A 72,089-nucleotide genomic window follows, 5' to 3' on the forward strand; every position below is an offset into this window, starting at 1 on the left:
AGGGACCCATACATACTTCCATCTGAAGCCTGAATTATATGGCGCTGTAAGCAAGTCGATATTTTGATCAAGATAGAAAATATGCCATTAATTCTGCGTTGCTTGAAGTCCCTCATTTCTATAAAGCCAATAGTTACACGAAAGACCGACAAACTATTTTTTACTGGCCAACCATATTTCCATCTTCATTTGCAGCCCTATTTGTAGGATGCTAGGACTTCTTTGCAAGGCTATTATTGTGTGCGCAGAAGATAAAAAGATGCTCAAAGGAAGCTGGAGACCACGGCTCCCCTCTTCCTATCCTTCCCAGCTTTTCCTTAGTGTACTGTGTAGGCAGCTGGGCCCTTCTGTCCTTTAAGCTGAAAGAAAAAGATGAACTCAAGAACCAGAAAACAGTTTCCAGTGCCATCTCACAAGTCAGCTTTCCATTTAAAGAAGCGATCTGGTTGCTTCCAACATACTGCAGATCACTGTGTAGTCATATAGAGGAAAGCCATGGCACTGGAGAAGTAAATGTTCACTTAATTAAAGTAGGAGAGAAGCTCTTTTTCAGCCTGTGACATGGAGGCTCCCCACTATTGTCACAAATGGTGTCTCTTGTCAGCTACCAGGAGAGGTTAGTTTAGTTTCATGTACAAGTGGGAGTTTATTCATGGTGGGAAATACTCCTCTGGGTTGGAACTCTCTGGAAGCCCTGCTGCACAGAGGAAGGACTCTTTCTTTTGTCCTTTTAAGCCTGCTGGGTTGGTTGGGGAAAAGACTAGTGCTTTGGGCCAGGCCGCACAAATGAACCTCTGAAACTCCATTGGAGGGAAACTTGAATCTGCCTGAGATTTTAAGGAGATAAGGATTGTAGTAAGTGGCCAGCTGCTGGCATTTGAAAGACAGGATGCCGGTGTTGTTCAAGTAATTTGGCTTTATTTGTGCAGCTCATAACTCCACGGGAACTTCTGGAAGGGTTTACAGGTGACATATTTCTTTCATCAAGAAATTCGTGGATGATACCATGCTTCCCAAATTAGAAATTGTATACTGCAAAGCCTGAGGAGACCAGTTTTCTCCACAAATAAATTGTGTCTTCTTAGTTTTTTTCTTTCTTTCCTTTTCTCCTTGCCTCCCTCCCATTTCTTTTTGCCTCCCTTTACTTCCTTCCCTTTCTTTCCTTTATCTCTCTCCTTTTCCTTTCTTGCCTCTCCTATTCCCTCTCCTCTCCTCTGCTCTCTTCTCCTCTCCTCTCTCTTCTCCTCTCTCCTCTTTCTCTATCTCTTCTATTTCTCGGTCTCTCTCAAACACACTTTCTCATTGTTTTATCTTATTGTGGTAATGCGAAATTCAACAGTTCATATAAAAAGCTGTGAAGAGGATCAAGAATTAGCAGGATGGGGGATGAACATGTGAAAAGCCTGTAGATTACAAAAATAAATAACCAGGCACGCTTTATATTTTTCAAAGCCCATAAACTGTATACTGTGTCTACACTAGTAGATCTGTGTCAGAAGAGATTTTCCCTTTATGTAAAGGAATTATTTCTTCCAAGTGATTCTTTTATCCTTTTACCAAGCCAAAACTTAACATGTTTATGGAGTTTTGCAAGAGGGAGATTGAACAGTCATCAAGTTTAGTCCAGACAGACTGATTTCTGTAATGATTGCATTATGTGGCTTATTGCTAAAGCAACTTCTTATGCACAAGGAGCAAATGGGCATTGCTACTGAAATTTGTAAGCTTTGCCAAAGGCAGTGATTTACCAGATGCTAGAAAGATGTGTGGGCTAGTCTTTGTTGAAGGAATGATGGGTAGTGGTAATGGAGAGTTGCTATGCCAAATGAAATCAGTCTCTAGGACTGGACTTCATTTTTAAGGGGAACTACAGTCTGACTGTGGTACAGTGAGTTGGAAAGGCCAGATGGATTTAACTGTACTGTTGACTGCTTCTCAATGTACAAACCAGAGCAGGAGGAGGCTTAGTGACTCACTGTCCCCACTGGTCCAGTCATCTGATGTCAGTTGCTTTGGCAGGGCTGTTGTGCAAACATTGTGGCCATTTGAGATGCATTTAGTAACTTTTGACTGTGAGATTCTGAGGTCAAGTCAGCTACACAAAAGATTGTGTTTCTGTCATGGTGGGGAACTCCTGATGTGGTTGCTCCCTTCAGTGACAACCCATCCTGTCTGTGACTTAGTACTTAAGACCTAAGGAGTGGCCCAAGGCATATGGAGGTGAAATGACTTGCCCAAGGTCACATAGCTAGTAAGTGTCTGAAGTGGGATTTGAACCTAGGTCTTCCTATCTAATTGTACTGAACTGAATTGGCTGAATTGAACTGAAGTGTCAGAATTGAATTATACTGACTGAATTGATATGAATTGAACTGAATTGACCTGACCCGAACAGACTATTTCTATTTGATCACTTCTGCCAATTTAATTTTCTGGGTGTGAGGTGAAACTTCAGAGTTGTTTTAATTTGTATTTCTCTTAGCGGTTTGAAGCATTCTTTTAATATGGTTGCTGATAGTTGGCAATTCTTTTATGCAAACATTATGTCTAAATTATCTGTCTGTCTCCTCTGACCCACTTCTATGCTGGGAAATATTTGGGTCAGCTTCCTGTGTCATCATATTTTTCTGGAAAATGAATAGTCCTTAGATTTTTCTTAAGGGGCTTTTTTCAAATAAGAGAGCATAACAAAAGAATAGAAAACATCACAAAGTAAACTAATGTCAAAGGTGACCAGTAGAATGAAAGCAACTGTTGGTCCACATACCTACTTTCTCATCTCCATAAATTCTTTAAAAGAGTGGTCTCTGCATATATCTAGGGTATCAGTGATGAAAGCATGAGAAGGGAGAATGGATTAGAAAGCAGAATCTAACAATATATAGTTTACAGGAAACATTATGACTCACAAAGAGTTAAAATAAGGGGCAGGAGCCAAATCAGTTGTGCTTCAGCTGAACTCAAAAAAGTGGAGTAGCAAACGTGCTCTCAGAAGAGGCAAAAGGAAAAATATACATTATTAAAAGAGAGATGCAGGGAAATTACTTTTTTTCCAAAAGGTACCACAGAAAATAAATTAATATCAATACTTAACATGTATCTACCAAATGGCATAGCATCTACTGAAGGAAAAGGAGCAGGCAGGCTTTTCTTTTTTTTTCTTTTTTAAAAAAATTTTTTTTTCCATATGCTTTTGAGTTGAAAATTTTTCTCCCTTTTTCTCCCCCCCACCCTCCCCAAGACGGCACACAATCTGACATAGGCTTTACATTTACATACTCATGAAACATATTTTCACATTAGTGAAGTTGTAAGTAAAAATTAAAACCAATAGGAGGAACCATCAGAAAGATGAAACAATACTCAACAGAAGGTAAAAATAAGTGAGAGCGATTCGACTTCCATAGTTCTTTCTTTGGATGTGGACAGCATTTTCCATCCGAGGCCTCTGGAGATGTCTTAGATCCTCGTAATGCTGAGAAGGGTTCAGTTTAACATTCTTAGTCATTGCATAACGTGGCTGCTATTGTGTACAAAGTTCTCCTGGTTCTGCTCACTTCACTCAGCATCAGACCATATAAGTCTTCCCAGGTTTTTCTGAAGTCAGCCTGTTCATCATTTCTTATAGCACAGTAGTATTCCATTACATTCATAGACCACAGCTTGCTCAGCCATTCCCCAATGGATGGGCATCCTCTCAATTTCCAATTCTTGGCCACCACAAAAAGAGCTGCTATGAATATTTTTGTACATGTGGGTCCTTTTCCCATTTGTTTGATCTCTTTGGGATATAGCCCTAGAAGTGCTATTGCTGGATGAAAGGGTATGCACATCTTTGTAGCCCTTTGGGCATAGTTCCAAATTGTTCTCCAAAATGGTTGGATCATTTCGCAACTCCACCAACAATGTATTAGCATTCCAGTTTTCCCACATCTTCTCCAACATTTATCATTTTCCTATTTTCTCAGGTTGGCCAATATCATAGGTGTGATGTGGTACCTCAGAGTTGTTTTGATTTGCATTTCTCTAATCAATAATGATTTAGAGGATTTTTTCATATGACTAGAGATGGCTTTAATTTCTTCATCTGAGAACTGTCTGTTCATATCCTTTGACCATTTAGCAATTGGGGAATGGCTTGTGTTCTTATAAATTTGTCTTAATTCTCTATATATTTTAGAAATGAGGCCTTTATCAGAGAGACTGGTTGTAAAAATTCTTTCCCAATTTTCTACCTTCCTTCTAATCTTAGTTGCATTGGCTTTGTGTAAAAACTTTTCAATTTAATGTCATCAAAATGATCCATTTTGCTTTTCATAATGTTCTCTATCTCCTGTTTGGTCATGAATTCTTCTGTTCTCCATAGATCTGATAGGTGAAGTATTCCTTGTTCTCCCAGTTTACTTATGGTATCAGCCTTTATATCCAAGTCATGAACCCATTTTGACTTTATTTTGGTATATGGTGTGAGATTTGGGTCTATGCCTAGTTTCTGCCATACTCTTTTCCAGTTTTCCCAGCAGTTTTTTTCAGAGAATGGGCTCTTATCCCAGAAGCTGGAGTCTTTGGGTTTATCAAATAATAGATTACTATAGTCATTGACTACTGTGTCTTGTATATGTAACCTATTCCACTGATCCACCTCCCTATTTCTTAGCCAGTACCAAGCAGTTTTGGTGATTGCTGCTTTATAATACAATTTAAGATCTGGAATGGCTAGGCCACCTTCCCCTGCATTTCTTTTCATTAGTTCCTTTGATATTCTGGACCTTTTGTTCTTCCAAATGAATCTTGTTATTATTTTTTCTAACTCTATAAAATAATTTCTTGGTAGTTTAATTGGTATGGCACTGAATAAGTAAATTAGCTTAGGTAGGATTGTCATTTTTATTATATATTAGCTGCAGGCAGGCTTTTCTAGAGGATTATGTAGGCAGGTCATATCTTTAGAGCCACATAATTGACAGAAAAGTATAGAGAATACAGGGTGTGCTATGTCTGTCGTTTATTATTTTTTAAAAAAAGTATTTGACCCAGTAATTCAAAATTCTGCCAACAAGGTGTTTCCTGTACATATGTCAAGATCATATGAGATTGGTAGTTGCAGCAACAGAGATAATTTTGTTCTAATATATCTTGATTATTAATATCAGATATTAATAGATGACCAAGAGACATACAATCACCAGAATTGTTTGCTGCTGTCACGGACAGTGGAAGTGGTGAGGTCCTCCAGCTGCTTCTGTTTGTGGCTGATATTGTCCTGACTACATCAAGCCCTAGCATACTGGAGAGACTTTGCACTGAGGTCCATGGCCACTTAAAAGAAATCAGCCTAGCCAGCCCCAGGGGGAGGGAAAGGTGTGTGTGTGTGGGCAAGCCTGTGATGTGCTGTTGGAGGAGTAGCATGTTGACTTGGTCCATCTATTTGGAACAGGCACTACAGAGGGACAGTGAGTTGGGGGCTAGGATTGAAGAAGAGTAGGACAGCAGGCTAGACTGCATTTAGGGAATTAGACAGTGTTGTCAGTGACTTTAAGCTGCCCCTCTGACCAAAAAAACCCAACCTAGAACAACAACAACAACAAAAAACCCAACAAAAAACAAGCCCACATCTTTTTTTAGTACTAGCGTTTTCTTGGTGATGCTATATGGTTGCAAATTCATTGAAAACCATCAAAGATGAAATTTAACATGAAATTTGTATGCCACCTTCCCAAGATCTTAATTCTATAATACTTTATACAGAGATGCTTCTTAATTTCCTTACCAAATCCCTTCATGTATTTCAGGTGTGCTTTGGAGTCTATATTGTATCTGACAAGCTCTTTCTCTGTGATCAGTCATCATGACAATAGTAGGAACTCATTTTTATATGTTGTATTCATTCCTCTGGTCTTCAGTTTCCCCATTTGTAAAATAAGGAGAGTGTACTAAGCCTTCTCTAAGGTCCTTCCCTGCTATGAACTACTTTGACTAACGTTCTGTTTGCATTCCACAGAGGAGCCTACTTGTATGTGCAGCAAGACTATCACCAAGACATGTTAGCTGTTTAATGATAATGAAACATACTGTATTATTTAGTGGTAATAACACGGTAACTATCCAGCAAATGCAGTTCAAACTGTGGTTACATGATCACTCATGTTAATGCAATTGGCATATCTTTTTTTGGTAAATTTAAATACAAAATGAAAAAGAAAAAAAATTCTCATGTACACTGCTGAACATATGAGAGGATTCAGTATAAAACAATAAATTTCCATTTCAAGAAAACCTACATATAATAAATACTACACATTGTTTTCAGAGCTATCCAGCTTTTCTTTGCATCCTCGTAGGTTTTCTTTTGTTCTCTGCCGTGCACTTTTTACTTTATTTTTCCCCTCCCTCTCTCCCCCCAAAGAAGGCTACAATTAAGCTCAGATATATATACCTACACACAGATATCTATAAACATACACGTATATACACTTATACACATATATGTAAGACTGTACTATGCTTATTTCTACTTGTCATCTGGTTTTCTGAAGCTGGATAGCATCTTCCTTCATAGGTCCAAGTCTTTCCATGTTTTTCTGAATTAACCAGCACATCATTTCCTACAGCCACAACAATATGCTAATCCAATCACATCCCATCTGAGAGATTGTCTATGAGAGTTTTTCCCCCCGATTTCCTGCATTCCTTCTATTCTTGGCTGCAGAGGTTTTATTTATACAAGAAAATTTTAATTTAAAATAATCAAAATTATCCATTTTATACCTCAAATGCTCTCACCTTATAATATAGTTTAAGGTCTGATACTGCTGAATCTCTTTCCTTGACATCTTTTTTAACTGGCTTATCTCTTAATGAGAATAGAAAAAATATCTAAATAAAGGTTAGTTGCTGTCTCAGAGCTGACCTTTTTCACAGATTACAATGTCTTGGAGCCTCCTCCTTTTCCTTTTGTAATATCTCCTCTGTCATTATCATATGTCTCAATAGTTATTACTAAATTAAAGTTCATAGCCTTATCTAATCATCTTAACACCCCTGCAATGCCATCCACGTGATGGGTGAAATGGGTGCTAATACCAGCATTATTACTGCCATTGATGTCCCTTATGGAAGTCTTAGGGAGAAGACTTAAAAAGGACATGATTGCTGCCTCTCACTACTTATTACCTGCAGGTGACAAATATAAGAAGCAATTTCAAATGTAGATTGTGAAGTTTTCTGATGAAGTTTCATTGCTATTGGCCTTTTTCCTTCTATAGATCTTTTTCTGTTTTCTAATTCTCCCTCAAATGCCTTTTTAAAGACATGTATCATGAGTACGATTTACAAATATACAATCAAAGAAGTGTAACGCTCAGAAGTCCAAGTGCCCTTAGAGATCCAGGCCATCCCTCTTGTTTTTCAGATGAGGAAACCGAGGACCAGACAAAGAAAGTTACTTTACCAAGGTCACACAAGTAGAAAGTGTTAGAGTGGGGATGCAAACCCGGAATCTTTGACTCTAAATCCAGTATTCTTTCCTTTACACCATGCTACTGGGATTTTTTTGGTAATAGACCTTTAAGAGAGTTACATGTAGGGGCACCTAAGTGGTGTAGTAGATAGAGTTCAAAGTGGCCTCAGACACTTGACACTTACTAGCTGTGTGGCCTTGGGCAAGTCACTTAACCCTATTGCCTCGCAGGCCCCCTCCCCCCAAAAAAAGAAAAGAGAGAGAGAGAGTTACATGTATACAAAATATTATGCATAAAATGCTTATTATTTTCTGCCCTATTCCACGATTTTGAAGCTGGAAAAGAAAAACACAGATCTCCCACCAAAAAAAAAAATCTTCTTGGACCTTTGAAAGTAAACTCAATATTCCAACTTTGCATATTTTCTCCAGATGAATAATGGTTTTTCTGATTATCTTAGTTTAAACAAGTATAGTCCTTTTTTTTCTATTCTTTTTTTTTTTTCTAATTTGAGGTCATTGATACTACCTCAGATGAAAGCTGTCAACACTCATGTGAAACTATGAAGTCTAGGGCAGAATGTAGCAGTCATATTGAGCTTCATTGTCTTCCTGCTTTAGATATGAAATTTTACATTTGTTTTCATCTGCTTAGTATTTTTCTAAAGAGTTCACTGAGCCCTTCATCCAATTCTGCTGGTGGAGTATCCGTTTAATGTAAAGTAGTGATCAATCCTACATTTTGGGGAACCAAAGTGAGAATTAAGAAAGAGGTGATGTATGTAGTGGAAAAAACAGACACATGTTGAAAAATGTTGACAGGTCCCTTGGAACCTGTGGTCTGGTGGTGTCCTCCCAGATCGCTGTGTTTTTAGCATTTCAACATCATTTGAATAGTAGGAAGCAAATAAGATCATTGTGTTGTCAAAACCAGTATTGTTTATGAACCTGAAATGATCCTCAGAACTAGGTGACTGTGGCTTGTTATAACTCTTTCTCGCTTTGTATATTGAAAGGTTTATGTCTATTGACGATTGGGAATGGGAAGGCATGAGTTCCAAATATGGACTAAGTACTGGAAATACAAGTAGGGAAGATGGAATGACACAGTGGCCCCTTGGGTGCAGATGACAGACAATTGAAATCCTTGGGGTGCAGTGGCAGACCGGATCATGATGTGGCCAGAAAACATAGCTACAGCGAAGATTGGTAAATGCCAGTGAACATTGGAAAACAGTGGCAGCCAGGTTGGAAGGCTCGTCGGTCTACCATTGAACCAGAAGGATGATAGCTTGGTGATCACCTGCTCATCCAAGTAGCAGGTCCCTGACAAATGACTGATGAAAAGAGGATAGTGGTGAGGAGAATCACAGAAGAGCAGGGCTCTGGAGTGAGCGAAATCAGCATCCAGTCAGACAAGGGCTTCTAGTGCTTGATGAGAACTGGGCAAGGGGGATTCTACAAAAGAGGGCAAAGGTTTCCCTACGGCCCATTGCTCCTGGGCCTTCTAGCACGAGTTGGAATCGAGGCGATGGTTTTGGAGGGATAGGGAAAAGTCCTCACAGGCTTTCCACAACCTGTTCCTGCTGGGATCTCATTAGGATCTGTATTGATATAGATATCAATCTTATAATTTGCCCTGGATTCTCAAAGGCTAGAGAGACCAATGGAATATAAATTCTGACCCGCAGACCATGCTAGAAAAACTTCAAGTATGGTCCTGGTGACAGACTAAATACAAAAAGACTCATCACCAACAAGGCTGTCCACTTGCTGACAAGTCCAGTGACCATGATGACCCATGAAAAAAATGACCAAATGGCCTTTAGTGCTAAAACTTCCCTCCCACTCCCCCCATTGCTTCTGTCCTGGCAGTGGCTGAAAGGCAGGACCCCCCTCCCCCACCCACACACAGAGCAGCTCTTCAGGACCGTGCAGGTTTTGAATCTTCTTTAAGCATTAACTTAAGTGCCCATGTTCTAAATGTGAACTAACACCCAAATGGAGGAACAGAATTGTCTCAATATTGCAGCTACATGGAAGCAAAATGGCTCACAGCTTCCGCTTGGACAGGCAAAGAAAGGAGCTCACGACTTTGGTTTTATCCCATACCCAAATGCAACAAGAAATATTGTTTCGTGAGACACTTGGTTGTTTTATAGTGTAGTACTTATGATGAATATAAACAAAAACAAGGCTGTGATTATAACTGAAACTTGTGTATTGACATCTGTTACAGAGAATGCGGGTATGGAGAAATTCTCTAAAGAACTTGATGAGACCTATCAAATTATATCAAAATATAGCTTTATACTCAGTGACTTGGATACAAAGGTAGGAATAGGGAACCATGGGGAAGTGAAAAATCTGCTATAGGATATGCTTCAGGACAGAGGCATTGGGAAGTTCAAATCAGATAATGAATGCAAAATACTTTGCAAATCTTTAAAGGTGCTAACATAAATGCCAGTTACTACTACTACTACTACTACTACTACTACTACTACTACTACTACTACCACCATCACCACTACCACCACCACCACCACCACCACCACTACTACTACTACTACTATTACTACTACCACCGCTGCTACTACTACTACTACTATTATTATTAGTCTTCAGTCACCAGGCCTCTAGTCTGGGGATGACATTGTCCCCTGAGCCTTCTCCTGTACTCTTATTCCAGCAACGTTTAAAGAGCAATTCAAGGGTATACTGGTGAATGTTTAAAAAGAGGGCTCTCTGGGGGGGAAAGTATGCAAGCACACTTTTAAGCTTAATCTGAATTATTAGTACTTTCTTAAGGTTAGAAAATCAACAAAACAATAAATCAAGCCTTGATTTCTTTTAGGAACTGCTGATTTCTGAGGTGTAAATGCTTACAGTTTAAATGATAATATTGAAAATTTAACAATCAGCTGGTTAGTGCTAGCTCCAGCACAGCTCTGGCCAAGGAGTACAAAACAAAAGGGAGCCTCACACCTACATATCATGAGTATTTTGCTCAAGAAAAGAATCAGGAGGATCTTAGACATGTGGAGCACTGATGGAAATTAGGGAAAATGGAATTGATTGTATTCTAAGAGTAAAGAAATTTGTAGCCTTTGTTCTGAATCAGTTGTCTGTTTATAGCTAGACCATAAGCTTGTTGGGGAAAGATCAAAATCAATACTGAATTAGAAGAAAGGATAAAAATGGGATCATAGGGCATGTACATGAAGCAACATAAACTTGAATTGTTTAAACAAGTTAGCAGTGCCCTAAAATGGGAAATGGATAAAAGAAAATACATTGATACAGATGGTGGCCATTTCCTAAGGGGGTTTATCAATCAATTGCCATACAGAAAGAGAACAAAAGAGCCTAGAAACCTTCACCAGCAAACTGTTCATCTCTGCTAAGCATCGAGATATGGCAGCATGGAGCATAACGCCTTTAGTTTACTGATCTTCAAGATTCTTGCATAGGAGGATCAGCCAATCGCAAAATTGGTCTATTGATGTTTGTTGAGTGCTTTCATACTGGATACTTCCTTGGGTGCTGGGGACCGAAGTACAAAAAATGAACCCATTCCTCCCATCAAGGAATTCGCATTTGATTGTGTGAAACATTTATATGCACATATGTACATATCTATGTACATGTATATGGAATAAATATATTTAGAATGAATACAAAATAAATGCAAGGTAGTTAGGAGGGGAGGACACTAGTAGTTGATGGGATGAGGAAAGGGTTCATATAGAAGGTGGTCCCTGAGCTAAGTCTTGAAGTAAGAGAGGGATTCCCTGAAGCAGAATTGAAGAAATATGTTTCACAGATGGGGGATGGCCAGTGTAAAAGCATGGTGTTGGGAGATATGTTGCTGTGCGTAAGTAACAGGGAAAAGGCCTGTTCAGTATAAGACAGTAAGCCTGAAAAGATAGGTTGAGGATGAATTGTGAAAGGCTTTAAGAGCCTAAGGGAGAAGCTTCTGTTTTATCTTAGAACCAATAGGGAACCCTTCGAGTTTACTGGGTAGGTAAGTGACTTGCTCAGATCTGCACTTAATGAAAGGGAAGGGGCAGTGTGCTGGTGAAGAGGAAGAGCGTATGTAGAGTAAGGCAGTCAACTGGTATTTATTAATCACCTGCTCCAAGGCACTGTGCTAAGCACTGGAGAGATTGACCTTGGCAAGGAAAAGGGCCACCTCATTATCAGATATTACACAAAAGGAGGAGAGAGCGGGTTATCATGACAAAGAGTTTGAAGGTAAAGAAAAGGGAACTCACAAATAATGGTCTCAATTTAGGTATCAGGAACATACTTGTGTTATAGTAGGAGTTTAAGAGGATACCATCTTTCTCTGTTAGTGAAAATAATTTATATAGATTGGAGTTAAATGTTCTTTGAATGTTTGATTAAATTCACTTTTGTAAATTGATCTTGTTTTTTTCTTTTGGGAGTTCATTTATGACTTGCTCAATTTCTTTTCCTAAGTTTAGGTTGTTCAAATTCTTTTTATTATTTTATTAATCTGGGTCTTATATATTTTTGTTAGCATTTATTTCTTTTAACTTATCTCTTTTAAGTTAACAGTTTTGTCAACATATAATTGGGCAAAATTGTTAATTTCTTTTATTTTCATTTTATATGTTGTGATTTCTCCTTTTTTATTTTGGCAATTTGCTTTTCCTCTGGTTTTTAAAAATATCAAATTAGCTATTGGATTGCCTTTTTATTAGTCTTTTAAAAATAACTCCTAGTTTATTTATTAATTCAAGTTTTTAAATTTTGTTCCTGATTTTCAGAATTTTAATTTTTATGTTTATTTTGTGGTTTTTGATTCATTGCTTTTCTGTTTTGTTTTGTTTTGTTTTTTTAGTTCTGTGACTAGGTTCTGTGATGTTTTTTCTATCTTTTCTTGACAAAAGTGTTTAGAGGAGTAAACTTTCCCCTGCGCTTGACTTTGGCTGCATCGCACAAGTTTTGGTATATTATCTTATTGTAATAATTTTTCTTTGGTGATATTATATGTCTTGGATCCTCAGGACTGATGATAAGGACTATAGGTGAAAAATGAGGCATATGCAGTCAAACATGATCCATTTGTCAGTTGATTTAAAATTGGTTAATGCATTGATCTAAGTTATTGCATGAGCACAGGATATGTGATGAATAACAACAGGGAGAAAAGTAAGAGATAACAGATAGCCAGCTCGTGTACTACATTGGTACCCACTGAATCATAAAAGACCCATAGGAAGGCTTCTTGTGTATTGGGTAGAGCCTTTGTGGAGGATTTATGTAAGGACATGGACAAGATTGGCACAAGATGGGAAGACACGAAGGTTATTATCTCCATTACCAGAGGGAGAACCTACCTCAAGGAGGTCACAGTTCCATTGAAGTATGTTTTATATTTACCCAGGATTCAAGTGCTCATATACCAAGTATCTCAAAAAAACCTGTAGCACCCAGAGGCTGAGCCAGTGCTTCAAATGGGGGACTCTTTTGTTCACTTCAAAAGACTTTTTTATAGCCATGCTGAAATAATGATAATGTTGTTTTTGATTCAGTAGATTTTGGCCTTTTATATTTAGGGCACCTAGGTGGCCCAGTAGATAGAGCACTGGGCTTGGAATCAGGAAGACTCCTCTTCATGAGTTCAAATCTGGACTCAGACACTTACTAGCTGTGTGACCCTGGCCAAGTCAATTAACCCTGTTTGCCTTAGTTCCTCATCTGTAAAATGAGCTGGACAAGGAAATGGCAAACCACTCCAGTATCTTTGTCAAGAAAACCCCAAATGGGGTCACAAAGAGTCAAACATGACTGAACAACAACAATTTTTATATTTACACCATCTAAATTTAACCCAAGTCCTTCTTCCTCTCCTCACTGAGAGACATCCCCTATAACAACAACAACAAAAATTCCTTAAAAAGAAAAAAGAACACAAAAATTTGGCAAAGTGGATCAATACATCTAAACAAATTAGACAATATGTGCAATATTCCATATCCATGGATCACTTATTTCTTCAAAGGAAGGAGATGGGTGGGGGTACAGATGGGGGAGGGGGAGTGTGTGGCTTGTCATGTCTCAGCTTTGGACCTAGGCTTGTTTTTTGTAATTTTACAGCATTCACTGAGTTGTTTTATGGTAGTTATTCTGTCCATTTGCACTGTTGGAGTCATTATATTGTTTTCTTGGGTCTACTTAGTTCACTCTGCATCAGTTCAAATAGGTCTTTCCATGTTTGTCTGTATTCATCATAATCACCATTTCTTATAGCACAGTAATATTGGTTGTTGTCCTTTGTTCTCGAAGAGGACCACAATGATATCACTATGTTAGTGTGAAGTTGCAGTGTGCCCGACTGTGGCTGATCAGACCAGTATGAGCTCGGAACGCTCTACCACAGCTCAGGCACAAATAGTCCATGTGAACATTTGGGAGTGGATCCTCTAAGTGTGAGCATCTTGTGTTTCTTTTGAGCTATTTCAATACTACTTTGCTCGTAGAGCACAGCACTTTCTCTGATGAGGGCATGCCCTGCTGGGTGGTCCTATGCCACTGTCTCTGATGTCACACAATCAATTCCAAAGTTCTTAAGAGAGACCTTGAGAGTGTCCTTGTATGGCTTTTTCTGACCATCATGTGAGTGTTTGCCCCTTTAAGGATTGCACTGCTCACCTCCAGATGTGAGGAAGGGGCTAGAAAAGGTGCCTAAAAATTGTGTGATTACCCAATCCTGGCCTGATTACCATGGCAGGTGGGGATCCCACCGTGCAGTCAAAACACCAAAAAATGTACCAAAACTTCTGCAACGATGATTCAACTCACCACTGGCACATGGAATGTGCACACGCTTATAGACACCACAAAACCAGTAGGCCTGAAAGGTGAACAGCTCTTGTTGTGAGAGAACTCAGCACATATCGAATCCAAACGGCAGCCCTGAGTGAAACCAGGCTGGCAAACAAAGGCCAGCTTACTGAAGTTGGAGCTGGATAGACATTTTTCTGGCATGGCCGCAGCGAATGAGAGCACTGTGAAGGTTTTGCAATCAAAATTAATCCAGTCAACAAGCTTGTATGCCTACCAAAAGGACTGAATGACAGGCTCATGACAATGTAGGAAACCACCATGCCACCATCATCAGTGCCTATGCTCCCACCATGACTAATATATCATTATATTTGTGTACCACAGTTTGCTTAGCCATTCCCTAGTCAATGGCACGTATACTTTGCTTTCAGTTCTCCACTGCTACAAAAAAGCACCCAAAGTGCTGTTCTAAATATTTTGTATGTATGGAGTCTTTCTTTTTTTCAATAACCTCCTTGGGGTATATTAGGCACTTTATTTGTTTAATTCCAGATTGCTTTCTAGAGTGGTTATACTAATTCATAGCTCCACTAACAATTCACTAGTGTGCTTGTCTCCCCATAATCCCATCCATCCTTGACCATTCCCAGGATGTTCAGTGTTCCTGAGAATTGTCAGTCCTCATTTATTCAGTAAGCTCTTATTAAGTGCTTAAGATGTGCCTGGCACTGAGCTAGGTGCTGAAGAATCCAGAGACAAAAATAAAACAGTCCTTGCCTTCAAATACCTTATGTTTGATAGGGGGAAGACAACATGTAACATGTATGTTTATAAGTAAATACAAAATATCAATAAAGAAAATACAAAGTAATATGGGAGGGGCAGGGTAGGGTGCAGAGAGTCCTAACGACTCCCAACAAGGATTGGGAGGTGGTACTTGAGCTGAACCTTGAGGAAAGGTAAGGGTCCCAAGAGGCAGAGTGGGAGGAGGGAGAGCATTGCATTCCAGTCATGGATAGCTTGGGGATAGCCTCGACAAAGGCATGGAAGTGGGAGATAGAAGGTCAAAATCAGGAAAAGGCAAGTAAGCTAGTTTGTCTGGAATAACAGAGTGCCTGCAAAGATAAACTGGATCCAGATTGTCAAGGGATTTCAATGCCAAGCTCAGGAGTTTGTTTTCAGACCTTGCCATACGTTAACCTTGATTACTCCTATTCTTCTGCTAAAGTGCAGAGCTGGAAGAAGTCACAAAATGGGGCTAATTGGGCCCATTACACATTGAAGTTATCTAATTTCATCTTTGTCCTCACTCTAGCAAGGCACTCATTCTGGTCTTTGAGTCTCTATCCTACTTCCTAAATCAGCTCTCCTACACCTTTTCTTCTTCCCTCAAGGCTTCTCTGGCACCATTTCCCTCACTCTCTCGACTTGAGGACCTTACTTCATACTTCATGGAAAAAATATGGATCATTGGCTGCTAGCTTTATCTTCCCTTCTCATCTCCCCAGCTCCTGCTGATATCATTCCTTACTTCCTTACTGTCTACTCCACCCAATTGCATGTGAAGAGGTGACCCATCTCCTTGCCAAGACTACCCCCTCTTCACGTTCCCTTGATCTCACCTTCACTCCCAGATTGGCCCTCCCTTCTCATCTTTATTTTCTCTCTATCTACTGCTGACTAAAAACACACCCATCTCCCCCATGGCTTCCTATATTTCTCTGCTTTTCGGATCAAATCTAAAGTCCTCTGCTCTTTCTAACCTGGCCCCTTTTTGGTTTTACATTTTCCTTACACATTACTCCTCTCCTCACACTCTGTAGTCCAGCCCTCCAGGCCTGCTTGTTTACACAGGATACCTTTGATTCTTTACCTTCTCACCTCTGCTTCTTAGAATCTCTGGCTTGTTTCAAGATTCAGCTCAATTGCTACCTTCTGCAGGAGGCCTCGCCTGAGCCCCCAAACTGCTACTCTGTTTCTCTCTTACGTTACCCTCCCCCCCCCATATTTTGTATGTATGTATTTGTAAATGTACTTGTCTCATTAGAATATAAACTCCCAGGGCAGAGATTGTTTTTTGACTTTCTTTGTATCCCCTAGCTCTTAGCATAGTGCTTGGCATACATTAATAACTTAATAAATGCTTATTGATTGATTTATCCTTGGGATAATAGAGAGTTACTGAAGATCATTGATCAAGGTACCCTTGGGGTCAGATATGTGTGTGTAAAGCTAGGTGTCTCTTTGGAACACAAAGAATGCTCTCCCTGCTCAGATAAGCTAGGAGGAGCCACAGTGGAGAGAGCAGTAGGCCTAAAGTCAGGAAGACCTAAATTCAAATTTGGCCTCAGACACTTGCCCCGTGGCCTTGGGTAAGTCATTTATTCGCTGTTTGCCTCAGTTTCCTCATCTGTAAAATGAAGCTCATAACAGTGCCTACCTCCCAGGGTTGTTGTGAGAAATAAATGAAATCATACTTGTAAAGCACTTAGGTCCAGGACCCATCACATAGTAGATAACTATGTGTTGCTGCTGCCACTGCCGCTGCTGCTGCTTTACCCCACCTCTTGGGGCAGCCTTTCTAGCCCCTCCTAGACTTTCTTCTCCTCAGGTAAGCTTTTGCCAGTGAGACTGTTGCTCACCATGGCTCTAATCATCTTATTCTTCCTGGGAAAATGTAAGTGAACCTGGAGTTGAAGCTTCACAATTCTTCTTGGGAGAGTTATAGTGTCATTCATAAAAGCACTCTGTGGCTCAGTAGCCTCCAGGGAGGTCCTTTCACCTCCCAAGCCAGAATTGGAGGGTCCTAGTGAAAACAGAGCTGCCCGTCCATGCGTCCATGGCCTCATCTAAGATTGTGCTCCGTAAGACAATGGATAATGAACTCTTTTAATCTAAATGAATCAAGCTTGAAGGAAGAAATCCCCAACAGCATTGTAATAGTGTATAATCTACAGCAGTCAATGTCCATCTGGAAGGAAGGGGAGAAAGTCTCCTACTTCTTGGGCCCTTCTTCCACTCTGCTGCTCTTTTGTCTGCCTGTAGTGGACAGTGAGGCTTGCCTCCCCAAAGGAAGGCCAGTGGCTCACAATCTGATCGGCACTGTCCCAGAGAATGGAGTGTAACACTTTTTCCTGCTCCCTTCTCTTCCCTCTACCTCTGTTTTTCTTCTTTTCCCTGGCTCATTCCAAGTCCAGAGCTGCTGTTTACATCATCATCTAATTCCTTGGCTGGGGAGGAGTGAAAACTTTAAATCCCCAAAGCATATAAAGGTACAGGCCCTGCCTCCAGTTTGTGAGGGAGTAAAATCTATCTTTTGCTGTGAGAGGACAGAGTTACATATGCTTTACAAATATCAATTGGGGAGCCAGACAGAAATGTGCTGGTAAATGTTTAGCAACTGATTCTGAAGAAAAAAATGCACCCACGTTCCACTTTTCTGTTGAAGTTATATTATGACCATTTTCTCCATCACTTTCTTAAGTCTAGATAATCAAGAAGACCATAATTCAAGCCCTGATGTATAGCATTTGCCTATTTCTGAGGTGCCATGGACGCATGGATGGGCAGCTCTGTTTTCACTAGGACCCTCCAATTCTGGCTTGGGAGGCGAAAGGACCTCCCTGGAGGCTACTGAGCCACAGAGTGCTTTTATGAATGACACTATAACTCTCCCAAGAAGAATTGTGAAGCTTCAACTCCAGGTTCACTTAAATTTTCCCAGGAAGAATAAGATGATTAGAGCCATGGTGAACAACAGTCTCACTGGCAAAAGCTTACCTGAGGAGAAGAAAGTCTAGGAGGGACTAGAAAGGCTGCCCCAAGAGGTGGGGTAAAGCAGCAGCAGCGGGAGTGGCAGCAGCAACACATAGTATGCCAACACTGAAAATTCAACCATTGTCCTCTGCTGGAGTGAGCCAGAAGACCGATTAAGAGTCTGTTCCAATAGGGTGGAAAATAATAAGGGCCTGAATTAGAGGGGTGGCCATGCAAGTGAAGAGAAGAGGATAAATGTGGGACATGTCGTGGGGTAAAATAGATAAGATTTAGCACCATGGTGGATATGGAGTGTGAGGGAGAACGAAGAATGGAAGCTGCCCCTGAGGTTGGGAAGTTTGGTGACTGGAAACATGGTGATGCCCTCAAGAGAAATAGGAAGGTAGGAAAAAGAGAGTGTTGGGGGTCAAATTATAGGTTGTTTTCCTATCCTGAATCTGTAAACTTCTGGCAAACATGAATTCTAAGCCTGACTCTGCAACTTACTATCAGAATTACCTTGAACAACGTATTTCAGCTCTCTGGACCTCAGTTTTCTCCTGTATAAAATGAACAAGACTAGATTATCTCTTAGGCTCCTTTCAGCTCTCAGGCAATGAGCCTGGGGACTCATGAGCAATGTGATCATCAGAATACTTAGTGACTTTTTTTCTTTTTACAAACTCCTACTTGTTCCAGTTGCCCCACCCTGGTTCTAGTTTTGCCCATTAGAAAGACAAGGTACTGTAGCACGTAAAATGTTGAAACTGGTATCAGGAAGACATGAATTTGAATGTCATTTGTGGCATATATTAGCTATGTCACCACAGGCACATCACTTAAGTCTCTCAGTTTCTTTTGTACAATTGGGATAATAATACTGGTAGCATCTCAGGCAACTCTTGAAGACTATAAATTGAAAATGAGTTGCTAATTTGCTTTGGTAGAGGAACTTTCTGCAATGGGAATCCCATACACTAAAGAAATCACAGGTGTGGACAAAACCTACTTTTCTCCCGTGGTTGGCTGGGAGACTTCAGTGAGATGATGTATAAAAAGCACTTTGCCAATTTGAAAGTGCTACAGAAATGCCAGCAATTAGCATCCAGTGAAGAATGGGTGGCTTTGGTCCTTTTCTATAGTCTATCTGGTTTCCATTGACTTCATATGGCATTGGGCACATCATATTGGCCACTGCTAGGCCACGATTACTTGCCCTACTCCCACGAGCCATTCCCACTTTCCCCCTGCTCTTCCATCCGCTTCTTCCAGATTCCATAAAGTGTTACCCCACTGATGTCACTTGTGTCTCCAGGCCCTTACTGCCCCTCCTTCCTTTTGTCCTCTTGAACCAGTCTGTCCTGGATTTACTTTGCATTTTTTCTTTTTGCAGGTTTTCTTCCAAATTCTCTAAAACATTAGGTCAGACAGGGCTTTCTCTTTGTGCCCCAGACAGGTTGGAGCATTGGCTGCCCCCCTACCCACCTTCCTTAACCCCTACAAATCTTTCTGATTCTAATTAGAGCGTAGATTAAGTCTGTTGTCAGTTCACCTAATTGCCAGGCAAATCTGATAGGGTCTTATGTGTCAGTTCATTTCTGTCAGTGACTTTAGGCCTCAGGTATTTTCATTATAAAATACAGCTTTATATTCTAGAGTCTGTCATCTAAGACAGATCATGAGATACTGTGGAGGATGAAATCATAGCAGACAACCCATTGTCTAGAGCTGGATCTCCTCAGACTGTGATCTTGTCAAATCTCATCATCTAGCCACTGATGGGCACAGATACAGACGTGAATGAGGGGCCCAAGAAAGAAAGGCCACCTCGGGGTGCTGTGAGAAGAGTTGTAAAGGCCTTCCCTCAGCATCTCTCGGGAGCCAAGGGGGCTGCCCTGCTGGTGCCTGTGCTGGGCTGAGTAGAGTTGGGAGGAAACAAACCACCCACTTCAGCCAACTGCCCATTTTCCCATGGCACTCCAGCCTGGTGCAGGGCTAAGTATGTCAGGAGCTGTGCAAATGGAACACTCAGTAGCTCAGAAGATTACTTGCATTGTCACTTGGAGAGTTTGATTTTCTAAAAATATTTTATTATTGTTCTTTTAAAATATAGCTGTCATTTCCCAAGTGTTGACCTTCACACCTTCCCCTAAATAGAACTCACCTTTGTAATAAAGAAGTAAAGCAAAACAAACCAACGTGCTGGCGGTGTTTGACAGTGTTTGCCTCATTCTGCACCTGTGGTCCACCGCCTCTCTACTAAGTGGAGGAAAGTCTGTTTCACTAGCAGTCCTCTGGACACAAAGATGGTTATCACATCGATCAGAATTCTGATGTCTTTCAATGATGTTTTCCTTCACATTAATATGGTTGCTGTGTAGAATGTTCAGATCCTGCTTTCATTGCCCTGAATTAGTTGATCATACATGTCTTCCCATATTCCTCTGATTCATATTTGTTGTTTTTATGGCACAAGAGTACTTCATTACATCCATATGCCATAATTTCATTTGCTATTCACTAATCAGTGGACATCAACTTTGTTTTCTGTTTTTTACTTCTACTAAGAGTGCTGCATTCCATGTTTTGGTAGACATGGGACATTTCTGCCTTTAATCTCTTCAGGCTATACACTCCCAGGTAATGAGATCACTGGATTTCATTCAGAATCTTTTTCCTATAGTAAACCAAAACAAGGTTTATGAGTTCCACTAGAAGTTAGTATCAGAATGGTCCTGCTGCTAAGCAGGCAGGCATGACCCATGTAAAATACAGAAATGTTACCCTCTTTCTTCATAAACCCCCAGTGTAACTAATATAGTCAGTGCAGTTAAATTCACAGCATGCATTAAGTGCCTACTCTGGGCAAGGCACTAGGGTAGATTTGTGTGAGAGGACAAAGAAAAATAGGCCCTGCCCTCAAAGAGCTTACATTCTGTGATGCAATATAACATGTGTACTGGTGAGTAATTTTAAAGTGCAAACTAAGTTATTAAAAAATATTTATGAGAGAAGGGGGGAAGGGGAGAGAAAGAGGAGGGAGGGTAAAAGGCAAGGAAGTGGGAGGGAGAGGGAAAAGGAGAAGGAGAGGGAGGAAGGGAGGGAAGGAGAGAGAGAGAGAGAGAGAGAGAGAGAGAGAGAGAGAGAGAGAGAGAGAGAGAGAGAGAGAGAGAGAGAACTAAAAACATGGAGATTAGGAAAAGTCTGTAATATATGATACTTGAGTGAGCTGTATGCTGAAGGAATCTTTGGGTTCTGTGAGGCAGAGGTGAGGAGGGAAACACTACAGACATGGGGCCCCATTTGTACAAGGATACAGCCATGGGAGGCTGGACAATCAGCACAGTATTCACGAGCTGCCAGAGACTCAGAAGGATGCTCATGATTTTTATCTAGGCAAGGCATATCAGGGTCAGGGTTGGAATGCCAAGTTCCACACTCTATACTACCATGCTGCCTGGCATGGGTGGCCAAACCAGTAATAAAGGGAGGGTAAGAAAACTTGCCGTTTTCCTAACGACCCCAACTGTTGTGTCTAGACTGGGATCTCAGGTAATTTGAGACTTGCCCCAATGTACTTAGCTCCATTTCTTGGGCAGAACTCCCTAGAGTCACCAAATGAATATATTATTACTTGAGAAAAAAAGTTCATTAATTTTCTTTTTTTCTCCTATTAAGCTTTACTCTGGGATGGGATTTTTGTGGAATTATAGTAACTAATTTGTTATCTTTACTATACAAGAGGTGAACCGATTAAGCTAGTTTGCTCTCTACTAGATAACAGAGGAATGTATTTTCATTTCCCTGATTACTGTCTTGTGCAGGTAATTATACTTCTTCTTTACACATAATTAAAGTGAAGGTTGATTTCTGTTCATTCTTCTCAGTGGTAAAATTATCAAGTTAGTTCTCAACTAATTATTTTCCATAGTATGTCAGTGTTTCAGATCCCTGTCACATTCCATTTAGCAAACACAAAATAACTCTGAATTAGAGTTATCACAGCCTGGGACTTTTATACTGTTAATTTGTAGGGGAAAAAATCTTTAGATGGATCTTATCCAAGCTGAAAATGAATTTTTTTTTGAAAAAAATCCAATCAGTTTTCCCCATTCGTCTAGTTCTGAATCTCTCATCCTTTTGTGGTCTTTCTCCTTTGTCTCTTTCTCTGTCTCTCTCCTTTCTTTTTCTCTTTCTCTTTCTTCCCTTCATTCTCACTTTCTCTGTCTCCTCTGTCCCTGTCCCTGTCTCTGTCTCTCCTTACTCTCTGTCTCAGTCTCTCTCTCTCTCTCTCTCTCTCTCTCTCTCTCTCTCTCTCTCTCTCTCTCTCTCAGTTTCTGAGTGCTTAATTTGTTTAAGCTCATCAACAGCCTCTTCTAGCCAAGCAGTGAAAGTGTCCATTGAGAATTTATTGTTATTCCAGGCCCTCACTGGTGTCATGCTTTTCTGCTTAAGACTTAAGAGGAGTTGTTCCTGAGACAGTTGGAGATAAATGAATAGAAAAAAGAAAAAAAGTTTTAGTCTGGAGTGAGTTAATTTTGCTTTGTGACTTTGGGGGACTCTGTGTACCTGTTGCATCATCTGGAGCTGATGTACGTACCCTTCTCTGCTCAGCCATTTCGAATCCCTAGTCTCCCTCAAAGCTCAAATGAGGTGCTATCTCCTACCCTGGGCTTCTTCTCTTGATTCTCCTCCTCCAAATCATCAATGCTCTTTCCCTTTTGCCATTACATTGAATAAACCTTATATTTCTTTATTTATGTAGGACATCCTACCAGGAGGATATAAGATCTGTACAACCTTTCTAGTTGTTGTCCTATTATCTGGACTGATTCTTTAATATTTTTCTCTCTTCCCGCTCCTTCCACTGTTCTGTTTTCTCACTTCCCCTTCCTCCAGGACTGAGTCCATCATCACATTCTGCTCCTGTTGCATCTCTCATTTATGGTATTTGTCTGAAGAGAATAATGTGGATGCACAGGAAACTCACCAACAAGTTATATTTTGAAAGGAAACGTACAAAAGATGGAAGCAATAGAAGATAACAGAAGATGGTTGAGCGTGGCATAGTCCTGTAAAATAGTGTTGGAAAGGATAAAGCTCAGAATGAGCTGAGGCTGGCATGGGAAGCTAAGGACAAGAAAAAGGACTTTTAAAAAAGTTCTGTTAGGGCAAAAGAGGAATCAAAAATTAGTCAGACCTTTGCTTGGGCTAGATGGGATGGTCATGACTGACAGCAGGGAGAAGGCAGAGCTGCTCGGTTTTCTTTATATTGGAAACTGCAGAATAAATAGAATAATAATAGGGAGTAATGATCAAGAGAAGTAGGGAGATAGTAAGTTAGCACCTAGCTGTCCTCGATGAAGTCAAGTGACTCGCCCCAGATAAACTTGATCCTTGGGTTCTGAAAGAACTGGCAGATAGGATGTCTGAATCATTCTCAGTGACGTTCAGATGATCATGGACAACAGGAGAAATACTGCAAGATTAGAGAAGGGCAAATATTGTCCCGATTTTGAAAAAGTGAAGAGAATAGAGTCTGAAAAGTCTCAGAAAAGAGAAGCAAACAAAATCTACGAATTATATAAGCTAGTGAGCTTGATTTTGATTCCTGGGATAATTCTAGAAAAGACCATTTAAGAGATGGTTGGCTAATACCTAGGATTTTATTGTTTTTCTCTTGTTTCAGTCATGTCTGACTCTTCATGACCCCACTTGGGGTTTTCATGACAAAGATAGTGGAGTAGTTTCCCGTTTCCTCCTCCAGCTCATTTTACAGAGGAAGAAACTGAGGCAAAGAGGGTTAAGCGACTTACCCAGGGTCACACAGCTAAGCTAGTAAGTGTCTGAGGCCGGATTTGACCTCAGATCTTCCTGACTTTAGGCCTAGCCCTTTATCTGCTGTTGTACTCACCTAAAAAAAGAAGTGGCAATCACAAAGAATCAAGAGCGAGTCATACCAAACTAATCTCATTTCTTTCTTTGTCAGGACTTTTAAGCTGGTAGATGAGGGAAATGCTGTATATATAGTTTACCTAGATTTTAGTAAAGCTTTTATAAAGTGCCTAATATGATTCTTGTCCAGGAGATGGAGAAGTATGGATTAGCAGTAATGAAATCAGATGGATTCAGAATTGGTTGAATGGCTAGATTCAAAAAGTAATTGTTAATGATTCATTGTCAGTGTGGCAGGAGGCCTCCAGTGGAGAACTCTAGGGACTTGGCTCTGTGTTATCAAACATTTTTATCAATGTCTTAGATAAAGGCATAGATAATCGCTTATCAGATTTGTAGATGACACAAAATCTGGGGGAGTGGAGAACAGTTAGCACACTGAGTGACAATCAGGATGCAAAAGGATTTTAATCCTAGAGTACTGGGCTGAGTCTATAAAGACATAATTTTTTAGGGATCAATGTAAAGTCTTGCACCCTGGTACAAAAAATCAGCTTCACAAGTATAAATTGAGGGAGTTGCAGTTAGGCAGCAGTTCTGAAAAGGATCTGATTAATAAGCTGGAGAGTATCCAGAGGAGGGAAACCAGACTAGAGAAGGGCCTTGAATTCATGGCATATGAAAATTAGGAGCTGGGAATGTTTAGCCTAGAGAAAAGAAGACTCATGGGGGATAGCTTAGCTGTGTTCAAGGGAAACATCCTTTTAAAATAGTTAGCTCATTTTAAGTCTAGGGTGAAATATAATGCTCCCCAAGGCCCGTTTGGTTTTCTCCTCTTTGGCTTTAAGAAATTTATTTGAGATGAAAAGTTCTGAAGTCAATCACTATGATTCTGAACCCCTATTTTGGAAATTTCCCAATACCTAGGCATAAGGTAAGCTCACTGTCTAACTTCACATACATACATATATATATAAATTCAGTTTATTAGAAATATTTCATTAACAAAACAGCAGATTATATTTAACATCTATAGATAGGCTTCAAGAGGGTAATTTAGGGAAAGAGCTGACCTTTTCTTGAGCCTTCCTTTAGCTTGGGTCCTCTGCTTCAAGATGCCTGTAGCCAACAACTTGTCTCAATATCTCCCTTCTGTGGCACAGCTCAGTCCTCCTTTTGCTCCTCAAAGATGTGCTGGAAATGCTGTGCATCTCAGATCAAATCCAGACACAGAATCTCTTCCTCCAATTTTGAGATAGCTTTTTCCTTTTATATAAATTGCTTAGGCTGTGACCCAGTCTCTAACACAGTGGCTTTGATTGATTCAAGGAGGTGTACAGGCCTAGTTCACATTTAGTTGTGGTTGTTTGATTCAGTCAAAAAGTATTCTTACCTAGTTAAATATCAGAGCTAAAATTACATAAGTGTTTAAAGACTATCAGATGAAAGGGGTATTGCCTCTTACCTCCAGCATTCAAATCTCTCTCTTTTTTTTAAAGGCAATTGGGGTTAAGTGACTTGCCCAGGGTCACACAGCTAGTGAGTAGTATGTGTCTGAGGCCACATTTGAACTCAGGTGCCCCTGACTTCAGGGCTGGTGCTCTAGCCACTGCGCCACCTGGCTGCCCCCCCAAATCTCTTCTTAATCTTGCCTCTATCTACTTATCGAATATTTTCCCCTTTCACACATACTATGACCCAGCTTCAGAGGCAGACTTGCTGTTCCTTTCGCAGGACACTTCATCTTCCAGCTCTGTGCCTTTTCGCTAGCTGCCTCCCAGGCCTAGAATGTGTTCTCCCCTCTCCTCTGCCTCCTGGCTTCCTTTGTGACTCAGTTCACACCCTACCTTTTCCGGCTGCTTTTGCTCCTAGTGCTTATACGTTGAATTTACCTTCTGTGTACTCTTGTAATTACATAATTATTTTCATGTGGCTTGAGCTCCTTGAGGTCAGAGACAATGTTTTTCGCCTTTCTTTGTATCCTAAGCAGTTAGTGCAGTTCCCAGTGCATAATTGTGTGTTTACTTACTGATGTGGAGTTAATGTTCAGGGAAGAGACAGGGACTGGTTATATTAGTTTGGGAGTCATCTGTATGCAGATTATAATTACATTTTGGTAAGTACGCCGAGAGCGAAAAAAGAAGAGGACCTAACAGTTTGGGGAACACCAGCATTTAGAGGGCCTGATATGAATAATGATCAATGAAAAGAGACTTAGAGGATACAATCAGACAGGTGGGAGAGCCCGGTAAAGTGAGGGGAAGTTGCCTATTCTCTCTCAGCCTCATTTCATTATCTCTAAGATGGGGACAATAACCCTCTTGTTGCCCATTTTACAGGGTCTTGGGGAAGATCAAATGAAATGATGTTTATAAAACACTTTGTGATCATGAAGCAGTATGACCATGCAAACTCTTTTTATTTATTATACCTCCCTGAAGCTCATCTTGTGCATCCTGCTGGCGTGGAAATAACCCCTGGGCTCAGCCCCAGGCAGAGTTGGCAGAGTAGAAGCAGATCCCATCCAGCTGAAGAGGCTTAAGAGTAAGAGGCTGTGCCTAGAAATGTACCATATGCAGGGCTGGTGCCTGAGGGCCATCCCAGTTCCCGGTGAAGCATCTCATCACCAGCAGGCTGGCCACTAGAAGATGAATTGGTTATCTGCCTCAGCAGAGCAAATACTCAAATCAGTGAAGTCACAGATATTTGGAAGTCTTGAAACAAGTATCAGTCTTATAATTCCCCAGTTCTGTAAGGGTACCACCCTTCTTCCAAACACCCACATTTACGACTTCTCCTTTTCTCTGTCCCTCACCCCCAAACCCAGTCCACTGCCAAGTACATTCTGTATACTCTGCCTCCAGCATGTCTCTAGTTTGGCTTTCTTCCTCTCTCCCCTGGCCTCTGCTTAGTAGTAGTGTCCGCATTGGTTTGCCTACTTGCAGTCTTTCCCCTCTGTAATCCACACTACACACAGCTGCCAAAATGCTGTTTCCAAGGAACAGTTCTTCCGAAGTCATGCTTGAGCTCAGTAATCTTCAGTGGCTCCCTACTGCCTCTTGGCTTAAATACAAAGTCCTTCCCTTGGGATTTCTAGACCATTATCGTCTGAATCCAGTTTCTCTTTCCAGACTTAGTTCATGTTACTCCCCTTCGTGCTCTTCCCTATACCTAGAATTTGACCTCACACCCTCGAGTATTTGCACATGTTATATAATCTCCAAGTCTGGAGTGGGCTCATTCCTCTATGATGCCTTTTAAAATCCTTAACATCCTTCAGTATTCAACTCTCCTGCTGGTTAGTATGGCCTTTCCTTATTTGCCTAATTCATAGGATCAAAGAATCATAGATTTAGAGGTGGAAGGGGTTTTAGAGGACACTGAGTCCAACCCCTCCTCATATTACAGATGAGGAAATTGAGGCACAGAGAGGGTAAGTGATGGATCCAGGGTTATATAGCTAATAAGTATCAGGAGGCAAGATTTGAACCCACAACCAAGCAGTGCTCTCTGCATTGCTACTGCTCACTTTCTCTCTTCAAGTTATACTGTATTTATTTCTCTGTCTGCATGTTGTATTCCGCCCCCCCCCAAAACACACACACAGTAAAATATAAGATTCTTCAGGATAGACTTTTACCTTTTGTATTACCAGGACCTAACACAACGCTTAGCATAATCTAAGTGTTTAGTAAATGTTTGTTTAATTGAATTGAGTTTTACTCCCTAAACTCTTCAGTTTTTGAAATATAGATAATTACACTAAATATCCTGAAGATTTATTTGCTTCCCATCTCCTTTCTTATTTCATCTTTGTTAGCAGTTTGTCTTTTTTCTAGATCACCGAACTAGCCATCATCCTCACCCTCTGATAAGCTCAAAAAGGACATTGTATATGCTACTCTTTGCATCTCAGCAATATATTTGCCTCTTCTGGACCAAAGTAGTCTGTTTCCCTGATAATATTCCACATATGTGATCCAGCTATAAAGGATAAAGAATACTGACCATCTTTTGAGCACAGCACTCTGTTGATGAATTCATTTTTGAGCGAATATAGCTGCTCATCCCAAGGCCCAGAGTGTCGCCTTGACTGACTGCCTTGAAGTGTGTGTAGAATCACTGATCAAGTTCAGCTTTCCCCATCCTGACACCACTTTATGCAATGCTCCCGACCTGGCCTACTCTGTTACCATCTTGAAGGAGAATTTTGGTCTTTGGATCTCTCTGTGGTGATAGCCAAGGGCACTAGATGATTCTGTGAGCAGACATCTGTTTTCCTAGAGTGAAACTCAGCCTAGAAGACCATTTTGCATCTGTCTCTGAAGAACTTTGAGAGTGCAGCAACTTCTGGCCAACGGTGATCACCCAGATATTTCTTGATTTGGATTGATTTTCATTTGAGCAATGGAATTCTCCTTGGGCCAATTATTCCTTTTCTCTGAGCTGTCTTTTATCTTGAATTTACCTTTATGCCACTCTTTAAAAAAGTTTTAGCTTATATTAATGATACTTTGTGCTTTTACATTCCATTCATTTCCAAATATAAAGCCCTGTATACCTCTCCCTTCCCCTGCCCAGTAAGCTATAACTTGTAACAAAGAGCAAAAAAAAAAAAGAAAAAAAACAATTCAGCAAAACCACCCAACACATTGACCATATATGATAGTGTACTGTATGCAGTATTCCACAACTGTAGTTCCCCACCTCTGCAATGAAGGGGGAAAAAAACCCAGACTTTTTTGAATTCTTCTCTTGGCTCAAGCTTAGTCATTGTAAGTATATACTGTTGATGAGGTTTTTTTTTGGGGGGGATTTGGTTCTTTCCATTTATATTGCTATAGTCCTACCTCCTCCCTTTCTTTCTCCCTCCCTCCCTTTTTTCTCTCCATGACCATGTTATTGGAGAGACAGGACCAATAGAATAAAATTCCTCCTTCAAGAAGGGGAAAACCATTAATGAAAATGGAAGTAGCAAGATAGTCACCTAAGGGAAGTTACATGTGGACTCTCTAAAGAGGGAGAGGACTTCATTACTAGGCATTGTGAAGACAGGCTGCTTCAGGGACAGGAATTCTTCATGGCTGAGAGAAGTGTTGGATACGGATTCTCTGAAGTCAGAGACTCTCAGAGCCCATCAGGAGGTACACCCAAAGGGAACTTTATTAGAATCTTCATAAAAGGAGTATTAAGAGTTGTGAACTGGCCCCCTGCCTCATGTGTTTTCTACATGTGGGCTTCATTGTCATTGTACTTTAAGCTTGAACCACTCTTTCCATGGGACAATGTCTCTAGGAGAGTGTGTCCCAGATTTTTTTTGGGGGGGCAATATTTTATACCAGCTGTTCCTACTATACCATCATGGTAAATGCTTTTGAGTTTATCAGCTGATTGTTGATGGGAAAGGCACTGATGAGGACTCATAATGGCTCCTCAGGGTTACCCCTAGAACCCAAGGGAGCAATTGCTTTTCTGGGGCTCAACTGTACTAGAGCAAGTCTAGATTGGTAGAGAAGTCTCAGAGAGGGGTTACAAATAGAGAGGGAAGACTCAACGATGCCACTGAGGTTGTAAACCTGGGTAACTGAAAGTTGGGGTGGCCCTGACGGAAATAGGAGGATGAAATGAGGGCTGGGTTTGGGAGTAAAGATAACGAGTTCTGTTCTGTACGTGTTGAATTTGAGATGCATGTGGGACATGCAGTTTGAAATGTCCAATAGGCAGTTGGTGATGTGGGACTTTATAGCTTGGGGTAAAGATTAGGGCTTAATATACTGATCTTGAAGTCATCTGCAGAGAAATCATAATTGAACCCTTGGCAGCTGATGAGGTCATCAAGTGAAAGAGTATAGAGAGAAAAGCGCCTGCCAGAGAGCCTGTGGGCCTCCTTACAGTTAGGGAGAATAACATGGATGAAGATCGGGCAAAGGAAACTGAGGAATGGTCAGTAAGGTAGGAGGAGAAATGGAAAAGGACAGTGCTCTGAAAATCTAGGGAGGGGATCGTACCCAGGAGGAAAGATCAGGCCACAGTGTCAGATGCCGCAGAGAGTCCAAGAAGGATGATGACAGAGAAAAGGTCATTAGATGTGCAGAGTAAGAGCTCTTGGGGAGCTTTGGAGAGAGTAGTTTCAGTTGAAGTTTTAAGTCAAAAGCCATATTGCAAAGGGTTTAGAAATAGGAAGAGTGGAAGGAAGTGAGTAGAGAGAGTTTTTTGTTTTTATTTTTCCCAAGAAGTTTGGCTGAGATATATGTGTGTATATGCATATACATACACACACACACACACACACACGTATATATATATATACACACACACACCCATGTACACACATACATATACATATATGTATACATATACACATAGTTGGCAAGGTTGGTAGGGTCTGGTGAGTTTTTTTTTTTTAAGATGAGGGAGACATGGCTATATTTGTAGGCAGCAGGGAAGGGGCTAATACATAGGGGAAAGATTGAAGATGGGGCAGGGGTGATAATGGGATCAGTCTTTTGGAGATTGGGAAGAAATGAGATTAAAGCTACAGTATTGAGTGGTTAGCCTTCATGAGGAGAATCCTTCTAGATTATTCAGGTGGCCTTTCTTCATATCCAAAGGTCCTCCTTAAATGTTTGCCAAATCTTTTGTTATTTAAATTTCAAAATTTAATTTCTACATGCCATGGAGTTTTTGTATCTTTCATTCATTCATTTATTAATTCATGAATTCATTCAGTCATTCGTTTGTTTTTTCTGGCAACAATCTGTGGATTTGATGAGTCAGTGCTTTGTAAGTCTATGTTCCAAAATTCTAGACACATTTTTTGGTATTTTCCTACAGTGTGCTAGTCAGTATTTTTATTTTCTTCTTGTTGACCTATGATTCTTCTATTCTCTCTGCACATTACAACTTCAAGGTCAAGTACTTTAGCTTGTATAGAATTCACGTGTCCATTTGATGTTGTTCTCTTCTGCTTGTCTTCGGCCAATTTTCCCCCGACTTCATTGTTTTTCTGTTCCAAATCTGTTATTCTCTCAAAGCCTCTACTTCTTTGTAGAGATTCGCCAATATTTCCTAGAATGCTGCTGTCTCTGTTTTTTAATCCTACATTGAGAGCTCTGATTTCCAAATTAATTATAGCCCTAATATTTTCTTCTCACCATTTTATTTCTCTTTAAAACTATTCTGGAGATTTTTGCTATTGTTCCTTGATCTCTGGAAGTCTCTAGGATTGTCCTTTGGTGATTTTGGTGCCTTTTCTTTCATAGTATGATACTTTTTTTCCACAGTGTTCTGGACATTGTTTTGAGGCTTTACTCATTCTCCCTTCTTTATGATTCTCTCTGTCATTTTATCTGCTTTGAAGCTAAGTTTTTATTTAGTCTTGCTGTCTTGAATTGTTGGTCTTTTGGTGTTTCCTTGTATTAGTCACTTGCCTCTGGTTTTCCTTCTCACTCTAGTTTCTTCCATGCCTCCTGCAGCATAGACCCCTGGGGGCAGGCATCCTCAACCTTCCCACACAGATGGGGGAAAAGAGGAGGTGGGGGAAGAGAGGAGGTGGGGGACCATTCGCCTTTACCCAGCTTTTTACCCAGCATAAACTCCAGGGGAGAAAGGACAACACATCACCAACCCTAATTATGCTTTTAAGAAGCTTTTGCTAAGCTCAAATGTAGAGCGTGTTGATCGTTTAATGGGAGACATTTTCTTCAAGGGCCACCTTTCCATGTGTACAAGTGGGATGGTGAGGACATTGGAGTGGCACTACACAGAGTGAACTCCAGAGAGGAACGGAATACCAAGGTTCGAATGAGTGTGTTGGGGAGTCGGGGTGGGGGGCACATAGGTGGAGAGGGAATGAGAAGACAAGACTGCTGTCCTCTCAAAAGAGGCTTCAGAGTGGCTTCAGACCATAGACTTAATGACAGAAAACTGCCCCATCGGTTATTTTGTGCAATTTCATACAGTTTTAATGCTTGGGATTTGCTGTTGCTCTTAATGATTCTTTGTAGCTGTCTGGAAGATGATTTCAGAAAGGGAACAAGTGCTCAAAAATTCTCCCAGCCATTCAACTGACATCCACTTTTCCACATACATCCTCCTGGCACTACTGAAGACTTACCTTCAGTTGCAAAGAAAGAGGGAGATAATTGGTAGGTATAGCACTTAGCTCTCATTCCTCATGCCTTCAAAGAGGCCATCTTGAAGGAGCTGGGAGGAGAGAGCACTTAACGTGGAAAAGGCACCTTGTTTTTCTCTCCCGTCTTATTAAAGACAGTCTACCCAGACAGCAGGCTAATGGGCCACCTTGGCAGCATCTGAGGCACGGGGAAGTTAGCTGGAGAGAAATGTGTGTTGTCAGTGAGATCCCGAGATTTTGATCTTCTTTGTGGATTTTGCCATCACTAAACCTGGTATCAATGGACTTTTCCCTTTCCCTCCTTGTGGTTATCTTTGGAAGGATAGGGACTGGATTTGAGATTTCCTTGGTATAGGGAACTCTCAGGTGAGGAAAGACCCTTTGCTAATATAGGTCTGCACCTTCTGTGAAACTTAAAGTCTTAGAAAATTGCTAGCCTACTAAAAGATTAAGTGACTTACCCAGGTAAATGGCCCACACCTGTAAGTGTCAGAGGGAAGGCTTGAATCCATTCCCATTTGAAAGGTAACCAAATTGACCTGTAATAAATAGATCAGTTTCTTTCTTCACGTGGCCAACTCACACACATTTGACTTCACCTTGCAAGGATGATGGGCTCTGAGTTTTATGGGGTGGATGCATAGTACGTGAAAGCTAACAAACTCTCTGGGAAGCTTTGCAAAATGGCCTGGTGATTATATGTGTATGTATATATGTATTTATGCATGCATGTGTGTATATACATGCCTCCTGCTCAAGAATGGGGCCTGCCAACATTTTAAAGAGTTTGTATGAGTTTGGAGCATTAGGTTATAGAGGCCAGAACCTAATACTAGCTTCCAAGAAATAGAACTCACTTAGAGTTTACTAATTCAGATTAATTTGGTAGTTGTAGAGGGTGGGGGTTGAGATAGTAGATAGTCCAAAGTAGTTGGGGGAAAAACACCCAAAACTTAATTATAGAAGATTTTAAAAGAAAATATGGGTTCATTACTTTCATTTTTGTTTTCTTAGTTTTACTCTTGCCTTTGTTTTTATACCACAATTATTTCCTGATATATCCCTTTCCTCCACTGAATACCTTGAAAGAAGGAAAAAAAGTCTAGCAAAACCAGCAGACACAGCAGCCATGTCTGGCAGCATATGTAACATTGTGTATCTGAGTTCTGCAGCTCTCTACTGAGTGGACTTTTCTATCATTTGTTTTCTGGGACCAAGATTGGTCATTAAAATTAATCAGAGTTCACCTGACTTCCTACAGTTGTTTCTGTTTCTATTGAAATGTATATGATAGTATTTTCTTGTTCTATTTATCTTGCTCTCTGCATTGGCCCAAAGACATCTTCCCATGTTTCTCTGAATTCTTTATATTGTTTATTATGGTACAATACATTAATGTAATTCAATTTGTTCAGTCATTCCCCAATCAGTGGTGACCCATTTTCTTTATATATTTTTGCTTCTACAAAGTGTTTCAATCAATATTATGGTAGATAATGGGTTCTTCTGTAAGACTTTGATCTCTCTGTGGTACATGCATAGTAGTGGGAATACTGGTTCAAATGGTATACTCTTTTCCTATATAATTTCAAATGGTTTTCCAGAATGGTTGGACCAGTTTACAATTTCACCAGCAGCATTTTACTATGCTTGTTTTGCCGCATATATCCCCACTGCTATCATTGACTATTTCTGTCTTTCATCATTGTTGACACTTTTTATGGGTGTGAAGTGAAACTTTAGAGTTGTTATAATTTGCATTTCTTTTATTATAGGTAATTTGGAGTGTTTTTTATGTGTTTATTGATTGTTGACTTTTTTTTTGAAGACTATATTTTTGACCACTTAGCTACTTGAAAATGGTTCTTGGTCATGTCCATTTGGATCAATTTCCTATATGTATACCACGGATTATTGAACTGTTATCAGAGATATATGATGCAAGGATTTCCCCCCACCCAACATAACAGTATCTCTTCTTATTTTAAGTATATTGATTTTTTTCATGTGAAGTTTTTAAATATCATGTCATTGGAACTGGCTACTTAATCTTTTATGATTACCTCTGTTCATTGTTTGGTTAAGAAGTTTGTATAGAATAATTTTACATATATATATATATATATATATATATATATATATATATATAAAATTTGTGTGTGTGTGTGTGTGTGTGTATACACACACACACACACACACAGACATATACACACATTTGTGTCCAATGGTGGCCATCTCTAGGGTGGGGAGGGAAGGGAGAGAAGAAAAAAAGAAATATACAGGATAATTTTGTTGTATATTTGAAAGGAATAGCAAACTGTGCATAGTAGATTTGCAGTTTTATGTGTAGTCATTTTTTTAAAAAATTGTACTGTGTTAAGGAAATGATTGTTTTATCCCACAAATTAAAAATAAAATTTAATAATAATAATAATAATAAAGAATCTTACCCATAGCCAGAGTTGCAAAAACTAATTCTGTCACTTCACTATTTTTTATATGATAGGACATTTTATATTTACGTTGTGAAACTGGTGGAATAAGACCTGCAATTAGATGGGCAACTTGGAGAACTTGTCCAGCAGTATCATATATGTGTGTGTGTGTGTGTGTGTGTGTGTATATATATATATATATATATATATATATATATATATATATATATATATATGCATGTATTTATATGTATGTATGTGTGTGTATAATTGATATGAATATTTATGTGTGTATATATATGGGTATAGTTGCAAATATATATGTGTGTGTGTGTGTGTGTGTATAATATCTGTATTTACACACACTATGTATAGCTGCTATATATAGTAAAGCATCTGGGTATTAATGGCTAGAGTGTTTGGCTTTGGAGTCTGGAAGAAATGAATTTGAATCCCACCTTAGACATTTTCTAGCTGTTCAATCATAGGCAAGTTGACTTTTTTTCAACTTCAGTTTCCTCATCTCTAAAGTCCTCACAGGGCTATTATGAGAATAAATGAGGAAATATGTGGAAAACACTTTGCAAAACTTGGCGCAATGAATAGAGTGTTAGATCTGGGAGTCAGTGAGAAGTGAATTCATACTTAGATACTTACTAATTCTGTGACCCTGGCTAAGTCACTTAACTTCTGTCTTCCTCAGTTTCCTCATCTGAAAAATAGAGATAATAATAGCACCTACCTTCTAGGGTTGTTGTGAGAATCAAATGAGATAACACACACACACACACACACACACACGTATATATATATGTGTATGTATACATATATATATATATATAAATTTTGTAAACCTTAAAGCACTATGTACATGCTAGCTAGTATTGATATTAGTTATTATTATTATTAATCTTGTATGTACAATACAAATGAACAATAAGATTGACCCAGAATTGCATAGGAGTCAGAATGTGTGAGTCTATTTTCAGGAAATTACAAAACTCTTTGAATGACCCCAAACTGTTCTTAGGAACAGAGCCCTGTCTTCTTAATAGCAATATTCTAGCAGGTTATTGTATAACTAGGAGTTATAGAACACTATAGTTTTTGAAGAATTTAAGATGAATATCACAGAGAGAATAATGGGGAGCTAATCGAGTGTGAATAAGTTTTAACATATAGTAATTAAAAAACATCTCTTAGATCTTTGCAGTGACAGGAGAGAGATGGGCTCAGAGCACGTGAGGGAGGCACTTTGTGGCGTTTTTATAGGAATGCATGGATAAGAATCACGGAGACTGGCAAGTAGAGATGGACTGTGATCTGCATAGGTGGAGGGGATGCCCATAGGATAAGCCAAGGGCATTGTCTCAGAGGTTATCTTGGCCAACTCTGTCATTGTACAAATGAGGGAACTCAGGCCCAGGGAGGGGAGGTGGCCTGCTCAAGGTAACACAGGTAGTAAGATAGCAGAACCAGGATGAGAATACGGGACTCCTGTGATTTGAAATCCTTTTGGATTCTCCATGGATTTCATATATACATGGTATTCAATCCCGTGGTACATAGGACAGAATTGAATGTAAAAATATAAGCAGCCCATTTTCAGTATTGGAATATCCATTTGGGGACTCTTATGGTATATGTTATAACATTTGGGGCTAAATCGAATTTTTTGTCAAACTGTTTCCCAGTTTTCCCAGTGTTTCTTATTGAATAAGAAGTTGTCCCCTTAGTATTTTTGGTTCTAGAGTTGACCTAACATTGAACTGCTGTGTTATGTGACTCCTGGATATTGCTTATATAATCAGGTCCGCTCATCTACTTTTTTCTTTGTTTATTTTTCCTTTTCTTAACAAGGTTCAAATAGGTTTGATTGTTATTACTTTATAACGTAGTTTGAGATCTGATCATGATGGGTCACTTTCTTTATTGTTTTTGTTGTTATTTCCCTTGAGAGTCTTAACTTTTTGTTTTTGTTTTTCCTAAGTGAATTTTGTTATTCTTTTGTCTAGCTCCGTGAAGTACCCCCTTGGGAGTTTGATTGGCGTTGCACTAAATTTATTTATGTGGTATTAATCATTTTAATTTTATTAGCATTGCCCACTGATGCACTATGTATATCTCTCCAACTATTTGTCTTAATTTTTATAAAGATTTGTTGTATTTCTAGAAGTCATGAATTGTGTTGGTAGGTTAAATTCCAGATTTTTTTTTTCATTTTATAGCTATTTGTATTCCTTACTTCTGGTATTTGTTAGTATTATATGGAAAATTTGATGCTCTATGTGAATTTATTTTGTATCCTGCTACTTTACTGAAGCTATAAATTGTCTCAATCAGTTTCTTCACTAATTCTCTTGAGGTTTCTATGTAAAGCAATAATTAATCTACTCTTTGCAAATATGTATGTCTTTAATTTATCAATCTTGTTTTATTTCCATAGCTAGTATTTCTGCTGCTACTGCATAAAATAATAGTGGGAAAGGAGAACCTCTTTGCCTTACTCTTATTTGTAAAGTGAAAAGTTCCAGAGTTTCTCCTTGCAAATAATGCAAATAAACCTCTGGGTTCAGATAAATCATTTTAAACTTGTAATAGAGGGGCCTTTCCACATCTATGAGTTTAGGGTCGTTGTTGTTGTTGTCAAAGGCATTTTCTGACTATATTGATAAAGTCAAATTTGTTGCAAACAGAAAAATCAACTAACAAAATGTTTTCAAGTGAAAAATGCTGCTTTGCTAGCCAGGGGAGGACCGTGCTTAGTGGCCTGCTTGCTTGTGTGCAGATGCATGCTGTGGAACTGCTCTAATGCCTTGCAGTCATGGCTGTTCAGTCATGTTCGACTCTTAGTGAACCCATACAGGCTTTTCTTGGCAAGTATACTGGAGGGCTTTGCATGTTCTTCTCTAGTGGATGAGGCAAACAGGTTAAGTGACTTGCCCAGGGTCACATAGCTAGTGAGTGTCTGAGGCTAGATTTGAATCCAGGTCTTCCTGACTCCAGGCCCAGCACTCTATCCACTGCAGTGCCATCCAGCTGCCTTAAACACCTTACATAGCACATAAATGTGCTGCCCCGTGGAAGGGTTATTAGACTTGTTTTTTTTTTTTATTTTGGCCCAAGCAGGATGAGACAAGGAGAAATGTGAGGAGGTTAGAGGCAGGCAGATTTCTTCCTGATGTCAGGAAAAAAAATTCCAAACAATTAGAGCTATCCAAAAGTACAGCCTTTCTCCTTGCTAAGAGTCTCAAAAGAATAGATGGATAACCACTTGTTGAGTGTGCTGCAAATGAGAAGTCTTGCTCAGGTACAGATTGAACCCTCTGGCCTTCTAGAGCCTTTCCAGCTCTGAGAATCTGTGATTCAAAGTGTGTTTGTTGCCAATGACCCATGTTTATTGCACGTACTATGTCTCTGAGTTTTAAGCCCCAAATCTTTGCTTGGATTCCAGCCTCCTGCCATCCAGATTGTTAGTCTGGATTCTTACTCCACTACCTTACCTTTTCTTTTAGGCATCGCCCACTTTCAGGGATTTCCTCAGCATGGTTTCACCCTGCCTGGCTTTCTCAGGCTTCCTTTGGTACTCTTTGCCCTGTCTCCATGTTCCACCACTACATGTGACTCCGGTCTTTGCAGTAAGTTCAAAGATGTCAAGTTGGCAGAAAATGTTATTTTAACTTACAGAATGTGAATGCCCACTGAGTTCTATTGATCCAGAATCACAGACACAGCATTTTATGGCAGATCATAACTGAGAATCAGCTCTTTGGAGCTGAAAGGGCACTTAGAGGCTATTCATTCCAACCCCTTTATTTTAAGGATGCTAAAGAAACTAATCTTCACTGTGGCTAATTGCTTTGTTCAAGGTCAGATAGAGTAGAGACTTGAACCCCGCTCTTAGGACTACATGTCCAGCCTTTTCCCCCTGCACCACATTTAGATGTACAGAGGAGGTGGAGCTGCCTTGTTGGGCCCTTGAATGCTCTCCAGTGAGAGGTACAATCTCTATCAATCCCCAAGCACCCCATGTGGGAAAGCTTCAAGTATAGCCTTGGCAGGAGACTGTCTGCTTTCTGAGGACTAACTGAGCTGAATGTGGAGAGGCTTATCACTAGGAGGTTAGTGATGAAATCCTTGGCCATGGAAACTCATGAAACAAAGACAAAATAAAATCGCTCTCAGTTCTAGACGGGGCAGAGGGTGCTAAGATCAAAAATGCTGCTTCTTTCAATTTGAGATCCTTGTCTAGTGACCAATGAACACTATTAGCAGTTCTGAATCATATCAGTCTTCACGGTAAATAAAATATATGACAGGAAAAGGAAGTTGGCCAGTCATACAGGGCAGGAATTCTAAACCTAGCGTCCACTCTTTGTAGATAGATTAGGGGAGGAGTACGTCTTTGAACATGGAGGGAAAAAATTACATCTTTATTTCAATGTCATTGATTTCCTTTGAATTCTATGTATTTTATTTTATGCACTCCTCTGAGAAGTGGTCAAAACGGTCCATTACACACAACAGGTGAAGAAGCCTGATGTAATGGTCAGACCTATGTTTTAGGAAGATGGAGGATGGACTGGAGTGGGGAGAAACTTGTGGCAGGGAGTGCCCCCAGTAGCCTACTGCAACTCTCTAGGTGAGGTGATGAAGCCTGCACCAGGGTGATGGTATTGTCAGAAGAGTAAAGGAAGTTATTGGAGAGGTAGGTGTTCAGGTAAAATTAACAGGCCTTGGCAGCAGTCTGGGAAGCATGGCCCCTACTTTGTGCAGTGTATCCTCACCAAGGCGAACAGAGCTAACTAGCTCATTACTCTAATTTTCCAGGTTTGAATGGGTTTTAGAAGGGTGATAATTTTGGTAAACAGAATGTAATCCATCCCTGAATAACCTATTAAGGTTTTTTTTTTTAATGACTAAGGATAATATATGTTCATCAGTTTCAAACCCACCCACTAACCAATGAAAAGTAATAAAAGAATCAGGTTAACAGGGTAAGCTAGAAGGATGGTAAATGGCAGGAACTTTATTTTATAATAAAACAAGTAAGCATAGATTTTTACTTCTTTGCATGAGAAGTGGGGGGAAGAATCGATATCCTGATATCAGAGCAAGTCAGACCACTGAGGGAGATAAAGTGAGATGGATGAGAAGGGAGACTTCTCTATCAGCTCTGAGAATAAAGGGGAGGGTCCTTCCTAATTCAGTCCTCTTTTGACTCCCTGGAAAGGCTAGAAAATGTGCTTATATGGCAAACTGAGTTCTAGTGAGCCTTTTTTCTACTCTCTGCCCACCTTTTTTTCTGAAACATCCTAAAATGAAACAGTCCTAATGGTACTTATGAGCTTGCTAGCCACTGGGATTTCTCTTTAATTTGATATGTCCATTTGAAAGGTTATTTGAAGTGACCATAGTATAGTAGAAAGAACACTGGAGTCGGGTCAGAAGAGAGGTTTGACATAGTCCTATGACAAAGGCTATCTGACCATGGTCAGTCACTGCATTTCTTGGCACCTCAATCTTCCCCCTTTAAGTATGAGGGTCTTACTTTAGTTGATGAGCTCCTCTTCAGAGAGGGAGAACATTCTCAAGACCTAGCTGCATGAATGTGTAGGAAACATACAACATCATTTCCTCCCGTCGGGGGAGGAGAGAGACAGACAGACAGACAGACAGAGACAGACAGAGAGGCCACTAGGATGTATGGGACTAGAGCATGAAGGGAGATGAGCACTGGGGTAGTGGTCCTCCCAGAGGACCACTTCTGGAGCTCTGGGAGTCATAACTGTCTGTGCTTTCTGGGGCTAGAATGGGATATTGAAGGTACTGATAGCCAGTGTAGAGTGTCCTACCTGTAGATAGCTCTAATTGGTAAGAAAATTATTTTCCTTATGTCAGACTTATAGAACCTACTCATGCGGTTTTTGTGAGGAACAGATGAGATGTCAGCTCTATTATTTATCAACCTACATAGTCTGCTCTTATTGTTTATAAATTCATCAGAAGTTTATAGAGTCTTCTTAAGAAAAAAGCGTACAGATTGACTGTGATAGACTTAGCTCTTCTCAGCAGTGCAAGGATTTAAAACAACTCCAAAAGGCTCATGATGGAAATTGCTCTCCACATTCAGAGAAAGAACCATGGAGTCTGAATGCAGATGGAAGCATGCTATTTGCTCTCCTTTTTTTTTTTTAATTTCTTCTTTCTTGTAGTTCCTCCCTTTGGTTCTAATTCTTCTATACATCATGATTAATGTAAAAATATGCTTAATTTGAATGTATAAGTAAAGCCTATATCAGATTACATACTGTCTTGGGGAGGGGGAAGGAAAGGGAGGGGCAGAAAATTTAAAGCTCAAAATCTTATGGAAGTAAATGTTGAAAACTAAAAAGAAATAAATTATTTTAATAAGATTTTTTAAAATTAATTTATTTTAAATTACCAACAATCACTTCCATAAGCTTTTGAGTTTTAAATTTTTCTCCTCCTCCCTCACCACCTCCCAAGATGGCACACAATCTGATATAGGCTATACATATACATTCCTAGTAAACATATTTTCACATTAATGATGTTGTAAGAAAGAATTAGAACCAATAGGAGGAACCACCAGAAAGAAACAAAACACAATAGAAGAAAAAAAATAGCAAATAGTAGGCTTCAATATGCCTTCAAATTCCATAGTTCTTTCTTTGGATGTGGATAGCATTTTCCATCACGAGGCCTCTGCAGATGTCTTAGATTCTTGTATTGCTGAGAAGGGTTAAGTCTATCAATATTAGTTATCGCACACCGTGGCTGTTACTGTGTGCAACATTTTCCTGGTTCTTCTCACTTCACTAAGCATCAGACCATACAAGTCTTTCCAGGTTTTTCTGAAGTCAACCTGTTCATCATTTCTTATAGCACAGTAGTATTCCATAACATTCATATACCACAACTTGTTCAGCCATTCCCCAATGGATGGGCATCCTCTCCATTTCCAATTCTTTGCCACCACAAAAAGAGCTGCTATAAATATTTTTGTACATGTGGGTCCTTTTCCCATTTGTATCATCTCCCTGGGATATAGCCCTAGAAGTGCTATTGCTGGGTTAAAGGGTATGCACATTTTTGTAGCCCTTTGGCCATAGTTCCAAATTGTTCTCCAAAATGGTTGGATAGTTTCGTAACTCCACCAACAATGCATTAGTGTTCCAAATTTCCCACATCTTCTCCAATCATTTTCCTGTTTTGTCATGTTGGCCAATCTGATAGGTGTGATGTAGTACCTCAGAGTTGTTTTAATTTGCATTTCTCTAATGCAATAGTGCATTTTTTCATATGACTATAGATGGCTTTAATTTCTTCATCTGAGAACTGCCTATTCATATCCTTTGACCATTTATCAATTGAGGAATGATTTGTATTCTTATAAATTTGACTTAATTCTCTATATATTTTAGAAATGAGGCCCTTATCAGAGAGACTGGTTGTAAAAATTCTTTCCCGATTTTCTACCTTCCTTCTAATCTTGGTTCCATTGGCTTTGTTTGTGCAAAAACTTTTCAATTTAATGTAATCAAAGTGATCCATTTTGCATTTCATAATGTTCTCTATCTCCTGTTTGGTCATGAATTCTTCTGTTCTCCATAGATCTGATAGGTAAACTATTCCTTGTTCTCCCAGTTTACTTATGGTATCAGCCTTTATATCTAAATCATGAACCCATTTTGACTTTATTTTGGTATATAGTGTGAGATTTTGGTCTATGCCTAGTTTCTGCCATACTCTTTTCCAGTTTTCCCAGCAGTTTTTGTCAAAGAGTGAGTTCTTATCCCAGAAGCTGGGGTCTTTGGGTTCATCAAATAATAGATTATAATAGTCATTGACTACTATGTGTCTTGTGTATTTAACCTATTCCATTGATCCACCACTCTATTTCTTAGCCAGTACCAAGTAGTTTTGATGATTGCCACTTTATAATACAATTTAAGATCTGGAATTGCTAGGCCACCTTCCCCTGCATTTCTTTTCATTAGTTCCCTTGATATTCTGGACCTTTTGTTTTTCCAAATGAATCTTGTTATTTTTTCTAACTCTATAAAATAATTTTTGGTAGTTTGATTGGTATGGCATTGAATAAGTAAATTAGCTTAGGTAGATTGTCATTTTTATTATATTAGCTGGGCCTACCCACGAGCAACTGATGTTTTTTTCCAGTTATTTAGATATGACTTTATTTGTGTGAAAAGTGTTGTGTACTTGTGTTCATAGAGTTCCTGGGTTTGTTTCATTAGGTAGATTCCTAAGTATTTTATAATGTTTATGGTAACTTTAAATGGAATTTCTCTCTATCTCTTGCTGTTGGGCATTGTTTGTAATATATAGAAATGCTGATGATTTAAAATGTGGGTTTATTTTATAGCCTGCAACTTTGCTAAAGTTGTTTATTATTTCAAGCAGTTTTTTACTTGATTCTCTAGGATTCTCTAAGTATATCATCATACCATCTGCAAAGAGTGATAGCTTTGTTTCTTCTTTGCTTATTCTAATACCTTCAGTTTCTTTTTCTTTTCTTATTGCTGAAGCTAACATTTGAGGGAGTTACAGGAAGAAATAGACAGCAAAACTATACTAGTGGGGGACCTTAACCTCCCCCTCTCTGCACTAGATAAAGCTAACCACAAAATAAACAAGAAAGAAGTTAAGGAGGTGAATAGAATATTAGAAAAGTTAGGTATGACAGACCTCTGGAGAAAATTGAATGAAGATAGAAAGGAATGTACTTTTTTTCTTGGTGGTACATGACACATACACAAAAACTGACCATGTACCACAGCATAAAAACCTCACAATTCAGTTCAGAAAGGCAGAAATATTAAATACATCCTTTTCAGATCATGATGCAATAAAAATTATATGTAATAAAGGGCCAGGGAAAGATAGACTAAAAAATAATTGGAAACTAAATAATCTAATCCTAAAAAATGATTGGGTCAAACAACAAATCATAGGAACAATCAATAACTTCATTCAAGAGAATGGCAATAATGAGACAACATACCAAAACTTATGGGGTGCAGTGAAAGCAGTTCTTAGGGGAAGTGTTATATCTCTAAATGCTTACATGAATAAAATGGAAGAGGAGATCAATGAATTGGGCATACAACTAAAAAACTAGAAAAAGAACAAATTAAAAATCCTCAATTAAACACCAAATTAGAAATATTGAAAACCAAAGGAGAAATTAATAAAATTGAAATTAAGAAAACTATTGAACTAATAAATAAAACTAAGAGCTGGTTTTATGAAAAAAAAAATAAAACAGATAAACCTTTGGTTAATTTAATTTTTAAAAAAAGAAAGAAGAAAATCAAATTACCAATATAAAAATGAAAAGGTGAAGCCACCACCAAGGAAGAGGAAATTAAAACAATAATTAGGAACTATTTTGCCAACTGTATGCTAATGAATTTGTTTGTTTGTTCATCTATCTATCTATCTATCTATCTATCTATCTATCTATCTATCTATCTATTTTAGGCAATTGGGTTAAGTGACTTGCCCCAGGTCACACAGCTAGTAAGTGTCGAGTGTTTGGTCCGAGGCCGGATTTGAACTCGGGTCCTCCTTACTTCAGGGCCGGTGTTCTATCCACTGTGCCACCTAGCTGCCCCAGTGCCAATAAATTTGACAATCTTAGTGAAATGGATACATATTTACAAAAATATAAATTGCCCAGATTAACCAAAGAGGAAGTAAAATACTTCAATAACCCCATCTCAGAAAAAGAAATTGAACAAGCCATTGATGAACTCCCTAGGAAAACATCTCCAGGGCCAGATGGATTTACAAGAGAATTCTATCAAACATTTAAAGAACAATTAATTCTAATACTATATAGACTATTTGGGAAAATAGGTGAAGAAGGAGTCTTATTAAATTATTTTTATTATACAAATATGGTTCTGATACCTAAACTGAGAAGAGTCAAAACAGAGAAAGAAAATTATAGACCAATTTCCCTAATGAATATAGATGCAAAAATTTTAAATGAAATAAATTATTAAAAAAAAAGAGAAAAGCATATAATTTCCAGACTCCATTGCTTCTGCTAATCAAAGCATTAGATACCATGAGTTTTGCACTATCTGTCGCATGATATAGTAGAAAGAGCACCAGAGCTGGAGGCAGGAGAATGGTGTTGGATTCTGCCTCTGACATCATTGGTGTCCCTCTGGGCAAGTAGATTCATCTTTTGGAGCATCTGGGATGCATTGATGGATAACACAGACAAGAGGCTGCTCTCAGGAGCTATTCTAACAGGGTGTTTCACGTCCTATCTCCAAGCTTCTTTGGTTTCCTTCAACACTCAGCTGAATGGTCAAAGGATATGAACAGACACTTTTAAGACAAAGTAATCAATGCTGTCTGTGATTACATGAAAAAAATGATTCAGTCACTGTTGATTAAAGAAATGCAAATTAAACTACTCTGAGGTATCACCCTACACCTTTCAAATTGGCTAATATGACAGGAAAGGAAAATGACAAATGTTGGAATGGATGTGGGGAAATTGAGACCCTAATGCACTGTTGGTTGCCTGGTGAACTGATCCAACTATGCTGGAGAGCAATTTGGAACTCTGCCCAAAGGGCTGTAAAACCCTGTATACCCTTTGACCAAGCAATACCACCACTAGGTCTGTATCCCAAAGAGAAAAAAAAAGGAAAAAGACCTTTATGTACAAAAATATTTATAGCAGCTCTTTTAATGATGGCAAAGAATTGGAAATCAAAGGGATGCCCATCAGTTGAGGAATGGCTGAACAAGCTGTGGTATATAATTATGATGGAATACTACTGTGCTATAAGAAATGATGAGCAGGATGCTCTCACAAAAGCTAATGCAAAGTGAATTGAGAAGAAACAGGAGAGTGTTGTGCATAGTAAAAGTAATATAGTACAATGATCAGCTATGAATGACTTAGCTCTTCTCAGCCTACAGTGATCCAAGACATTTCCAAAGGACTCATGATGAAAAATGCTATCCATCTCCAGAGAAAGAACTGATATAGTCTGAATGCAGATCAAAGGATACTTTTTTCTTTACTTTCTTTATTTTTCTTGGTTTTTGTCTGTTTTCTTTCACAATATGACTGACATGTAAATGCGTTCTATATGACTGTACACATAAAACCTATATTAAATTGCTTGCCTTCTCAGGGAAGGGGGAAGAGGTGGGAGACAATTTGGAACTCAAAATTTTAAAAAAAGAATATTAAAATTATTTTCCATGTAATTGGGGAAAACAAAATATTAAATCATTAAAGAAAAGACTTAGCTCAAATCTCATCTTCTGTAGGGAGTTTCTCTCCCCCCCCTCCCCGGGGGGCTTAATTTCTGAAATTACTGTATAGATCGTGGATGTACCTAGGTATGACTCCCCTTTTAGAATGTGATCTCAAGGGCAGGGATGGTTTTTGCCTTTATTAGTATCAGGGCCTATTACATGGTAAGTGCTTAATTCTTGCTTATTGACTGACTGACAGGATTTCAATAGCAATTCATTTTTATAAGCATTTATTTAGCACCTATTATAGGCCAGGAAGGGTACTAGGTGCTGATGCTGGAAGGAAAAAAAACAAACTTCTTGCCCTTATGGAGTTTGCATTCTACTGGGGGGGGGAAGCATGAACATAAGTATATCAATATAAGCTATATGCAAAATAAGCCTGGAGGTGGAGCACTAGCAAGGTGGGGGAATTGGAAAGCCCCCCCAATTCTGCTTTTCCTCTCCCCCCTCAAGAACATGCTGAAGCTGAGCCTCCAAGGGAACTGCAGATAAAAGTGAAGAAGGGAGAACATTCCAAGCATAGGCACAAAGACAAAGGAAGGAAAGTGAATTATCTGTCCAAGGAGCAACATAAAGTGTATGAGAGTGTTTGTATGCAGTGTAATCAACCTGGAAACCAGATCATGAAGGGCTTTAAATACCAAACACAGGAGTCTGTCTGTCATCCCAGAGGCCACTCCTAGACATCAAAGCTCTGGGAGCAGGGGAGGGATGTGGCAAGACTTGGGCTTTGTTGGTTGTATGGAGGGTGGGTTAGAGAGGGGATCACATGGAAGGAAGGCATCTTGCCCTAACTGGAGGCTACTCCTGGTGAGAACTGATTTGAGCCTGAATGACACTGGCTGTGTTGTGAGTGCAGAGAAGGGAATGGAAGGGAGAAAAACTGTTAAGATTTGACAACTGATTGCTATGGTCTGGATGAGAGTGAAAAGTTGGGGATGACTCCTAGGTGGTGATTCTAGGGGAAGTAGGAGAATAGTGGTAGCCTTGACAGAAATAGAGAAATGCTAAATCTAAGGGAAAAGAAAAGTTCTGCTTTGAACATGTTGATTTGAAGCTGCCTGTGGAGCATTGAGCTGGAGATGTCCCAAAGGTCGTGGGGATATGGGATTGGATACAGCTGGATATGCAGATCTGGGAATCATCTGCATAAAGATGATCATTGAAACCAAGAGATTTTATGAGATTACCAAGAGAAAAAAGTGCACAGGGAGAAGAGGGGCCAGGGCTGCACTTTGGGCTACACACATCTGCCATGGAGGATGGTCCTGTAAGGAGACTGAGGAAGAACCGTCAGACAGATATGAGAATGAAGCAGGGAGCATAGGCAATGGAAGAGTGCCCACGGGGTCAGATGCTGTCTTGGAGAGGTCAGGAAGGATGAAGTTTGAGAAAAGATCATTTGGATCTAGCAGTAAGTTTGAGGGAATGGCGTGGCTTATATTCAGACCCTGCTGCACATTTCAGCTATTTATTGACACGTACAGGGATAAAATTCATTTCTACTCATTTGATGATAGACAACGAATTTTTCTGTCATCAAGCGAGTAGATGCCAAAAGAGTTAGCTGTACTGTGCAGCATCAGGGTACTGAAACCATTCAGGTTATTGAAATAGCTGGCTGCTCCAGATCACATAGATAAGGCAGGGAAATATGCATGGTGGTACAGGTCAGATTCTTTTCTCTCTCTGCATATTCATCGAATACATAGTATCTTAATTGTGTACTCATTTCTTTTATAGTCTTGTCTCCTCTTCCAAGAGGAATGCAAAACAAAACCAAACCCCAAATGGAATAGCCAATATATTAATTCCCTTCCAAGCAATCCCTCCAGTGCTACAATAGCATACATCAAAAGCTAGCTACTGATGCTTAAAGAATAAAGCTGAGCTCATATGGATTTCAGATGTGAGAAAGGCAACAGTGTGGACAAAGCCAGTGCTTTGGACTGCTACACTGTATTATCATTTCACAACTGAAGTTACACGTGGCCCTATCCTCAGAAGACAGATTCCCTCATCTTCCCACTTATCAAAGTTCATAGTTAAGTATTTTATTTAATTTCCAAAATGTCCATAAATGCATCATTGAAAAACCATGGCTAACACATTCTGTGTAGGACTATAATGCAATCAGATACACTCAAGTACCATAAAGAATATCTATTTTCTTGAATTGATCATTTCATTTTAATCATATCTGTCCTTCATACTTCAGTCTCTAAACTCCTTCCCATCTACCCCCCCCCGCCCCTTGCCCCCCCATGCCCTCCAAACACAGACGAATCTTCACCCAGATAACTAACTCCTGCAGTCTGGTTACCCAAGCTCTTAATATGTTCACTTGAAAAGGGGAGTCCATCAGAACTGGGACAGTGATAATCTATCAGCTGGCCTGTGAACATTTGTTGGGGATAAAGCTTCCATGAGGCATTACAGACTGGGAGAGAACGCCTTCCCCCGCCCCCATCTCCTCAACTTTTTCTAGGCATTATGGATTAGTGGGAAGAATGCAGGATTTCGGGTTCGAATCGTAGCTCAGCCTCTCCGTGTGTGACCTTGGCCAAGTCAGTTGGCCCCTAAAACCAGAGGCTTCTGTCTCGGCCACCGCCCCCCCACCTCGCTTCTTCCCTTCTCTTTTTTCCCTCTTTCCCCCTTTCCCTTCTCCCTTTTCTTTGATCGCTTCTTCCTCTTCCCATCCCGTGCCCCCGAGCCTCTCCTCTTGCTCCCCCGACCCCCTTTTTTCTCCCTCTCTTTCCTGCCCCTCCTTTCTCTCGCTCTCTCTTTCTTTCTCCCGTTCCGCCTCCCTCCGGCTCCCTCTCTCCGGCTCCCTCCCACACTCATCTCTCCCTCTCTCCTCCCTCCCCTTCCTTTCGTCCCTCTCCCTCCCGCGGCTTCTCCCCGGCCCCTCTCCCGCTCTCCCTCCCCCTCCCGCTCGGGCTCCGGCTCCAGCTCCCCCCACCTCCGCTCTCGCCTTTCTCGCGCGCACGCGCAAAGCATTTCTGGGAGCCGCATGTGGGTGACGCAGCAGCAGCAGCAGCAGCAGCAGCAACAACCCCAGCAGCAGCAGCAGTAGCAGCAGCCGCCGCAGCAGCAGCCGCCGCCGCAGCAGCAGTCGCGGCACTAGAGCAATACCGTTTGCTCGCTCGGCTCTCATCAGCACGGGAAGGAAGGGCCCCGGGAAGGAGCGCGCTTACTGCCCGCCCGGCCGCCCGGCCTCCCGGCCGCCCGGCCTGCCTCCCGGCCGCTCGGCCGCCCGGCCGCCCGGCCTGCCTCCCGGCCGTCCGGCCGCCCTGCCTGCCTGCCTGCCTGCCTGCCTCCCGGCCGTCCGCCCGCCAGCCGCCCGCCGGCCGCCCGCTGCTCTTTTCAGGCGCGCCTTGGGCCTCCGGAGCAGCTTTGCCTGGCCTGGCCGAGGCGCCTTGGGGACGTCCACGCTTGTTCAGTACATTCGAAGTTACGGAGAGGTAGGAGATCCAACTCGCCCAGCCTAACTTCCAGCCCCCCTCCCCCAAGCAAACAGAGGCTCCGGGGACACTTGCACCAAGAGCCCCCGCAGCCCGGGAGGGACCAGCAGCCCAAGGTCCAGGCAGAGTGGGCAGAGCCTTTCAGATACTGGTGGAAGGGCTTGCCAGCAGTGCTCCCCCCCCCCAGTTGGCCCCCACCAGGGTCCTTAGCTCAGGGGCTCCCAAGGGACCGGCTTAGCTTTCCCACCAGGCCCCAGCTGCTCCCGCCAAGCCTCCCTCCTGCCATGAAGCGCTCCCCTAGGCTGCCACCGCCCGTGAGGCCCACTCCCTCGCCCCCAGTATCAGGAGCCCGTAGGAGGCGGGTTCGATGCCGCAAATGTGAGGCCTGCGTGCAGGGAGAGTGTGGTGTGTGCCGATACTGCCGGGACATGAAGAAATTTGGGGGGCCCGGCCGCATGAAGCAGTCCTGTGTCCTCCGCCAGTGTTTGGCCCCCAGACTGCCCTACTCTGTCACATGTTCTCTCTGTGGCGAGGTGGATCAAAATGAGGAGACACAGGACTTTGAGAAGAAACTGATGGAATGTTGTGTCTGCAATGAGGTTGTTCATCCTGGTTGCCTGCAGATGGATGGGGAAGGACTGCTTAATGATGAACTGCCAAATTGCTGGGAGTGCCCAAAGTGCTACCAGCCGGATAACCCCGGGAAAGTGCAGAGGCGGAAAATGGATGATAGCGATGAGGGTGTGGTGCAAGCCAAAGTTCTCCGGCCTCTTAGGAGCCGTGAGGAGCCAATCATTCAGCAGCCTCCTCACTCATCCACTACCATGCTGCAGCTCATTCATGACCCAGGGCCCCCCCATGGCACGGTGACCCGATCATCCCCAGGAGCTGGCCCCAGTGAACACCACAGTGCCAGCAGGGACGAACGCTTCAAAAGAAGGCAACTTCGGCTCCAGGCCACGCAGAGAGAAAAGGAGAACAATCCCAGTGGCAAGAAAGAGCTGTCTGAAGTAGAGAAGGTCAGAATTCGTGGGACTTATCTCATGGTCACCCCACAGAGGCCCAATAAAGAACTTCAGGGAACTTCCATTGTGCCCAAGCTGCAGGCCATCACAGCTTCCTCTGCCAACCTCCATCATTCTCCCCGGGTACTGGTACAGCACTGTCCAGCTCTAACTCCCCAGCTGAGAGATGAAGATGACCTGGGTAGAGAACAGGACTTTGATGATGATGAGGAGGATGAGGACGATGATGAGGATGACGAGGATGAGGATGACGAGGATGAGAGTGCGGAGGAGGAGGAGAGTGCTGAGGAGGAGGAGGAGAGTGCAGAGGAGGAGGGCGAGGCAGCTGCAATGAACAGTCAGGGCAGCTGGACACAGGATGAGGAGGAAAGCTGGATGCAAAGAGAGATCTGGCTATCTGTCTTCCGTTATCTCAACCGCAGAGAACTTTGTGAATGTATGAGGGTGTGTAAGACATGGTATAAATGGTGCTGTGACAAGAGACTCTGGACAAAAATTGATTTGAGCAGGTGTAAGGCCATTGTCCCCCAGGCACTGAGTGGCATTATCAAGAGGCAGCCAGTGAGCCTTGACCTCAGTTGGACCAACATCTCCAAAAAGCAGCTGACGTGGCTTGTCAATAGGCTTCCAGGCCTGAAAGACCTCCTTCTAGCAGGCTGCTCTTGGTCTGCAGTCTCTGCTCTGAGCACCTCCAGCTGCCCCCTTCTCAGGACCCTTGACCTTCGGTGGGCAGTAGGAATCAAGGACCCTCAGATTCGAGACTTGTTGACCCCACCAACTGATAAGCCTGGTCATGACAATCGCAGCAAGCTCCGAAACATGACAGATTTCCGGCTGGCTGGCCTAGATATCACTGATGCCACGCTTCGACTCATCATTCGCCACATGCCCCTTCTGTCGAGACTTGACCTCAGTCACTGCAGCTACCTTACAGATCAGTCACCAAACCTGCTAACGGCTGTTGGTTCTTCCACACGCAACTCCCTCACAGAAATCAATATGGCAGGTTGCAATAAGTTGACAGATCAGTCTCTGTTGTATCTACGGCGCATCTCTAATGTCACCTTGATTGACCTTCGAGGCTGCAAGCAGATCACCCGGAAGGCCTGTGAGCATTTCATCTCAGACCTGTCCATCAACAACCTCTACTGCCTGTCTGATGAGAAGTTGATCCAGAAGATCAGCTAAAACCCATCCAATTGTAGACTGAAAAGGAAAAAAAAATCCTTTTCCCTGCTCCCTCACAGAGGAGAGCTTCCCTCCCCTATTCTGCATGGGCTTCAAGGCCAGCGTCACACTCCCTCTACCTTTCCATCCCTGTCCCCTCCCACTATAGCAGGATTGGGGTAGAGAGGGTATTCCTGCTATTATGTCCTACTCTGACTGAGCACAAGGATGACCTGCCTGCTCCCTTCTCTCCCTCATTCCCTTCCTCCTTCCTTCCCTCCCTCTAATGAAAAAGGGAAAAAAAAATCACAGGAGGTGCCCACTTGAAGACCAAGCTTATAGTTTGGGGGTGCTGTGCCAACTTAATCTGTGTAGAATCCCCCTCCACCTACCTAGGCCACCCCCACTCCCCCATCTGTCAGCAGGGCCTGGGCCTGAGTACTGGGAAAGTAAGCAGGTTGGGCTGCTACAGAGAAAGTAGCCCTGTCTCAATAGCTAGACTGTGCCTGGGGTGTTTAATGAGTGTTTGCTCCATTATATCCTTCCCAGCTCTGCAGATGGGTGGCATGGGCCAGATTAAGACCAGATCCTGCAAATCACACTGGTGCTGTTGAATTTCCAGAAACCTCCTACATGTCTGTCCTTACCCCCTGCAGCTTGACACTGTCCAAATACAGTTTCCCTGTTTAAAAACAAAAAACCAAAAAAAAAAACACCCCAAAAAAACCAACCAAACAAACAAAAAAACTCTTGGGAAAAAAAAAACTTTAAAAAACTTTAAAAATTAAAAAAAAAATAAATGAAAGAGTTGGAATAGATGACTTCTAAGGTCCCTTCCAGCTTTAAATTCATGGTCTTATGATCCTCAAAACCAATGGTTGGCAGCATGGAGTATTGGACAGAATGTTGGACTTGGGGAGTTAGGAGAGCTGGGTTCAAGCCCTAGATCTGCTCCTTACTACCCTTACTATTGATGTGACTTTAGCCAAGTCACTTCTCTCTTGGCCTCAGTTTCCTGATTTGTAAAATTAGGGGGTTGTACTAGACGATCTGGTCTTGCTGTGACTTCTTTGATTCTGTAACTATAATAAAAGGTGTACCCCCAAATGTATTCTTTTCTGTGCCCCATGTCAGCCCTCTGCTTGACTGCCTAGGGCCAGGTGGGTGCCACAGTGGGGGCTTGAGGGAGGCCTGAGGGCCATTAGGCATTTGGAGGCCTGGGGAGAGAGGTATTAAGAGATAGCAGGAGGATTACAGAAGAGAAGTTGGGAGGATGCCAAAGAGAAACTTTGCCCATTTAAGATTTTTGCTTACAGCTGGCTCTAGGCCCAGGAAATGGGGAGGAAACCCTTCCTCCTCCAGCCTTTGCTCCTAAGACTCAGAACTCTGGCTAGTACTATTAGTACTATAGCTCATCTGCTTACTTCAACACTTCAAAGAACTGTGATTTTGTCGTTGTGAGCCTCCCTTCACCAACACTGATTGCATCCTCTCTACAAGTTAATTAATGGTGTTTGAGACTTTTTATTGTCAAAAAATTCATCAGCCTGTATCCAACCTGGTAGTGAGCGTCTCTGAATTTACCTAAGCTGGTGTTTGGGTGACAGACGTGTAGTCTGTCACTGGGACCGTACTCAAGGCCTAACCAGCTTGGTAGAACTTAAAAAAACAATTTGCATTTGACTGACATGGTCTTTGAGAACCCAGGATCAACCCCACATTGTGATGAGACGTTGGAGTAGGACTTTAGTGAAGGTTTGGCTATGTTACAAGTTTAACAGCCTTTTGGGTCTAGCCTGAGGAGGACCTTGCCATCATTTTTACCATTGTTTCTATGGGAAAATGCATTCTGAGTTTCAAACAATTGCTTTACAAATAAATATTTGGAAGACAACCCATTCATAAGCTGAGAATTTCCTGTACTTGTGATAATTGCTGTACTTAGTCCTGTGAAATATATGCCATACCCTCCCTCTCCCCAATAATTCTAAGCCGGGGGAGATGGGACTAGACAACTGAAGTTATTTTTGCTGCTGTTGGTTTTCCTGCAGATGCTTGAGTCAGTGGTTCTATGCAGACCGACCTTAATTTTTATAGCACTTACCTATGCCAGCACATCACAAAGTTACTGCCACATGTAGCTGCCCAGAGCGAACAGTCATCTGAAAAGCCAGCTCTGTCCTTTGGGGCCCCCTCTGTTGTCAGTCGTGACTCCTAAGGGGCATCATAGTTTAGTTGGGGACTGATGATGGGCTCGACTGGAGTCATAGGATAATAGAACAATTTGAGTTAGAAGAAAACTAAAAATTACAATGTCCCCTTTCCTTGAAGACCTAATACCTCTTCCCCATGATAGTTTTCCCAGTACCAGAGGACAGTTATTGTGTCCTTTCCCTCCCAGTCTTCTCTTGTACTGGCTAAACATCCCCATACACCTCCCCTCCCCCCCCCCCCAAGTGCTGGCCACTGTGCCTCTCTTGACATAGCCAAAGGTTGCATTGCATTGTTGACGCAGATTGCAGCCCACCAAAATCTCTAGGTCTTTTTCAAACAAACTTCTAACCATGCTTACTCCCATCTGTACTTGGGAAGCTGACTTTTGGAACCCAAGTATAAGATTTTACCCATTTTAATTTAATCCCATTAAATTTTACTTTATGAGATTTGGCCCAAGATTGTATCACTCCATGTGGTAGCCATCCCTCCCAGCTTTGTGTTATGCAAATTTGATTAGCACGACAACTATGCCTTTCTCCAAGTTATTAAAAAAGACCCATTAAACAGCACAGAGCCAAGTACAGGTCCCCTGGGTCACTCTACAAAAAGGTTCCCTTCCAAAAGTACATCAGACCACAAATAGTTGTTCTTTGGGTCCAACCATTCAATCGTTCTAAAACTACCTAAGCGTACTGTCTAGCCCACATCTCTCTACCTTATTGACAAAAATAGCATGAGAAACTGTAAGACTTTGCTGAAATCTAGGCAAACTATACCTGCAACATTCCCCTGATATTACAGTTTAGTAACCCAAGAAAAATGTAGATGTCACTCCAAGCTCCAAATCTTGACATCTCCACTTCAATCATTCCAAGCTATGCTGAGAGCTAGAGTACCCCTGAAATACCTCAGAACCCCTGGTACAAGAGGAATAATTGCCCTCCCTTCAGAGGGTTTGGGGTTGTGGGGTTGAAGGGACCCCATACCCATTTTTCTTATTTTTTCAAAGCCAGCTATTTAAACCCAGAATTTTTTTCCCCTTAATCCATGACCAGCACTTATAATTTCTCATCTTGTTTTACTTGAAGTGACTTGTTTTGACTTGGCATGGTCTATACCAGTGGTGTCAAACTCAGAAAGGAGGCCCACTTAAAGGTACCTGTGAGCAGTATATTGACTTAGAAAACCACATATTAACATTATCTATGTTCTATTGTGTTTTTATTTGTTTTGTTATGTATTTCCCAATTACATTTTAATCTGGTTTACAATGAGGAGTGCTATGTGATGCTTCTCCAGGCAGCATGTTTGACACCTGTGGTCTGTAATATCTATAGGGACCCTACAAATGTGTTTTTCCTCTTGCTTTTTCTCCCTCTCCCTTTTGTCCCCCCTCCCCCAAACCACAAAGAAGACTATTGCAAGGCCCTGGGTTCATCTTCATAGTCACTTGAGATCAGATTGTCCATAAGTGTTTTCTCCTTAAACCTCTGTGTCTTGCTTGTGATCAAATCTTGACTAGTCTAGGAGAAGCAGTTTCAGTGAGTGCTTAATCCCAGTGCACATTAGGACCTCCAAAGTTCTAGACACATCCCATTTTGCTGTGTTCCTCCTCTTCCGAGGTGGTTTTTTGTTTGTTTGTTTTGTTTTGTTTTCTTTTTGAATAATTGTATTTGAGTGTGGGGAATTGATTTCTTTATTGCTGGTGGAAATGGTGTGTATTTATGGTTCACAAACTTTTTGAATATGAAGATTTCTTTTTATGGTCAAAGCATTTCATGGACTCCCACTATAGCTGTATTATTAATGATGATTGAGTAAATACATGGTGACAAAAAAACTATTGAAAATTCGGTAATGCTTTGAAATAAATTTGCGTTTTATTTATCACAACAGCATCTAAAGACATTTGAAAAATAATACATATGTGTAAGCTATTTTTTGTTCAGTCTGTGGAAGATAGATATTGAATGTGGTGTTGGATTTAAGAATGCACACGACAGTCCTTGGTGGTGTATGGATTCTTGAATGCTTTGCACAATCCCCACAATCCCCCAGGAAATCTCAGCTTATTACTGGCATATAGTTAAATTATTTTTTAAAAATATTGTAGACTTGTAATAGAGTCACCAAAATCAAAACAAAACACAGAACTCCCCCCCCCCCCGTGACAGGACAAATCAGTAAGAGCATCCTGAGCTTCTGAGATACAATACTAGTTAGGCTGGTTGGCAACCCTAGTAGTAACAGGATTTTACGACGTTATTCTTCATGGTGGGCCGAGCACACCTGAGCACGAGACTGCAAAAGATGGCAAGTGCCCCTGGTTACCTGAGCAGTGATCATTCATTCACTCACGTCAGCTCTGCAAATGGAAGAGAGAGGTTCCTTCTTCTGGGAACAGGAACTTTGTGGCATGCCTCATGGGCAGCGTGACCTTCAACACAAAAGAGAAATTCAGTCTGCTGGGGTCCATTCCAGAGAGTGGAAAGAGGGGTTAGAGGGAAGGATTGTGACCTGCCTCCTTGGCTATTTGCTGTGATTAAGCCAAGTTAAAATCTAGAGTAACACATGGAGAATTCTTCCCCTCTGTGTGTAAACACGCTTAGGCTCCTCAGTCCCCCCCCAAAAAAAACAAAACAAAAAACCAAACCAAAACCAGACAAAAAAACCTTCTTTCTGCTCTGTAAACCCATGAATCTCCTACTGTCTTTTCTCTCTTCCCTTTTACTTCAAGCTTGAAAGAGTGGTGTACATTTGGTGTTTCCACCTCTTCCATTCAAATATACATTGCACATTCCAATATCTATTGCACATCTCCTGTGCAAAGTCATGGATCTAGGGCTTTGAATGTATAGTTTGGGGAATTTTGAGTGGGCCAGTTTTACTGGAATCTAGAGTGTGTAAGGAGAACACATGTGAAAGAACACAAGAGGGGTGGGCTAGAGCGAGGTTTTGCCAGGTTTTAAATACCAATCTTAGGGTTTTGGATTTTACTCTAGAGGCAAGAAAACCATGAAAGGTTCTTGAGGGAAGTCAGAGGTTCTTGACTAGCATAGTCATATGGTTCCATTTGTGCTTTAGGAGTATTATTTTGGCAACAATGCAGAAAATGGATTAGAGGGGAGAGAGATTGCAAGTCCAGTTAGGAGACTTTTCAGTAGTCTTGGGGAGAAGTATGAGGAGAATTTAATTAGGGTGGTGTCTTTGTGAGTGGAGAAAAGGGGACAGACTCTTCTTAGAAGAGTTGACAAGACTGGGAAAGTGATTAGCTATTGGGAGAGGGGGATGCAGGGAAAGGAAGAGGTCAAGGATGAGATTCTGATACTTCAACCCTTAGTAACTAGAAGGGTCGTAGTATCCTGAAAAGGAGGGATAGGTTTGAGGAGGGGTGGGGGATGCAGAGTCAAGGGATAGATACTGACTTCTGTTTCAGGCATATTGGGTTTGAGATGCCTATGGGGCATGTAGTTCTAAATATCCGGTGGGCAGGGTTGATGCTGCATTGGAGCTCGGGAAGGAATAGATCTGTATATTTAGATCTGGGAATCCTAGACTTTGAGATGGTAAAAAGACCTGATAATAATCCTGAAAGAGATGATGTATATAGAGAAAAGAAGAATACCCAGGATAGAGGCTTGGGATAGCCATAGTTTGGGTAAAGAATATGGATTATGACCCATGACTGAAAAAGATTTCAACCCTTTGTCATCAGGTTCTTATCTCTACCACATCACCAGAACACTTCCCTCCAAGGTCACCAGAGGTCACCTAATTTTCAAATCCTATGTTCCTTTCTCATGCGCAGCTTACATTTTGCAGGTTATTATTAAGCTTTTGACCTTTCTATGGCCTTTGATAGTACTGATCATCCCCTCGTGTGATTTGAAATTCTCTCTTCCTTTGGTATCTATGACACTGTATTCTATTGGGCCTACGCAGTAGGCAATCAAAAACTAACCTCTGGTTGAATAAAACTACTAATTAATTAATTATACGAAGAGATTGGTGAAATTTCTCTCCTGCCTTAATTGGTGTTTCTGGAGAGACTGACTTCTCCATCTAGCAATAGAGGAAAGAAAGCCACTGACTCCAAGTTTATTCATATTGAACTTGAGGTGACAGCAGCATATTTCAGAGATTCAGGTGGCCAGTCATGCCTGAGTGGGGTGAAAAGTGGGTGTGGGAGTGGCGGCATCTGGACCCATGAGTCCATGGCAGCCTGTGTCTTAAATTGGGGACTCCTCCAGATGAGATACAAGGAGGAGCAGTACAATACCCAGAGGAGGCAGTGCTGCAGCTGTTAGCCAAAGTGAATGGCTATGCTACTGACGAGTTGGTTCATTTATTTAAGCGTGTTAATCATTTAGAATGATAATGAAGGTCATCTGTCACCTGCATAGAGAAATATGTGTATTTGTGTGTATACACATTTCATCTTAATAGCTGTGAATGTGTTTAGCCTGCTAAATTTAGTTACAAGGGTCCTACAAAGTTTATCTTTGGTTCAAATCACTCATTTGGCTAATATTTAAAATGCAATTAAAAATACATAAAATGCAGTCCTTGGGAAAAGGTCTTTTCCTTGAAATGTTGGCTTTTTTCATGTGTTAGATCACTTATATTGAATGCAGTGGATGATTTTTCCCTTGAAATTGCAGCTTCTTTAGCAAATTACCATGCTGTTTGTGAAGTGCCCTCCTTTCCTTTCAGTTCTCACTGTGGATCTTTTTGTAGGAAATAATACTAATAACTCATATTTCTACGCCATCAGAAGTTTACAAAGGACTTTCTTCGACAGTTTATTGGCTCCTTTTTTAAAGAGGAGGAAACTTCAGTTCAGAGAAGTAAAGCACCTTGCCCAGAGTGGCACAGCCAGAGAGCGCTTCTCGAATAACGCTCTTGCCATTACACCAAACAGCTGCCCATAGAGCTGTGTTATGTATTTAAGGGCAAATGCAGGAATTTCTATGAAATAAACACCTCAGTGTTCACTTTCATTGCCCCCTTCCAAACAGGACAAGATTGACCAGTCTATTCTCATCACTTACACAACTCATTTCTCCACTTCAGAACAAAGACAATCTGGGGGAATTGACCAGCAAGCATTTATTAAGTACTTACTATGTGCCAGGAACTGTGCTAAGTTTTGGGAACACAAAGACATCCCAAAACGACCCCTGACCTCAGTGAGCTCATTCTATGATGGGGGAGGGGCGACAACATAAAAAGGACTGTGCAAAAAAGATACATGTATATTATATGTGTATATTATATGTGTGTTAGTTAAATTAGAGATGATCTCAGAGGAAAGGCACACAATCAAGGGGAACTGGGAAGGAAATTTGAGGGAATATGGGATTTTAGCTTAGACCTGAAGGAAGCCAGGGAATCCAGGAAGCAGAGTGAGGAGGGAAAGAATGTCAGGCATAGCCAGTGACAATGCCCCGAATCAGGAGTTAAGTGTTATGGTGGAGGTATAAAAGTCAGAATATTTTGGGTAATGGGGAAGCCCTGGGGTTTACAGACTTGAGGGATAGGGTATGTGACACAGTCAGATGTGCACTTTGGGGAGGTTACTTTGGAAGCTGAGTCGAGGATGGATTGGAGTGGAGAGAGAGAGTTGAGGCAGGAGGTGATGAGGTGGGGGAAGTATCAGAGGACAGGAGGGCTTTGTAGGAGAAGGAAAATCAACACAACTTGGCAAAGTTGAATGTAGGGGATGGAAGAGAGAGGAAGTTAAGGTTGGGAGTTTGAGTCACTGGCATTGACATGGAAGCGAAGGGAGGCAAGTTTGGGGAAAAGCTAATGTGTTGCAGTTTGGGGCTAAGATAACTAACTACACAGGACATCCAGTTCTAGTTGTCCAGTAAGCAGTTAGAGATGCTGGAGGTCAGCCGAGAAGTTAGGGATGAGTCAGTAGATTTGAGAATCATCTGCATAGAGATGTTAATTGAATCCTTGGGAGCTGAGGAGTTTACCTAGAGATTTAGTACAGTGGGAGACTGGAAGGGGGCCCAGGACCCAGCCTTAGGGTATGCTCACAATTAGCAAGTGAAAACTGGATAAAGATCCTGCAAAGGAGACTGAAGAGGAGCAATCAGCCTGGTAGGAAGGGAAGCAGGAGAGAGCAGTGTCAGGAAAATCTGGAGAAGAGAGAATTTTCAGAAGAGCCTGATCAACAGTGTGAAAGGATTCCGAGAGGTCAAAAATGTAAGGCTTGAGAAACAGCCATTCAGTGTGGCCGTTTGATCTCTTGCTCATTGGTAACTTCGGAGGGGTCTATTTTGGTTTAATGATGAGAGCAGAGGCCAGACTGCAGACCGTTAAGGAGACAGCGGAAAGAAGCGGAAGCACCCATGGTAGACAGCCTTCTCCGAGTTTGGCCATAAAAGAGAGGAAACATAGAGGACAATAGCCAGTGGAGATGGACAAATCAGGGGAGGGCTTTTTTTTTTTCTTTTTTGAGGGTGGAAGAGAGATGGGCATGTTTGTAGATAGCAAGGAAGCAGCCAATAGACAGTATGAGATTGAAGATTAAGTGAAAGGTGGGTTGGAATGGGATCATCTGTGCTTGTAGAGGGGTTCACTTTGGAAAGGAGGATGACCACCTCTTTACCACCTCTTTATGGGAGACAGGGGTGGAGGAGGAGATCGTGAGGGAAGACATGTGAGTAATATGAAATGCAGAGGAGGAGAGAAAAGAGAGCTCTTGACGAATGGCCGATTTTTTAAAAGTGAAATACGGAGGCAAGGTTCTCAGCTGAGAGGGGGAGGGGAGGAGGAGCCACGGAGAAGTTTGTGGAGGGATGGAAAGGTTTGGAATAGCCACTGTGGAGAGCAGGACAATGAATCGCTCAGGTATGTGGAAAAGGATTGCCAGTTAAGATTATGTTACACAAATTTTAGCGGGCCCAAGCAACATGGTCTCATGATTTTCTCTAGTTTTTATCAGCAGCACGTGAATAGGAGCAGAGGCAGTAGATAGATAGAGAAATCCAGAGCTGAGGCTTTGCAGGGCAAGATTAGCAAATAGGATAAGGGAGCAAGGGACCAGAGAGAAGTAGATAAGGGAGAGTTGACTTGGTTCCCAAGGAGTCAGGATGGGAAAGGGAGGAGAGTACTGCAAGTTCTGGGGTGGGGGTAGGGGAATTGGTCCCGAGAAAGTGGTGAGAGGTGGAGGGATTAGAAGTCTGGTGAAGAGGAAGAACAGACTTGGAGATTGTAAGGGTGAAGGCAAGGTGGAATGACAGAAGATTATGATCAGATAAAGGAATTTTGGAGGTCTTGAATATGGAAGCAGAACATTTGTAGGTGCTGGTAAGATCAAGGGTATGAATATCTGTGTGTAGCTGAGGTGGGGTGGAGGAGGAGGTCAGGGGAGATGAGTAAATTCAGGAACAGAGAAGTTAGGGTGCTTGAGGGAGTATCCATAAGTATGTTGAAGTCCTGTAATATGAGGCTGGAATTGGGGAGGAGAGAAATACTATGAGCCAGGCACTGAATTCTTTGAAGAAGGAATAGGTACCAGAATCTTAATTGGGTAACAAACATGTGGATTGAACGAATGGCAGGGAACTTACAGAGTGCTGGAGGTAGAGGGAGAACCTGGCAGTGACAATGGGGAAGCAAAGAGTGTTCTGCTAATACCACCGTGATTGGTTTGGTGGGCATATGAGTGGAAAAGAGAGACCAGGATGCCATGTCATCAACAAGTGTAAGTATGGGGAAAGAATGAGAAAGGGGGAAAAAAAATCAAATGTGTTACCTGTAGAGTTAATTCCAGAGAGCCCAGTGGAAGATGGGCGATGATCTGGAGTGGAATGTTGAGAGGAATGCTTGAGTTAAGGGGGATAAGCTTCATGAAGTGGGCATTGGGTGATGTGCGATGGGGTTTGTACAATGAGAGCCGGGGGTTTAGGATCTCTGGGATGGGGAGGGTATGATGAATAAGGTAAAGCAGGTTATCATCGTCCCCCAGGGGCTCCAGCTGCAGGTGTGGAGGTGGGACAGTCTGGAGGATGAGCTGGTAATGGAGAGGAAGCAGTGAGGCTTTGCCTTCTCCACACATGGAGATTCCAGGCAGGGACCCAGCAATTATTGAGTGGGCCTAAGTCTGGAGTCATCTCAGGGTTCAGGCAGCAAGCAGTGTGTAGGTAGAATGCTGGAAAGCTTGGCAGTGGGTTATCATGGTGGGGGGCATTGTGGGGCAACTGCTGTGGAGTCTTGGCAATGTGTTGAGAGGGCCAGTGAAATAAATGGCTGATCCATTAAGTAGTTAAGTCATTTTCCCAAGGTCGCAGGTAGCAACTAGCAGAGCTGGAATTTTTGAACACTCCAAATTCATTACTTTTTCTGCATCTTGACTCTCTGGAAAATCTTTGATCTGTTCAATAACTTAAATGTTTTTATTTTTGTTTTGTTTTTGGTTTGGACCTATGATTTAATAGGTATAGGAGACTTGGTCGCTGAAGATTCCCTTTGTCAATGCAGATATTTGATTTCTCTTTCAGCCATAGTCTTACAGAGTTTCCCAGGGCCACCTGAAGGCAAAGTCACCGGACAGAGAGCTAATGTGTTATCAAGGCAGAACTTGACCCTCAGCCTCCAGAATCCAAGACTCTTTACCCACTTTCTCACTTTCCTCAAACCTCAGTGATGTCTGAATAAAATAATAAACGGAAACAAGGAATTCATGAATGTCCGAGCAAGTTAGATTATCCAGGTCAGTTAGAATGAAGTGAAGAGAATGCCAGAGAGTCCAGCCAAATCTGATGATGTCTACTCAGTCCTTAATTGCCCGCCTTAGCCCCAAGGACATACACAGAGCTGAAACCCATTAATTTTAGGTGCTTTTTGATTTTTCCCCAGTTAAGAACTATTCTTCCCTTTTGAGGGAATGGGTTCCTCACCTTCCTTGACTACGTAATGTTAATTCTGAGAGGATCTAGTAGTCTGTAAGCTTGATTCTGAGACAGTAAAAATGTGGCTACTTCCAACTATATCGTTTTGGTGGAATTTATTCATCATAGCTGTGGGAGGAGGTCAGAATTACTTGTTATCTTCTAAGGCAAAAGAATTGGACTCCAATTTGTCCTGCCTTTTTCATCCATCTTTTTTCCAAAATAACGTACTGTACTTTGAAGTATTCAGTTTGCTTCATCAGCAAAGTCGTTTATTTCCAAGTTCTTTATGTTCTTTTCTTCATTGAGACGACAAGGATTCTGCTATTTACCTAATAACATTTCTCCCCCTGCTTTTTCTTTGTTCTGGTGCTGATCCCGCCACTTCTCTCCTGTCAGCCCTCCCCCTACAAGAGCGATGGTATACACATGACAGATAGGGAGCTGAAATGGCAGGTTATCCATGGTGGGCAGACTTGGTGGGTCTGGAGGTACAGAGGAAGTTGAGGGCCCCTTATTCCTTATTTCTGTGTAATCAGATTTCCAACTTGCTTTGCTTACTTTCTTCTTCATATTATAGCGAGCAGATAGAAGTCCTTTTTTTCGACAGTTGGTTAGAGGTCCCACTTCAGAGAATATCATTTTGTTGTCTTCTTCTATTTTAAATATCGGCCAGAAGACACTCCAGGGAATTCTAGGATTTCTTTCTCCAAACTTCTAGCTACATGGCTGAATTCCATAATCCACCTTAAAACTTTTCATCATAAAAATGGAACCATTTTGCTTTTCCTTCCCTCTTTTTCAGTGCATCAGCACTATTTACCAACCCCAAGAGGAACATAGAACTATAAACTACCTTCTGTTGGGGCCTTTTGTGACTAGGAGCGAAACTAATTGCCACTTGGCTTTGTAGTGGAGTTCACCTGTATTTACTAGAAGCCAAAAAGGGAATAAGAGAGGCAGTAGCTTATCTCACATAAACCTTTAATAAATAGAAGATGATGCGTTTTCCCACACAGTGTGTGTTCCAATCACTCTAGGAGTATTTATGGTACACTTACTCTGTGAATGTGCTACTACCCCTCAGACTTGTTGAGAAGAAAGTGCTATGTGCAAAGGTGAGTTATCACTTTTGCTTTTCTTAACCTCTCCTGAGGTTGTCTTTGGGTGCCTCACAGAGGTGGCCTGAGTTCTCAGGCTCTGCCACCCATTGCAAGCTCTTGCAGGTCTTCTCAAGCCTGAAAAGTTTTGAGTAAAGGCAGAGGCTGGCGTGCTTACCAAATACGTAGATGGCACAAAGGTAGGAGGGATAGACAACAGGTAGATTATAGAGTCAGTGTTCAAAAAGATCTAGAAGGGCCAGAGCGCTGGGCCCAAACTAGTAAGATTAAAAAAAAGTCATGCTCAAAAGTAGAAGATGTGGGAGGCATAGCTAAGATAGCATTTGTCTGCAAAAAGATTTGGGGGTTTACGAGCTCAATGTAAGTTAGAAAAGTTAATTTGAATTTTGATTATATTGAGAGGTGTAGCTTCTGCTTTATTCTGCCCTGGTTAGACCACTTATGGAGTATAGTGTTTTATTCTGGGTGTAACATTTTAGGAAGGGCATTGACAAACTGGAGATTATCTGGAGGAGAGAGGTGAAGGGCCTCCACTTCACATCATATGAGTCCCAATGACAATAACAATAATAAACTGCTAACAGGAGCTGGAGGCTGGGCTGCTGTGATCTCTCACTTTCCGTTAGTAAGGGGCCTGTCTACTCTGCACTCAGTATATAATTTGGATTAAGTTCAGTCCTTTGGAGAGCCTGACCTCTAATGAGAATGATTAGGTTCTCTTTCTCACCCCCTCCACCCCAGCAGCTTAGGGATGATTTTACTTCAAGATTAGGTTTTGGTTGGGGCAGCTAGGTGGTGCAGTGGATAGAGCACTGGCCCTAAAGTCAGAAGGACCTGAGTTCAAATCCGGCCTCAGACCAAACACTTGACACTCACTAGCCATGTGACCCTGGGCAAGTCACTTAACCCCAAATGCCTTAAAAAAAAAAAAAGATTAGGTTTTGGTTCATGTCTAGGGTCTCCCCAAAGGAAGAAGTAGAAAGGGTGATAAACACACATCAAGCATAGGACACATATACAGCTCCTATACTCAATGATGCTAAACATAAAACATGAGCACATATTAACAGAAATATTTAAAATAGAATTTAGTAACTCATGTAACTATTCTATTTTACTGTGAGGTTGGCTCTTAGACCACATCAGAACATAAGCAGTTTGTGGGTCTGTTGAATAGGCATTGTTAGATTTCACCTCAGCTCTGCACTGTCCCCTCAAAATTTGTGTCTGCTGGCCAGCTAGGCCAGGGCAGGGCTTGTGCTTTTCTTCTTGTCAAATGTTTCTCCTAGGATATAGTAACTTCCCCCGCTAGAAGTCAGTTCTGCCAGATGAACCAAGGACCTTCAGACATTTTGAACTCAAAATGGTACTTCCAACCTGGGCATACACATCTCAAAGTCAAATTTTGGGTTAACTATTCTTAAAGCAACACAAAATGGAATAGGCAGCCTGAGTTCCAGCCTTCTTTGCCTGAGTCCTCCTGCTCTAGTTACTACATGAGAGTCATTGCCATGTAGCTCACAGACTCTGCAACCGAGAAGAGGACGAGACAGCTGAGGCTGGATTGCTCCCTTTAAAGTTCCCCTGAGCCATTGGCTCTTCCTTTGTAGTGGCCCAGAGTGAGTTTGCTCTGTCATCCGCCAAGCACTCAAGTCCTGAGCTATCACACGTGGCTGGCTAAAAGCAGGCAAGGATGTACTTCACATACTCTGTGAAACCATGTTTACAGACCAGAAGATCAGTCCGAGTTTCTGGGGATTTGGGGCCTGGAAAAGAAGAGAAGGGCAGGGCAGCTAGGTGGCTCAGTGGATAGAGTACTGGCCCTGAAGTCAGGAGGACATGAGTTCAAATGCGGTCTCAGAGCAAATACATGACACTTACTAGCTGTGTGACCCTGGGCAAGTCACTTAACCCCAATTACCTTAATTAAAAAAAAAAGAAAGAAAAGAGGAGAAGGGGGTGGGGAGGGAGATGATAGATATCTTCTATTACCTGATGGGCATCATGTGAGTGGGCTTATTCTTCTTGGCCCCACAGGGCAGACCGAAGAGCAGATGGGTGGAAGTGGCAAAGAAGCAAATGGAGACTTTTTATGGAGGAAGATTTCCTCACAATTAGAGGTGTCACACAGTGGAATGGGCTCCCTTAGGAGACACTGGATTCTCTCTCATGAGTTCTCTAAGCAGAGGCTGCATGGCTACTTGTCGAGTATTTTGTAGAAGGGATTATAGAATATACCTATAGGTGATCTCTGAGGTCCCTTCCAACTCTGAAAATGCCCAGAGTCATATGCTATGAAGTGTCTGAGGCTTGATGCCCAGTGGAGTGTTCCTGCCTCTGGGTTTAGCACACTCTCCACTGTGCCATGGCCTGTAGAGAGGCATGGAGGTAGGAGATGGACTGCTGAGCTTGCCGAGTACCAGGTAGGTCCATTTGGCTGGAATGAAGAGTGTGTGAGAAGAAGCAATGTGAAATACATTTGGAAAGGTTGGCTGGAACAGACGAGGGCCAGTGTTGACAAAATGAGCAGTTGTTTTATTGACCTAGTGGCAACAGAGAAGAGTGGGCTGGACAGAAAAGACCCTCAAGCAGCAGCAAGGGCCAAGCTGAGATAATGGACCAGGATCTTGTAGAAAGGGAAGTCATTTAGACTTTCTGGAACCACTTCTGTGTTTTTCGCTGGAGCAAGAGCAGAGAAAATAGAAGAGGGGAGGGTTAGCCAGGGCTGGGGATGCCCAGATCACCACTCCATAGAATAGAGAGAGCAAGAGATTCTAGGGTAGTAGCTAGTCAGATATTGAAGAGGCCAACTATGGGATCTGTCATTGGTGCGTAAGCAGATGAAGCAAGGGCCTCCTAATGCAGCAGGAGAATAGGAAAGGGTCCAGGTGCATGATGAAGATAGAGGTGAAGTTTAGTCTAAGTGGGAAAAGCAGAACAGTAAGAGGCTGTAGTTTAAGATCATGACATCTCCAGATGCGCTCCAGAGAGATCCGTCAGAGACAGGAGTTTCCTAATCTGGGATCCAGGAGCTTTTTTTTTGCAATCTATTTTGATAACTGTATTGCAGTATAATTGGTTTCCTTTGTGATTACACATGTTATGCATTAGAAATATTATGTTGTGGAAAGGCTCCATAGGCTTCATCAGGCTGCTTTGGGGGTCTGTGGCACCCAAAAGGTAAAGAACCTCTGGGCTGACACTGCCTAGAACCTTTCTCCATGACTTTGCATCCCCAGGCAGTGTAAGCCACACATTTTTTTTCCCACTTGAGGCCTGTTGAGTGTCCCTCAAGAAAGTCATGAAATCTAGCTGATTTCACACAGTCCCTGTGAATTTATCTGGAGGGGCTGACCTTTTGGAGAAGTAGGTGGAGGAATTTCATAAGCAAATTGGCAAAGGAATGATTCAAATAAACACTGAAGAATAGCTAATGGCAATATGTATTTGGGGGGCTGGGCACCCCCAAGTTGATTTAACCAGTATCAAGAGTTTCTGGTAAGGAACTTTCTCTACTGATGTAGGCCTGTCCTTCCTTGGAGCTTAGAGCGTAGGAGAGTTGTGGGCCTGAATTGTTGAGGGGCTTAGTATGTGGAAAAGACTGAACTTGAACCCTGGGCTGCCAGATTCTGAGACCATCTTTCTTTCCACTTTATCATACTGAGTATAAAATAGTGATAAGAAGAATGAAAAGCAGGTTCCCCCAAAGCACAAGTTAGTCTTCTTTTCATGGCAAGGATGGGTGGAGGAAGGCAAGGGGAATGGCAAGTAATGGCATATGGGCCAGGGCCGTGCCTCAGATAGGTTCTCTGTGTCCTAGGGCTGCTATGGTGGTTGTGAAGGTCTTGGAGCATCCCTAGAATTGACCAGCTGGCTTTGTTTCTAGTTCCTTGCTATCACTCTTTAGCCTTTTGCAGTCTGACTTCTGACCTCATCATTCAACTGAAACTGCTGTCTCCAAAGTTACTAATGATTTCTTAGTTGTCAGATCTTATGGCATTACCTCTTGGCTGTGTTTGGCACTGTGGATTACTCTCTCCTCCTAGATATTCTCTCTTTTCTGCATTTTCTTGGCATTGTTCTCTCCTGCTCCTCCTACCTATCTTCCTGCTTTTTCTCAGTCTTCTTTCTTGTATCATCAGCTGAATCCCTGGGTGTACCTCAGGGCTGTGTCCTGTCCATTCAGCCCTCATCTCTTCTGATGTTCAGTCTCTCATCACCACCTGCCTGTTAGGCATTTCGAACTGAACGTCTTACAGACATCTCCAAAGCCAAGCTCATTTTCTGTCCATCCAAACCGGCTTATCTTTGTAGCTTCCTTATTTCTTTTATGAGCACTGCCATCCCCAAAGTCATAGAGGTTCACTACTATGGTGACGTCCTCAGTTCTTCACTCTGCCTCATCCTACATACAGAAATTAGTTGCCAAGTCTTATCAACACAAACTCTACACCTCCTGTATCCATTCTGTCTATTCACAAAGCTACAACCTCAGCTCAGGCCCTCCCCACCTCTAACCTGATCCATTACAGTAACCTTCTAATCAGACTCACCTCCCGGAGCCTCTCTCCTTTCTACTCTGTCCTCTGTGGAGCTGCCAAAGTGATTTTCCTAAAGTAAAGTTTGAAGACCATATAGCTCCCCATTCAGCAAACTGCAGTGGCTCCCTGTTGTCACTAGGAGCAAATATCTGTTTGGCATCTAAAGATGCTCACAGTCTTATTCAGACTTATGTTTTCAGACAAGTGGGGGGTGGGGGATATATATGCATATACATCTATTTTATATATATAGTTATATGTAACTTTGTAGTATATAGAAGATTAATATATGCATATATTCAACTGTATATTATATTAAATATATTAAAACTATATACAGTATGGTTTTATATAGTCATAACTATAGATTGTATATATATAGTATATATATAAAAAGATGTACACAATATACATGTGTATATATGTGTGTATACTCATAGATGTGTATGTATGCGTGTGTGTGTGTGTGTGTGTGTGTGTGTGTGTGTGTGTGTGTGTATTTATTTATTTATTTATCTTTTTCTGAGCTTGTTACATATTACTTCCTCTCACATATTCTCTGGCCGAGCTGAACTATCATTTTTACTGTTCCTTAAGTGAGATTTTCATCTCCCATTTCTGTGCCTTCTCCTAGGCTTCTCCTCCTACCTGGGCTGTGCTTCCTCATTGCCTAGGATTCTTGGAATACCTGATCTCCTTCAAGGCTGAGGTCCAGAACCCCTTCCACGAGAAGCCTTTCCCGGTCCATGTGCCCCTTACCCCCAATCACCCCATGTCCAGTTCGTTCATACCCATCTATATGCATGTTGTCTCCCCTGAGAAACTAAACCCCTTGAGGGCAAGGATCTTTGTATTCCCAGCACCCAGCACAGTGCCTGCCATAGGGTCAGAGCTCAATAAATGTTTGCTGATTGAAATGAAGAAAAACCTTGTGCTTATGGTTAATGTTAGTCCCCTCTCCTCTCCTTAGCTTCTCAGGTATCCTAGGAAGTATGGATAGTTCTGCTTCCAGAGAGAAAGGCACATCCTGTTAAGTCCCACCATGCCCCAGTTGTCCTTCCTCCTGCCCAGATGCCTAGAATAGTAGTAGCAAGCAGGAGAAGAGGAAGAAGGGAAAAGAAAACGATCATGTTTCAAGCAGTGCATCCTCTCCTCAAGCAAGAATGGCAGCAGGAGACTGAGGAACATGGCCAACTTGGTTGCCTTTCCTCACCTAGTTTTTTTTTTTTAATGTTTATTTTACCATTCTAGTACATTGTAGCATTCATTAGTGTCCACAACTGGGAAGAGGGGAAGGGGAAAGAAGAGGAAGAGATGGAGGAGGCAGGTGACTTGGTGCTTAGCTGCTGGCAGAAGTGAGAGCTGAAAGCTTATGTCTTGACTTACCTTGCTACCTGCTACCAATGCTAGCCTTTGTTAGAAAAAGTCAGTGGGAGGAAGGGAGTGAAAAGCCTTCAACACTTGACATCAAAGGAACAAAGGGGAAGAGAAGAAACTGGGGTATCAACAAGATGGTGGAAAGAGACTAAAGAGAAGGAAAAGTGCTCTTCTCTACCACTCATTTGCTCTCTTTCTAGTGCCTTTCCTCTTTAGCAAGAGCAGTAGGAAGGAGAGAAGAAAAACCTTGAATGTTGGCCAAAGCGTAGAGGGCAGGGAGTAAAGAACACTCAGCCTGTTTAGCCACTGACCATCCGTCCTCCCAGGGTTGTAGCAGTAAAGAGTTAACAAGATGTATAGGCAGGAAAGTGAAAACAGGGAGCTAAAACTGCTTGGTTCCTGCCTTTCACTCCAGTCTTCTCCAGTCTCTGTTCTCCTTAGGGAAATCTGCAGTAAGAGGAGGGGTATCCCCACAGACACCCCCCCCCACTTTTCTAGCATGTTTTACTATTGGTCATTGGCCTGTGGTAGGGAAGAGAACAGAAAAGAGAAGTGGGAGGAAAAATCCTGACCAGATCATCACCTTTCCAACCCCTTTTCTCTGAACATGCAAGAGGGAGGAAGGGCAGGGGCAAAGATCCTAGCCTCCAAACTCTCCCCCTTCCCTTAGCTCCTTACTTTTCTTTCTTTCTTTGTTTCTTTCTTTGTTTCTTTGTTTCTTTCTCTGTCTCTTTTTCTTTCTTTCTCTTTCTTTCTTTCTTTCTTTCTTTCTTTCTTTCTTTTTCTGTCGTTACTCAATGATCCACGAGAGGGAAAGGAAAGGGAGGAATATTCATTTTGTTCAGACACTCCCACCTTCAAGCAGGGAGGGGCAGGCCCTAGGAGGAGAGAGGAGAAATTTCATATCCTTGCAGTATAGAAGTTAGAAATGTAAAATTATTATTATTGTTCTTTTTAGTGACAGAAATCTGCTAGATTCTGTGGGCAATTCAAAGAAGCACAAGATGTGGTTCCTGCCCCCAAAGAGCTTAAAGTCTGGTTGGGGAGACAAAGGCATACATATAAGAAAGCATTACATGTGGCCATAGTAGGAGGTAAGGTCCAGGTTTGCTCCTGACCAGCTTAAACCCAGGGACTTTGTGTTGTCTATCAAATCCCCCTTCTCTCTCTAGGAGCCTGGTTGGCTCAGTTCTTCAGCTGTTGCTGGCTGCTACCACTTCTAGGGTCTAGCCATCTCCTGTGGGAGAGCTATTTTGGATAGGAATATTTCATCTTCTCTGTAGATCCAAGTTCAGGCTCTGATCTCTGTCTATGCTCTCTCTAGCTCTCTGAGCTCTACTCCCCTTTTTAGGCCCAAGTGCAAGGGTACCTAAGATCTACAATTGTTAAGTCGTTTTTCAGTTGTGTCCAACTCTCAATGACCCCATTTAAGGTTTTCTTGGCAAAGATATTGGAGTGGTTTGCCATTTCCTTCTCCAGCGCATGTTATAGATGAGGAAACTGAGGCCAACAGAGTGAAGTGACTTGCCCAGGGACACATAGCTAGGAAGTGTCTGAGGCCAGATTCCAACTCAGGAAGAGGAGTTTCCTGACTCTAGGCCTGACATCCACTGAGTCACCTACCTAGCATCCCCTCAGATATGCAATAGCTATGACTTAAATCATTCATCCACAACTGAGGTGTCAACAAATACCCAAGCCAGGAACAACCTCCATGCCTCTTTAAGGAGATGTCATCAGTTATCCCAGTGTTCATATAAATATCTTCAAAGCCAGAGCAAAAGGCCTCATCCTTTAATTTTGTTAGCTTGATCAGGAATAAACATAGAGGTTTAGGAGTCATTTACATAAAGGTAATTGTTGAAGGTAAGAAAATTGATGATGTAAAGACCAGAGTTAAGAGACAGAAGGGCCGTGGACTGAGGACCTAACCTTTAAGGACACTCATGGTTTATGGAAGCAGGAGTAAGAGGGGCCAGGGAAGGAATGAAGAGGAAGAGTCAGAAAAGCAGGAGAACCAGGACAGTCAGGAGGAGAGAGAGAGCGAGAAGAAGAGAGAAGAGAGAGAAGAGAGAGAAGAGAGAGAGAGAGAGAGAGAAGAGAAAGAGAAGAGAAAGAGAGAGAGAGAGAGAGAGAGAGAGAAGAGAGAGAGAGAGAAGAGAGAGAGAGAGAGAGAGAGAGAGGGAGAGAGGGATCAACAGTGCTGTGTGGTAGCTCAGGTGAGCAACAAGACTGTGAGAGAACCATGGAGTTTGGGGATTAGGAAGTTGTTGACTTGCAATGGAACGATTTCATTTAAGTTCTGAGGAAGGAGGCCTGATCATCAAGGATTTAAGTGTGAATGAGCAGTAAGGAAATAGAGGCAGTCGATGGAGAACACTCAGATACATTTCTACTTTGCCTTGGACCTCATCCGTGACAGTAGCCGCTCCCTTG

At 41.6% G+C, this 72,089-nt stretch overlaps 1 pseudogene; it reads left to right on the top strand.

The window, feature by feature from the left end:
• Positions 1–18,332: 18,332 nt before the first annotated feature.
• LOC110192357 (lysine-specific demethylase 2A pseudogene) lies at positions 18,333–54,277 on the top strand (annotated as a pseudogene).
• Positions 54,278–72,089: the final 17,812 nt, after the last annotated feature.

This window comes from Phascolarctos cinereus, unplaced genomic scaffold, assembly GCF_003287225.1.
Source record: "Phascolarctos cinereus isolate Bilbo 61053 unplaced genomic scaffold, phaCin_HiC Scaffold_8;HRSCAF=390, whole genome shotgun sequence".
Lineage (NCBI taxonomy): Eukaryota > Metazoa > Chordata > Mammalia > Diprotodontia > Phascolarctidae > Phascolarctos > Phascolarctos cinereus.